Here is a 72,089-nt window from a genome sequence, read left to right as displayed (position 1 = left end):
AAAATATATTTTTCCCATTCCTTGTGTTTCCTTCCTATGAAGGGAACCCAAGAAGTGCAATTCTAGTTTTCACCCTACGCTTGGGGAGGCAGAGTGCTTTATCTTACAATTTAATTTGGAAAGGGTCACTGGGCATGCCTAGATCTACTCTGTTCTTCTTCCTTTTATGAATAGTCCTTACAGAAGAGTCCTCAGCTTTGTCTCTGCACCTCCGTGCTTAAGCTGTACTGCCCAAAACAAAGTGGATAAGTCTGCCCAATTTGGAGCTTCAGTTACAACACCAGTGGTCTCATACTACACTAGGTGCTCCAAGGCAGGTGAAGAAAACCATAATGGATAAATAAAGACGCTGAACTGTGCAAACAGAGAGGAGAATTTATATTGAGAAAGAGAAGCCTAAAATCTCACAATTGAAGAAATCTTTCAAATCAGATGAAAGCTCAAACGTGTTCAAGAACGAGGCAGGTTAAAGACAAATATATGAAGTGAATAAATGTGACAATAAAATAAGGTGAACTCTGGAAATTAATGAACAAATGAGTTCTGCTCCATCTAAATATATATAAGCCCTTTCTTTAATTCTTCATGATACTAAATGAGCCAATCAAACAAAAAAATACATCTAAGAGACTATCTAACTGAAGAATAGATGAACCTGATCACTGCTGAAGAGTAGATGCCCAATGTAGACTTGGGCCCAGGATACTTAGGTATTGCTCTGAGAATCAGAAAATATTCTTTCACAGAAGCAAAATCTGACTCCTATAAATTCAAACCCCTTTCTTGCTAATTGGAGTCTTGAGGTCCTACAAAATTAGCCTAATTTCACTCACACCTCAGCATTCAGTGGACCATCAGAAATCAGTGTTCTTGTCTTCTTCTGAGTGTCTTCTTAGGACATGTCTTTTTTATTCCTTCACATCCTTGCTGTCAACCTTTGAAAAAATGTTTGATTCTGTCTGGGTTACTTTTAAAATATGGCTCCCAACATTTTATAGACTAGAATATTACAGAAATCTTATTCCTAGTTTTTTGAGGAATCTCTGTACTGTTCTCCATGGTGGCTGTATCAATTTACATTCCCACCAACAGTGCAAGAGCGTTCCCTTTTCTCCATAACCTCTTCAGCATTTATTGTTTGCAGATTTTTTGATGATGGCCATTCTGACTGGAATGAGGTGGTACCCCATTGTACTTTTGATTTGCATTTCTCTAATAATGAACAATGTTGAGCATCTTTTCTTGTGTTTATTGGCCATCTGTATGTCTTCTTTGGAGAAGTATCTATTTAGGTCTTCTACCCATTTCATGATTGCATTGTTTCCTTTTCTGACATTGAGCTGCATGAGCTGCTTATGTATTTTGAAGATTATTCCTTTGTCAGTTGTTTTCTATACAATGGAATATTTTTGTTCTTCAGCTGATCAGTTACGTCCGACTCTTTGCGACCCCATGGACTGCAGCATACCAGGCTTCCCTGTCCTTCAACATCTCAGGGAACTTGTTCAAAATCATGTTCAATAAGTTGGTGATGCCATCAAACCACCTGGTACTCTCTCATCCCCTTCTCCTCCTGCCTTCACTCTTTCCCAGCATCAGGGTCTTTTCTAATGAGTTGGCTCTTCACATCAGATGACCAAAGTATTGGTGTTTCAGCTTCAGCATCAGTCCTTCCAATGAATATTCAGGACTGATTTCCTTTAGGATGGACTGGTTTGATCTCCTTGCAGTCCAAGTGACTCTCAACAGTCTTCTCCAACACCACAGCTCAAAAGCACCAATGCTTCAGTGCTCAGCCTTCATCTCTCACATTCATACATGACTACCAGAAAAACCATAGCTTTGACTATCCAGACATTTGCAGGCAAACTGTTTCTGCTTTTTAACATGCTGTCTAGGTTTGTTATAACTTTTCTTCCAAGGAACAAGTGTCTTTAATTTCATGGCTGTAGTCACCATCTGCAGTGATTTTGGAGCCCAAGAAAAAAAGTCTGTCACTGTTTCATCGTTTCCCCATCTATTTGCCATGAAGTGATGGGATGGCATGCCATGATATTAGTTTTTTTTTTTTTAATGTTAAGCCAGTTTTTTCATTCTCCTCTATCACCTTCATCAAGAGGCTCTTTGCTTTCTGCCATCAGGGTGGTATCATCTGCATATCTGAGATTGTTGATATTTCTCCCAGCTATCTTGATATGAGCTTGTGCTTCATCCATCCTGGCATTTTGCAAGATGTACTCTGCATATAAGTTAAATAAGCAGGGTGACAATATACAGCCTTGACATACCCCTTTCCCAATTTGAAACTAGACCATTGTTCCATGTCCAGTTCTAACTGTTGCTTCTTGACCTGCATACAGATTTCTCAGGAGGCAGGTAAGGTGGTCTGTTGTTCCAATCTCTTTAAGAATTTTCCAGTTTTTTGTGATCCACACAGTCAAAGTCTTTAGCATAGTGAAGCAGAAGTAGATGTTTTTCTGGAACTCTCTTGCTTTTTTGATGATCCAGTAGATGTTGACAATTTGATCTCTGGCTCCTCCGCCTTTTCTAAATTCAGCTTGAGCATCTGAAAGTTCTTGATTCATGTACTGTTGAAGCCTAGCTTGGAGAACTTTCAGCATTACATTGCGAGTGTGTGAGGTGAGTGCAATTGTGTGGTAGTTTGAATATTCTCTAGCATTGCCTTCCTTTGGGATTGGAATGATAACTGACATTTTCCAGTCCTGTGGCTACTGCTGAGTCTTCTAAATTTGCTGGCATATTGAGTGTAGCAGCATCATCTTTTAGAATTTGAAATAGCTCAGCTGGAATTCCATCACCTCCACTAGCTTTGTTCATAGTGATGCTTCCTAAGGCCCACTTGACTTCACATTCCAGGATGTCTGCCTCTAGGTGAGTGATCACACCATTGTGGTTATCTGGGTCATGAGGATCTTTTTTGTATAGTTCTTCTGTGTATTCTTGCCACCTCTTCTTAATACCTTCTGCTTCTGTCAGGTCCCTACTGTTTCTGTCCTTTTTTTGTGCCCATCTTTGCATGAAATCTTCTCTTGGTATCTCTAATTTTCTTGAAGAGATCTCTAGGGAAGGAACAGAGCTCCACCCATCAGCAGAAAATTGGATTAAAGATTTACTGTCATAGCCCCGCCCACCAGAGCAAGACCCAGTTTTCCCCACAGCCAGCCCCTCCCATCAGGAAGTTTCCATAAGCATCTTATCTTCATCCTTGAGAGGCAGACTGAAAATCACAATCACAGAAAACTAAACAAACTGATCACATGGATCACAGCCTTGTCTAATTCAGTGAGCCAGGCTATGTAGGACACCCAAGAAGGACAGGTTATGGTGGGGATTTCTGACAAAACATGGTCCACTGGAGAAGGGAATGGCAAACCACTTCAGCATTCTTGCCTTGAGAATCTCATGAACAGCATGAAAAGACAAAAAAGTATGACACTGAAAGGTGAACTCCCCAGGTTGGTAGGTTCCCAATATGCTACTAGGAGATGAGTGGAGAAATAGCTCCAGAAGGAATCAGAAAAGGCTGCACCAAAGTGGAAACAATGCCCAGTTGTGGATGTGTCTGGTGGTGAAAGTAGAGTCTGATGCTGCAAAGAACAATATTGCATTGGAACCTGGAATGTTAGGTCCATGAATGAATGTAAATTTGAAGCAGTCAAACAGGAGATGGCAAGAGTGAACATTGACAGGTTAGGAATCAATGAACTAAAATGGACTGGAATGGGCAGATTTAATTCAGATAACTATTATATCTACCACTGTGGGCAGGGATCCCTTAGAAGAAATGGAGCGGCCCTCGTCAACAAAAGAGTCCAAAATGCAGTACTTGGATGCAATTACAAAAATGAACAATAATTGTTTATTTTCAAGGCAAACCATTCATACCACAGTAATCCAAGTCTATGCCCCAACCACCAAGGCTGAAGAAGCTGGAGTTGAGTGGTTCTACGAAGACCTACAAGACCTTCTAGAACTAATACCCAAAAAAGATGTCGTTTTCATCATAGGGACTGGAATGCAAAAGTAGGAAGTCAAGAGATACCTAGAGTGACAGGCACGTTTGGCCTTGGAGTACAAAATGAAGCAGGGCAAAAGCTAACAGAGTTTTGCCAAGAGAACGCACTGGTCATAACAAACACTCTCTTCCAACAACACAAGAGATAACTCTACACATGGACATCACAGATTGCCAATACCAAAATCAGATTGATTATATTCTTTGCAGTGGAAGATGTAGAAGCTCTATACAGTCAGCAAAAACAAGACCAGGAACTGGTTGTGGCTCAGATTGTGAACAACAGAATATCACTCAGACAAAACAAGGAATGAATTTGAGCCAGTTGTAGTGAAGTAGATGAGCCTGTTATACAGAGTAAAGTAAGTCAGAAAGAGAAAAACAAATATAGTATATTAAAGCGTATATATGGAATCTGGGAATATGGTACTGTTGAACCTATTTGCATGGAAGGAATGGAGACACAGAGAATGGATGTTTAGACACAGTGGGGAAAGGAGAGGGTGGGACAAATTGGTAAAGTAGCATTGACATATACACATTGTCGTGTAAAATAGATAGCTGCTACAATACAACAGAGAAGGCAATGGCACCCCACTCCAGTATTCTTGCCTGGAAAATCCCATGGGCGGAGGAGCCTGGTAGGCTGCAGTCCCTGGGGTCGCTAAGAGTCGGACACGACTGAGCAACTTCACTTTCACTTTTCACTTTCATGCATTGGAGAAGGAAATGGCAACCCACTCCAGTGTTCTTGCCTGGAGAATCCCAGGGATGGGGAGCCTGGTGGGCTGCCGTCTCTGGGGTCGCACAGAGTCGGACACGACTGAAGTGACTTAGCAGCAGCAGCAGCAGCAGCATATAATACAGAGACTGCAAATGAGCCAGCCTGCTGCTTTGTGATGACCTAAAGAGGCAGGAGGTGGAGAGGGGAGGGAGGTCTAAAATGGAAGAAATATATCTATATTTATCTATCTATATATATATATAGATAGATAGATATGCCTGAGAAAAAGTATGCCAAAAAATGTTCAAACTACCATAAAATTATGCTCATTTCACATGCTAGCAAGGTAATGCTCCAAATCTTTCAAGCTAGGATTCAATAGTACGTAAACCAAGAATTTTCAAATGTATAAGCTGGACTTAGAGAAGGCAGAGGAATCAGAGATCAAATTGCCAACATCTGTTGGATTATAGAAAGAGCAGGAGAATTCCAGTAAAACATCCACTTCTGCTTCTTTGATTATGCTAAAGCCTTTGACTGTGTAGATCACAACAAACTAGAAGATTCTTCAAGAGATGGGAATACCTGTCTCCTGAGAAACCTGTATGCAGGTCAAAAAGCAACAATTAGAACCAGATGTGCAACAACAGACTAGTTCAAAATTGGGAAAGGAGCACATCAAGGCTTTATATTGTCACCCTGCTTATTTAACTTATATACAGAGTACATCATGCAAAATGCCAGGCTAGATGAAGCACAAACTGGAATCAAGATAGCCAGGAGAAATATCAACAACCTCAGATATGCAAAAGATACCACCCTAATGGCAGAAAGCAAAGAGCCTCTTGATGAAGGTGAAAGAAGAGAGTGGAAAAAGCTGGCTTAAAGTTCAACAGTCAAAAAACTAAGATCATAGTGTCCAGTCCCATCACTTCATGGCAAAAAGATGGGGGGAAAATGGAAATAGTGACAGATTTTATTTTCTTGGGCTCCAAAATCACTGCGAATGGTGAAACTGTCGCCATGAAATTAAAAGACACTTGCTCATTGTAATAAAAGCTATGACAAACCTAGACAGCATATTAAAATGCAGAGATATCACTTTGCCAACAAAGGTCTGTCTAGTCAAAGCTATGGCTTTTCCAGTAGTCATGTATGGATGTGAGAGTTGGACTGTGAAGAAAGCTGAGAGCCAAAGAATTGATGCTTTTGAATTGTGATGCTGGAGAAGATTCTTGAGACTCCCTTGAACAGCAAAGGGATCAAACCAGTCAATCTTAAAGGAAATCAACCCTGAATATTTATTGGAAGGACTGATGCTGAAGTTCCAATACCTTGGCCACCTGATGTGGAGAGTTGATGCGTGAGAAAAGACCCTGATGTTGCGAAAGATTGAGAGCAGGACAAGAAGGAGGCAACAGAGGATGAAATGACTGGATGGCATCATCGACTCAATGGACATGTGTTTGAACAAACTCCAGGAGATAGAGATGCCTGGCTTGCTGCAATCCATGGGGTTGCCAAGAATCGGACACAACTGAGTGACTGAACAACAATGGGGTAGGATATGGCAGGAGGGGAAGGCTCAAAAGTGAGGAGATATATATATATATATATTTGTGTATATATATATATTTGTATATGTGTATATATGACTGATTCACTATGTTGTATGGCAGAAACCAACATAACATTGTATAACAATTATCCCTTAATTAAAAATTTTAAAAAATAAATTTCTTTGGATAATTTTGAGAAAGAAAGAAAAAAATATTAGGTATTACAGTTATTTTCACACCAGTGAAAGAGAATATGGGATTATAACTTCCAGTGCTCTACACACCTTATTGATGCTTCCTATAATCACATTGCTCCCAGATGAGGTTACAGTAGACTAAACCTCCAGGTCAACTTTATTCATGTAGATAATAAGCCACATGCTGCTGCTGCTGCTGCTAAGTCGCTTCAGTCGTATCCGACTGTGTGTGACCCCAGAGACGGCAGCCCACCAGGCCCCCGGTCCCTGGGATTCTCCAGGCAAGAACACTGGAGTGGGTTGCCATTTCCTTCTCCAATGCATGAAAGTGAAAAGTGAAAGTGAAGTTGCTCAGTCGTGTCCGACTCTTCGCGACCCCATGGACTGCAGCCCACCAGGCTCCTCCGTCCATGGGATCTTCCAGGCAAGAGTACTGGAGTGGGGTGCCATTGCCTTCTCTGAATAAGCCACATACTTATACTTGAGTAGAATATTTTTCACATTTAATTTCACATAGTTAGTACCAGTCCCTAATGGTAATGGACAAAATGCAACAGCCAAGTATCCAGTAGGTGCCTCTCATTTCTTTGGATGCTAACAATTTTGTGATAGAAATAGTAAATAGTAAATACAAATAGTAAAACTATTTGTAATCGCATAGCTCACAGGTAGTCAGGACACTAAGAAGTACATAAAAGAAACCACAAAATGATGAATGTTATGATGGAAGGTTATGGAAAACGCTGTGAAAACAAAACTAAGAAGCATTTAATCTTAGGAGGGTTGAGAGAATTGAGGAAAACAACAGAGAGAATATGATATCCAGCTAGACTTTGAAGGATATGTAAGAGTTTTTTATTCGTTTTATTAAGGCTTTATTTTTTTATGTAGTTTTAGGTTTACAACAAAATTGAAGGGAAGGTCAAAAATTTCCCATATTCCCCTGGACTGTTGTTGTTCAGTGGCTAAGTTGTGTCCACCTCTTTGCAACCCCATGGACTGCAGCAGGCCTCCCTGTCCCTCCCTAAAACCCCAGAGTTTACCCAAGTCCATTGAATTGCTGATGCTATTCAACCATCTCATCCTCTACTGCTCTTTTCTCCTCTTGCCTTCAGTCTTTATCAGCATCAGGGTCTTTTCCAATGAGTTGGCTCTTCACATCAAATGGCCAAAGTATTGGAGCTTCAGCTTCAGCATCAGTCCTTCCAATGAATATTTAGGGTTGATTTCATTTAGGATTGACAGGTTTTCTCTCCTTGCTGTCCAAGGGACTCTCAAGAGTCTTCTCCAGCACCACAATTTGAAAGCATCAATTCTTTGGCACTCAGCCTTTATTGTCCAATTCTCACACCCATACATGACTGCTGGAAAAATCATAGGTTTGTCTATAAGGACCTTCGTCAGCAATGTGATGTCTCTGCTTTTCAATACACTGTCTAGATCCATAACAGCTTTCCTTCTAAGAAGCAAGCGTCTTTTAAGTTCATCACTGCAGTCACCATCTGCAGTGATTTTGAAGCTGAAGAAGAGAAAATCTGTCAAGCTTCCACTTTTTCCCCTTCTATTTACCATGAAGTAGCATCCCCTGACAGAGAAGGCAATGGCAACCCACTCCAGTACTCTTGCCTGGAAAATCCCATGGGTGGAGGAGCCTGGTGGGCTGCCGTCTCTGGGGTCGCACAGAGTCGGACACGACTGAATCGATTTAGCAGCAGCAGTATCCCCTGAATAGTCTCCCCCGTTATCAACACTCTACCACAATAGTGGCAGGTTTGTTACAATTGAAACATTGACACATCATAGTCACTCAAAGTCCACAGCTAACCATTCACTTTTGGTGTTGTATTATCTATGAGTTTATAATGACATTTATCCATCATTTTGGTATCATGAGAGTATTTTCACTGTCCTAAAAATCCTTTGTACTCTGTCTGTTCATCCTTCCCCTGCCTACCCAACCTAAACCCTGGCAATCTTTTAATTTTTCCCATAGTTTTGCCTTTTCAGAAGGTTATACAGTTGGAATCATGCAGTATGTAGCTTTTCAGATTGGCTTCTTTCACTTTGTGTTGGTTTAGTTGCTAAGTTGTGTCTCACTCTTGTGACCCCATAGACTGCAGCCCGCCAGGGTCCTCTGTCTATGGGATTTCCCAGGCAAGATTACTGGAGTGGGTTGCTATTTTCTTCTCCAGGAATCTTCCTGATCCAGTGATCAAACTCAGGTCTCCTGCATTGCATGCAGTCTCTTTACCAACTGAACCACTGAGTAAGCCCTTCTTTCAATTACTAAAATGCATTTAAGATTCATGCATGTCTTTTCGTGGCTTGATAGCTCATTTCTTTTTAGAACTGAATAATACTCATTGTCTGGATGTACCACAACTTATTTATCCACTCACCTACTGAAAGACACCTTGGCAGTTATGAATAAAGCTGCCATGAACACTGGTATGCAGATTTTGTGTGGATATACGTTTTCAACTTATTTGGATAAATATCAAGGAATGTGATTTATAGATTGTGTGATAAGCATAAGTAGGAATTTTTTAAGGAGAAGGAATACCTGTAGCATGAGATTGTTTCCAAATGATGAAACCCCTTGAGGAAAGTTACTGAAGTGTGAAAAGTCAAGACACATGAAGAAATTATTGGGCAAGCTAGAGCACAAGGTGTGGGAAACACAATGGCAAGAAATAAAGACTCATGTTCCAGGATGAGAATCATGGACTCCAGCCTGAAGACAATAAAGAACCATAAAGTAAAGGAGAGATGAGTCTATATCTTGTGGATTCTGATTCTTTTAGAAAAAGAAGTACTCCCTATTCCTTTCAGAGTCCTGCCATCTGCCTATTTAATATTGATTTGTATATTTTGTCCAAGTTAATTGATTAAAATGTTGACAAGGACAGCCCAGCCAAAAGAAAGTTTCCTTCGTGTTTATATCAGTCCATTCATCTAGTGCCAATAGAGGTAGGGAAAGAGTCTAAGGAAAAATATAAAGTGCTCTGCAGATGAGAGAAAAAAATTGGTAATAATCTGTTATGTGGAATGATGGAGAGGTAGAATCAAGGATAATTTCAAGGTCTTTAGCCTGGATGAATGGGAAAACTGTAGTTCTGGAAACAGAGAGTAAGATTTTGAAAAGATAGAAAAGATATGGAAAATGTGCCATCTTTGGTTTGAGAGCTATTGAATATTAGGAGTCTGCAAGGTCTAAAGGTCTTTAAGCTTGTTATAAATTGAGTATTGAAGTTTGAGTGAGAGATCAGTGCTAAAAATGAAGATTTGGAATACATCCACTTGGATGATTATCTGAAACTGAGAGTAAACAATGCTTTGAAGAGAAGCAAACTTGAAAAGTCATAAATAATGCAACATGATTTATTTTGCTCAGATCTATTATATTACAAGTAGGTAGATGATACAAACAAGTTAGTGAATCTCTCTTATCTGTCTTTAATGATCCAGGAATATGTGAAGAATATTAGATGAGTTGAGAATTTCACCACTGAAGGATTACCATCAATAGGCTGATACGTCACTGCATACTGAGTCATCAAAGAAACATAACTGAATCCAGACTATAATATATACTCTGAGTTTAAAATCATGTCCATGTTTAAAAAAAAAATGAATCTCCTTTCTTGAAATGTTTTGGCATCACAGATAGAGGAAAAAATCATGCTGATGAAAGCATGCTATAGAAACAGAGTGATGCCATTAGTATTTGATTTGTATTTAATAAGGTCTGCTTTTATTATACCACTCAGCCATAGGAGCTCTATTATTTCATTATTGAGCTTTTGCTGATATTCCTTCAGCCTAGCTTTAACCCTTGCTTCCAATGGAGTGGGAGGGGAGTGTTTGTGTATATGGACACATGATGTACTTTATTTTGCTTTGTAAGCCATCCATGTCCACTGAAAAACTATGATTTTTAACAGTTTGATCACAATAGAGAATAATTGCCTAAAACCCAATTTCTTCATTTCTTATATATCTCTATTAGAAAACCCATCCCTCAAGACAGTATAAGGTACCATGAAAAGGTGAATATTGTTTTTTGTAAAATCCTTTCATAGTTAAAAAGAAAATTTGTACAAAAATCATTTTTCAGTTCAACCTTTCTTCACTCCTGGCATCCTGCAACAGGCACACATTTGTGCATAGATTCACACTGTCCCACTGCATCTTCTTATCTGAAATTATTAATTTGATGGCAAAGACCTCCCATTAATATTGTTCTCCTTTGGCAAAAGTCAAATCTCCTCAGAATCACCTTCAAAATAGCTTGACCAGTGACTAAATTTATGAATTTTTAAAATATTGTCAGTCAGCATTGAATGCATTTACCTACTTAAAATGAGTTTTGTTTCAAAGCACTTTGCTGCCATCCATGGTAATTGGAAAGTCAGTTTGAGATATCTTCTAATGTGCTTTTTAAAATTGACCAAGGCTGCAGAAACAGCTTCTTAAACCAAATATAATTAATTTCTATCTGTCCCATCTGATCACTGTAAGATGACAGTCCCTCATATTCTTTATTTTTAATGTATGTGTGTTTTTTTTTTCAATAGAGAACATTGGCCTTTCATCTCTCCCTTTCCCTCTGCAAATTGGCACTTTCTGTCTTCTAGGAGTCTCATTACCATCCAATGATTTTTTATGCCACTTCACAATGAAGGCACTAAACTGGGACACCTACAAGAAAACACTCACACCTACTTATATAGCACATTTTATTTTCTTTCTCTGAATCTTCCTCCATGTGGTCTTTATGGTTTCAATAGTTCTCAAGTGTCAACAAGACCTGAAACTTTTCAACCGTTGGCTGCCTACCTCATTCGCCCTCCATTCCTCCCAGGCAGCATCCTAAGTAGAATAGAATGTTACAGCACCTGATTGGCTCATGGATAGAGCATTCATTCTCCAGGAATGCCCTGTAGATACCAATTGAAACTGCATCATCCATAAAAGTAATCCATAGACCCATTTGCTTTTCATTTTTGGCTTATGATAGCAATAATGACTGTAACACAGGGCCCAGGAATTGATGACCAGCTGGGGTTAATGGCCCTTGGCTGCACTGTGGGCTATCAACTCCCCGAGCTGGTCATTAATCCCCAGGAAATGCCCCATACCTTGATCGTTATTACTTAATTAATGCCTCTTTCACTTTCAGCCTAAGTGGTCAGAGCACGGTAACCCTAACAGCATCTTGCAGTTGGAAATGCACATTTCCACTCAAATACTGGAATTCCCTATGGCTGCATACATATTTTAAATTTTTCCTAGAATAGTTGATTGTTTGCCTCAGGCCTTTCCCCCCCCTTACAAAGTGGGGTGGTGGCTTTGAGGATTTGTTTTTCAAGTGAAAAATTGCTACTTACATATCAGAGCTACAAAGTCAAAAGAAAACTTACAGGTGCTCATCTTGCCTTTTGTTTTTAGGCCTTTTGGAATGCTTTTTCTTCCAGAGAACTAAATGCAGAAGTAAACAAGAGTAAGAAGGGGACCATCCCTTCTGCAGCTGTTTAGAACAGACTTCACAGTCCTTGAAGTGGCATAGTAACAGGATTTATTCCACTGTTGTGAAACTCCAATTGCTTTCATAAGTAGTTAAATAACACCTGAAATACTGATAGTATTAACATTATTAGGTATTATATTTTCAGAAATTGCTTTAAACTATCATTGAAAACTAAGTTACCAGGCTGACAAAGAAGGTTAGATTTGTTTGGTTTAGTGGTAACTGGCAAATGTGACTAAGGGGGAATATAAGGGGAGTTTTGTCTGAGCACAGTTACCACAAGGAACAAGCCAGATGCTGGTTTGGATCAGCTGGGTTTATATACAAAGAACCACCTGTTTATAAACCAGATACCAACCAAAGTGATCTTAACTTCTTCGTTCTCAAGTAAATGTCTACATTTATTCTCAGTGGAGGCATAAAGGAAATGCAGTCCTTCTTTCCACTCCATACTCTGAGAACAACTGATATTATCTGGAGAAATATGTTTCTAAGAGATTAGGAGTGATTCATGACCATCGGAAGCTCAAGCATGTAGAAAAACTTAGAGATCATTTGGGAAGATCCAAACTGTGATGCTTTATCTTAAAGTTTACTTTGAGAATCACACATCTCCAGGATGAATGTTACAAGTAGAAATGAACTTTCACCACTGGAACCATTGAATCTTAGGACTGGACAAAGCATTTTGCAATCATTTAGCTCCCTGACTTGACTTCATATAAGCTTAGGCATTAACTAACTCCAGTAGATAGAAATCTATCCAGAATAGAGTTGTATGACCACTTTCCTAAGTGTATCTTAATGATAAACAGTTGTAACTGATGGGTAGTTTTTTTCTTATACTCAAGTTTGGGTTAATTTTCTCTTCCATCTTCAGTTCAAATGGAAGTGCCTTATTGAACCATGAAGATTTGTATTAAATTGCCTTCTCTTTTAGGCTCCTAAAGAAACAAAGTGCTATTTCCTTTATTCTTTCTTTCAAAGACTTATTTCCCTACAAATTGTCATCTTTTTGTTACTGGTTCCTTTCAATTCCCTAAAAATCTGCTTTTGGTTGTGTGCTTGCAGATTGTATATAGGTTGTGTTGGGATCTGAACAGTGAAAGGTATTTATTGAGGATTCCCTCATGACTCATGATATCTGCACTAAATTACAAAATATCAGAATCTAGGTTTGTCTCCGGAGAAGGCAATGGCACCCCACTCCAGTACTCTTGCCTGGAAAATCCCATGGATGGAGGAGCCTGGAAGGTTGCAGTCCATGGGGTCACTGAGGATCAGACACGACTGAGTGACTTCACTTTCACTTTTCACTTTCATGCATTGGAGAAGGAAATGGCAACCCACTCCAGTGTTCTTGCCTGGAGAATCCCAGGGATGGGGGAGCCTGGTGGCCTGCCATCTATGGGGTCACACAGAGTTGGACACGACTGAAGCAACTTAGCAGCAGCAGCAGCAGCAGCAACAGCATGTTTGTCTCTGTTGATATCCTTTCAAATACTTGAGAGAACTCAATATGGGTACCCTGGCTTATTTTTGCCAATCCTTTTATTCTGCAAACATAGGAGAGTATTTACAGTGATTGCACATTGTACTAATAATGGAACATGATACAGAGATTTAAACAACAAAAAAAGAAAAGGAATTCACAAATGATAGCAGAAAACTAATGATAAACAGAAATGGTTCAGGTCAAAAGAACTGTCTCTAATAGAAAGTTCAGGACACCATAAAAGACACAAAGGAGCGGCACTCAACTCAACCTGGAGAGTTAGGGACCTTTCCCCCACTACCCAAAATATAATATCAAAACTGAATTGCAAAGATGGAATTGGAGTTAATGAAAAAGGAAGAGTGTACCCAGTAAAAGAAGCAGCCAGCAAATGGTTCAGATGTTGGCATTCATATTGGTCTCATGGCCTCTTCTATTCATTCAATGAATTTCAAAGTTATTTCTTGCAGAACCTTCCCAACTCATCCTTTTCCTTTCCCTGAATCTCATTTTCCACCTGCCTCATTACACATTCTCGCATTTCTGTAGCTGGTTTTCTGAGCAGGACTGGCTTCCAGGGCCAACACACCCTCTGTCTCATCTCTCTGTCTGACCAGCCTGATGAGCTCTGGGCTCCTATTCAGAATGCCCCCCTAGCCATACCTTGCATGTGTGTGTGTGTGTGAAGTCACTCAGTTACATCTGACTCTTTTGCAACCCCATGGACTGTAGCCCGTCAGGGTCCCCTGTCCATAGAATTTTCCATGCAAAGAATACTGGAGTGGGTTGCCATTTCCTACTCTAGGGGATGTTCCTGGAGTCCTGCTTCTCTTGCATCAGCAGGTGGATTCTTCACCACTAGCGCCACCTAGGAAGCCTAACCGTACCTTGAACATCTGTTAAGGGTTATTAGTACAAGAGCTGCACACCCGTAATTTGCACATCACTGTAATACATTATCATTATCATGACCAGGAATACAGAGTTAAAATTTATTACTCTGTCTAAATCCAACCAATCATTCCCAAGTGTGTATATTATTTTGCTCTTTTGTGACTTTAACCTATTACCTAGGCTTAGAATCCAAAGTAAGTTGTATTCACCATAAGAGAACTGTGTGAAATCTACCTCATCACCAATGAAAATGTTAAACACTATATACTCTAAGAGTAATAGAAATGTAGAATACTCTTGGTTGTGGAAATTATTCACAGTTTATTTCCTAATACTTTTGTTATAAATGAAGCAATCTGACTCACATTTCTTTGGTCATATACTATATAAAATTGAAGATGATAAAGAGAATAAATCTATAGAGTAATCATGAATACTCCATACACTCTATTTAAAATTATATAATTTATTTCCAAAAGTTAAATCATATCTGAAATATGTAAATTCTTATATCAGGTAGGTTATGATAGTAAACAAAAATATCAATAACAGTCATACACAAAGAATACTTTTCTTTAAACATTCAACAAACTTTCTGATTTTGGAAAAATTTTAGAACTACCAAAAAATTGCAAAAATGTTGCAGAGAGTTCCCATATACCCCACACCCAAGTACTACAATACATTTGTCACAACTAATACCAATAATGGTACATTAGTAATAATTAAGTCCCATACTTTATTTAGGTTTCCTTAGTTTTTACATACCCTGGAGAAGGAAATGGCAACCCACTTCAGTATTCTTGCCTGGCAAATCCCATGGACAGAAGAGTTTGTTGGGCTACAGTCTACGGGGTCACAAAAAAGTTGGACACGACTGAGCAGCTGAGCACAGTGTAGTTTTTACCTAGTGTCTATTTTGATTCTAGGAGCCCATCCAGGATATCACCTTATATTTAGTTATAAAATCTCCTTAGGCTCCTCTAGACTGGGAAAGTTTCTCAGACTTCTCTTGTTTTTGATGACCTTGATGAGGTCTGGTCAGGTGTTTTGCACAATGTCCTTTAATTTGGGTTTGTCTGATGCGTTTCTTATGGCTAGATGGGGTTATGGGATATAGAAAGGAAGACTACAAAGCTAAATCACCCCATCACATGATATCAAGGTACATGCTATCCACCTGACCACTGATTACTGATGACTTATCAACATAACTCTTAACCTGGATCACCCTGCTAAAGTAGTGTTTGCCAGTTTTCTCCACTATAAATTATTCTTTTCCTCCCTTTCCATACTGTACCTTTAGAACAAAGTTCCCATGAGCATCTCACACTTGAGCAGTGGTGAATTATGTTCTACTTCCTTGAGGGGAAGTACCTATATACATTAGTTGGAATTGTTCAACAGATAGTCTTTAAGTGTAAAAAATTCACTTTGTGATAATGTATATAATATGTCAGATATATGTATTTTTAAAAGGATGATAGGTAGACCAATAGATATAGGGAAAGATAATGTAGTGAATATGTAAGGACACATAAACCAAAAACATGTTTTTCTTTAGGAGTAGGAACTAGAATAGCATGGGATGATGCCTTATTTACCACTGAATACAATACTTCAATTTTGTGTTTTCTTATTTACTTTGTCCTTCTATTTTTTTTTTAAGTATTTAAAATGTAATCATGTATGGATGTAGGTCAAGACAATACAGAGGAGAGATGAATGGTCACAATGCTTTATGGATATTGTGTTATAATGAAGAATAGTAACAGATCAGTGATTTCAATGATCATTTTCTGCACCTCATGATGGATCCCAGAGCACCTTAATGTATACAAGTTAGAAGTCAATGTTAATGGCTAGTTTTGATAATCAATAGTGTATGCCAGAGTTGTATGCCTGTGTTTGGTGGTAAAGGCAATTGGGCAAGAGAATCAATAGCCTGATTAAAAACAGAAAGCCCAAGAGTCTTCTAAACCTAAAATTTTGATTTGCTATTTTAGTACATGTCATTGAATGTACAAAGTACCCCGGTCACCAGATTTACTAGGAGAATTATCCTCCACATAGGTGTCAACAAAGATTAATATTGGCATTGATAAGGAGAAACACTCGTTTTAGATTATTCCCTTGAAACATGCTTTATTTTATATTGTAGAACCAGTGATTCCCAGGGGATAAATAATCTGAATTGCACCTTACAGATGCATTACAGAGCTCATGTTTGTTTTGAGTTTCTACTGAAGTAAGCTTTCACTATTCCACGTTAGATAGGAGATAGGGATTATGTTGTTCAATGGTTCATTAATGGGAGTAAACTAAGGGACTAAAAGAAACCCTTCTAAATTGGGGAGCAAAATATTGTGACAAGAGTTAATCTAGATAAAATAAGAATAATGAAAAGAGACTGAATTTAAAAAGAAAAAGAAAGTAAAGTGGGATAGTTTTTAGGAAATACCAAAACTGATCATTTCCGATGATTGAGAAGGGAGAAATACACATTGAGAAGAAATTGAATATATTTGCCCTCTGATAGCAGGAACCTACTTGATTTTATATAGCTTTCTGCACAGGCCTTTGCATAGATTAAGCACTGTTTTAATATTGATTGTTTAACCTTATATTGGAGAAGGAAAAGGCAACCCACTCCAGTATTCTTGCCTGGAGAATCCCAGGGACAGAAGAGCCTGGTGGGCTGCTGTCTATGGGGTCGCACAGAGTCTGACACGACTGAAGCGACTTAGTGGCAGCAGCAGCAGCAGCCTTATATAAACTGTGGTGGTGTCTGAAGATGCTAATTTTCTACATGATACATAAATAGTTGAAGAGAAAAAGGAGAAACCATAAGGCTGACCAAAGAAAGTAGGTCCAAGAAACAAGCACAGAGTAACACATTTTTATAAAACTGGGTTGCTGAGAACATATTTTAGATCTTTTGGTCATCTCAGGAAGTCACAGCTTCTCTTCAGATTAATGTATATGATCACAGATTTCTTTCTAAAATTATAGCCATAACCAGACAAAGCGCACTCTAAATAAAATTCTGTGCCAAATTTCAACTAGTATCAAATGAGTTCTATGTTCTCTGACACACAGAGTATATATAATAAACTGGCAGTTCTTTAATTGAGAGAAGACTATAACTTAATTTTTATACCATCTCACTGTAAAATTTTATCAATGCTGTTCCATTAGGAATGGATACAGGAGTAATGTTGTCTCCTAATATGTTATTTTATGTCAGCATCAGATTCACAAGTGGAACTAAAGGGTCTTAAGATGAAGCCTTTTCTCTATAAGCTTAGCAATATTTGCAAAAAATTTGGAGCTTATTTCATGATAAGTCTAAAAAAAATTTGTATGGCATTTGAATGAAGGCATTACATATCCCTGAAATCTAAAGTGGATAACATATATGGAGGGGTAATGATTTATCTGATTTAAAAAGTTAATGTCATTTTAATTTCCAGACATGTCAATCATTAGAGTATTAATGATTGGAATATAAATGATCTTAATCATATACTTTATACACAAAATAGGTATTTTATTTTAATTGTACTGTTGAATGGTGTTTGGCTGTATGGATCTCGGTCAAAAAACAGAATGTGTTTCATCTAGTGCTTTAGTATTTCTAGTAGATGAGACTATGTCATTAGGCACTACATATTGATTTTAATTAGAATAGGCACACCACCATTAATATGAGTTGTGATGCCACTAAGCCAGTTGTCAAGGGGGGATTAATTAATTAATTATAAATTAATTAATTGAGAGTGAATTAAATCAACCTAGCAAAATGAATATAGAACTCAGGGAGGAGGGTTAAACTCACAAAGCAGATTGAAAACCCAAGACAATCTAAATTTTTAATCAAGACAGAAGAAAATAAAGCAACTCATTACAAAAGAGTACCTGTTGTTTTTGAGAAAGGAAAGCAAAAGCAAAAAAAAGCAATAAGTTAAATTTAAACATTTCCATTAAAAATAGGAAATGAAATTGTGGAAAATACTAAGATTTTGTCACTCCATGTTTTAGACCTAAAAAGATAAATTGTACTTAATAACACTCTTCACAGATTTAATCACATCATTTTCTGTTTATGGTTACAGAGGAAATTCACTCACATGCTTAAAAGGAAATAAATACATCAAATTGAAGAAAAAGTCTTTTAAAGGGAGAGTTGTGCCCTCTTTTTTAAATGAGTTTCCCTCTAGTTACTGGATTCCAATGTTTATGAAACTCAATGCTTCAGGGCTGAGCAACATAGATGTTTGACTAACAATTGAAGGCTATATTTGAGGAAAAAAAATTACATGTAAACAAATTTTATGACTTCAGTTATGAAAAATATACATTAAATAGACAAGCTGATAATATATTAAAATGAAAAGATTGTGTTAAAAATGATGCTTTTACTAAAAATGTGCTTAATATTTCTGTGCCTGCACACATACACACAAAGAAAAATAATCAGATTTCCTAAAGACCAATGACAGATCATACGTCCATTACAACCTATTAGTTAGGATTGAGATAAATAGTCCAAAGTGAAAATTAAACTCAGATGTGTATGAGCCTCTGATTTCAAAAAAAAAAAAAAAGTATATATATATATATATATATATACACACATACATGTTCTAGATAGTCTATACTTGTAGACAATGCCTTTCTAGGGACAAGGCATTGGAAATGAATGCCAGGAAGAGAAAAACTATTTGCTCTTGCTATATCTGCCTGCAAACATAATGTTACTTCTGCTAAAACATAAGCAGAAACCATTAATAAGCAGTGCTAAACTTTATTAGATCTTTGTTAGACAATCAATAAACAGAGTGGCAAAATGTCAAATGGCAAGAAAAGAGCATGCCTCTTAGTGCCCTTAACAGGTTTAAGGATGGCAATCCACTCCAGTACTCTTGCCTGGAATATCCCATGGATGGAAGTGCCTGGTGGGCTGCAGTCCATGGGGTTGCTAAGAGTCAGACACGACTGAGCAGTTTCACTTTCACTTTCACTTTGGTCAAAGGAACACACTGCATTACACCACAGGTATCCCCGATTTAAACTTAAAAGCAGGGTATGATATGAACCTGCCTATAGTAACTGCCTATTGGTCTTCCCTGGTGGCTCAGATGGTAAAGAATCTGCCTGCAGTGCAGGAGACCTGGGTTCAATCCTTGGGTCAGGAAGATGCCCTGGAGAAAAAAATGGCTACCCATTCCAATATTCGTGCCTAGAGAATTCCATGGACAAAGGAGCCTGGTGGACTACAGTCCATAGGGTCACAAAGAGTCAGATACAGCTGAACAACTAACACTTTGACTTTTCATAATCACTAAATTTGTCTATAATCACAAAAAGGCAGTTGCAATTTGTCCTAGAATAGTTGACAGTGACTCTGTAGTACCTTCAAAAATGCACTGTAATTTCTCAAATATGAATTAGTTTGTTAATTTAATAACTGTTTATTGTGCATATATTATGATTCATACACTGTTCCAAGAGACTGGGATATATGTGTAATTTTTTCTTAAATATCTCTGCCCTTAAGAATTTTATATTCTAGCAAATTGACATAAAATATCAACAAAGGAAAAGCATAAAAAGCAACTAATGTATTACTAATATATTAGAAATAAGTTGGTGAAAAAAAAGAAAAAGTAGATTAGAGTATGGGAATTTAGGATAAGGATTCAATTTTAAATTTGGTGATCATGGTATACTTCTTACCTCATTAAGAACATCAGACTTGGAATATTTTTATTCCATATAGAAGATACAGCCCCCAAAAGTTCTGAAATGAATAAAAGGTTTTGAAATGATTACCTGATTACCTGCCTGGCATATTCGGGGAAACAAGGTGAATAAGAGTAGTAAAAACATCAAAGAGAATTTGAGGGGCCAGAATGTGTAGAGCTATCCCCAAGTAAAGATCAGAATGAATCTTTGTTCATTTCCAAGGCAAACCATTCATATCATAGTAATACAAGTCTATGACCCAACCAGTTGAAGAAGCTGAAGTTGAATGGTTCTATGAAGACCTACAAGACCTTCTAGAATTAACACCCCCAAAAAATGATGTCCTTTTCATTATTGGGGAATGGAATGCAAAAGTAGGAAGTTAAGAGATACCTGGAGGAATGGGCAAGTTTGGCTTTGGAGTACAAAATGAAGCAGGTCAAAGGCTAACAGAGTTTTGCAAAGAGAACGCACTGGTCATAACAAACACCCTCTTTCGAAAACACAAGAGAGGATTCTACACATGGGCATCACCAGATGGTCAATACCGAAATCAGATTGATTATATTCTTTGTAGCCAAATATGGAGAAGCTCTATACAGTCAGCAAAAACAAAACCAAGAGCTGACTGTAGCTCAGATCATGAGCTCTTCATTGCCAAATTCAGACGTAAATTGAAGAAAGAAGGGAAAACCACTAGACCATTCAGGCAGGATCTATATCAAATCCCTCATGATTATACAGTTGAGGTGACAAATAAATTCAAGGGATTAGATTTGAAAGACGGAGTACCTGAAGAAATATGGACGGAGATATCAAGACCATCCCCAAGAAAAAGAAATGCAAAACGCAAAATGATTGTTTGAGGAGGGCTTACCAATAGGTGAGAAAAGAAGAGAAGCTAAAGCAAAGGAGAAAAGGAAAGATATACGGATTTGAATGCAGAATTCCAAAGAATAGTAAGGAGAGATAAGAAAGCCTTCTTCAGTGATCAGTGCAAAGAAATAGAGGAAAACAACAGAATGGGAAAGACTAGAGAGCTCTTCAAGAAAATTAGACATACCAAGGGAACATTTCATGCAAAGCTGGTCACAATAAAGGACAGAAAATGTATGGCCCTAACAGAAGCAGAAGATATCAGGAAGAGGTGGCAAGAATACACAGAAGAACTGTACAAAAAAATTTCATGACCCAGATAACCACAATGGTGTGATCACTGACCTAGAGCCAGACATCCTGGAATGCAAAGTCAAGTGGGCCTTGGGAAGCATCACTATGAACAAACCTAGTAGAGGTGATGGAATTCCAGTTGAGCTATTTCAAATCCTAAAAGATGGTGTGTGAAAGTGCTATACTCCATATGCCAGCAAATTTGGAAAACTCCAGGCCACAGTACTGAAAAAGGTCAGTTTTAATTCCAGTCCCTAAGAAAGGCAATGCCAAAGAATTGTGTGAGATGAGTATCTCACACACTAGCAAGGTGATGTTCAAAATTCTCCAAGTCAGGCCTCAACAGTACATGAGCCATGAACATTCTGATGTTCAAGCTAGATTTAGAAAATGCAGAGTAACCAGAGATCAAATTGCCAACATCCATTGATCATAGAAAAAGCAAGAGAGTTCCATAAAAACATCTACTTCTGCTTTATTGACTATGCCAAAGCCTTTGACTGTGTGGATCACAAAAATGTGTGAACCATTCTTAAAGAGATGAGAATACCTGACCACCTTACCAGCCTGCTGAGAAATCTGTATGCAGATCAAGAAGCAACAGTTAGAACTGGACACGGAACAACAGACTGGTTCCAAATCAGGAAAGGAGTACTTCAAGGCTGTATATTGTCACCTTGTTTATTTAACTTATATGCAGAATACATCAAGGGAAATGATGGGGTTGATGAAGCACAAGCTAGAATCAAGATTGCCAGGAGAAATGTCAATAACCTCAGATACTCAGATGACACCACCCTTACGGTAGAAAGTGAAGAAGAACTAAAGAAATTCTTGATGAAAAATGAAAGTGGAGAGTGAAAAAGTTGGCTTAAAACTCAACATTCAGAAAACTGAGATCATGGCATCTAGTCCCATCACTTTGTGGCAAATAGATGGGGAAACAATGGAAACAGTCACAGACTTTTTTGGGGGCTCTAAAATGCTGCAGATGGTAACTGCAGGCATGAAATTAAAAGTCACTTGCTCCTTGGAAGGAAGCTATGACCAACTTAGACAGCATATTAAAACACAGAGACATTACTTTGCCAACAAATGTCATCTAATCAAAGCTATGGTTTTTCCAGTATTCAAGTGTGGATGTGAGATTGGACTATAAAGAAAGCTGAGTGCCGAAGAACTGATGCTTTTGAATTCCTGTGTTGGAGAGGATTCTTGAGAGTCCCTTAGACAGCAAGGAGATCCAACTAGTCCATCCTAAAGGAAATAAGTCTTGAATATTCATTGGAAGAACTGATGCTGAAGCTGAAACTCTAAAACTTTGGCCACCTCACGCGAAGAGCTGACTCACTGGAAAAGACCCTAACACTAGGAAAAACTGAAGGTTGGAGAAGAAGGGGATGACAGAGGATGAGATCATTGGATGGCATCACCAACTCAATGGACATGAGTTTGAGCAAGCTCCGGGAGTTGGTGATGGACAGGGAAGTCTGGCGTTCTGCAGTCCATGGGCTCGCAAACAGTCTGACATGACTGAGCAACTGAACTGAACACTTGAATAAAACAGAGAACCATTATATGATTTGGGCGAAGAGAGCTAATGGGATGTTCCATTTCAAAAGGATCACCATGGCTGCTCTGCTGATGATAAGGGGCAAGGGTAGGCACAGAGAGATCAGTTAAGAGGAGACTGTGATAGTCCATAAGAGAAACCATGAAGGCTTACAGCAGGGTGGTATCAGTAGAGACCGTAAAAATTGATCCAATGATTCTATTCTAAATATATTTAAGTGGTAATGCCAACAGGATTTGCTAACATAGTGAATATGGGGTATGAAAGAGAGAGGAAAAAAAAAGGATGATACCATGACACCAAGGTGTTTGACCTGAACACTGGGGAGGATGCCATTGCCTTCAACAGGGAGAGGACAAACTAAGAAAGAGCAAGTTTCAGAGAAAAGATATGATTTGGGCAGGCTGAGTTTGAGTTAATAGATATCTATAAAGAAATATATATATATATATATAATGAAAAGTGAAAGCGAAGTCACTCAGTCGTGTCCGACTCTTTGCGACCTCATGGACTGTAGCCTACCAGGCTCCTCCCTCCATGAGATTCGCCAGGCCAGAGTACTGGAGTGGGTTGCCATTTCCTTTTCCAGGGGATCTTCCCAATCCAGGGATCGAACCTGGGTCTCCTGCATTCTAGGCAGACGCTTTAACCTCTGAGCCACCAGGGAAGCCCATATATTTAATAGGTATCTATAAAAACTAGATACCATATGAAATAATGGTGAAAATCATATTTTATGCCTTGATTCTGGATATCACCATAGGATTGAGTGTTGACAGAGAATTGGAAAGGATCAAGGACTAAATACTGGATCACACCAGCATCCTACTCCTTGAAGAAAAGAAGAGGGATCAACAAAAAGCACAAATGGATTGATAAATGAGGTAGGAGGAAAACTGAAAGAGTATGAGGTCCTAGAAGTCAAGTGAAGAATGTGTCTTCAGGAAGAAGGAATGATCAACTAAGTTGATATTGAGTTGTGATCAGGTAGAGTAGATTTATAAAATATGGAACTCACTCATTAGAAGTAAAGATCAATTTCAAAGAGATCATTTCATGGCAAAATTTTATATGATTATGAGCTCTAGAGTTAAGGATTTAAATCCCTACTCTAATTGACCATCTTCAGCTGGTTGCTCTATGATTTCTGAAGCTGGTTTCCTAGATATCTACCTCCCAGACTTTCTGTAAAATTCAGTGAAATAATTTGTATTGAATCACCAGTTAGATGTTTGTGAAGTAATAGGTTCTTATCACTTTAAATATAACATGCAATATAAATAATACAACTATCAACAAGCTCAAATATTTTATTATATAATTGTTATATTGTTATAGTCATTACATGACTTTTGTTATTGCCATATTACTCACAATTAACTTATTCATTTGTTACTTCAATTATGTAATAAATATCTTTAACACTTTACTCTTTGACAAGTATTGGCACCCAAGGAGACAAAGATGCACAAGACATGGAACTTATCACTCCTATAATTAAAGTATACCAGTCTCTGCAATGTATACTTGACAGAGTTTATTTCTTCATTTCATGTGTGGAATTTGGGCAGTAGCTCTATCATAAATAAGTCATTCAAGCTCTCTGACCCTCAGAAAAATGGGGATACATTTTATCTATTTGCAAGGTGATTGGAAAGATCAACAAAGATAAAGTATTCTAGCATCTATTACTGGATAGACATTCACTGTATAGGTCATATTAGTACTGTAAATTCTGTACATTCTGTCAAAGAGAATATAGACTATCTCGACATGAATAACTCATGGTTTTCACTTTTATTGAAAGTTGACATAAGATAATATAAACTGGCACCTTGATAAACAATATTTTATTTGTTTATAATTACTTATATTCTATCTCACAAAATATTTAAGGTAGTTCATGTAAAGTGATAAAAATATAAAATCAAGAATGTCGACATGCTGAACATATCTGTTATCATGACTATTTAATATTTTATTGTGCCTTTCGAATTTAATTCCAAGTTTCCTGGAAGTCAAAACTAAATGGAAATATCAGTTAAACAATTCTAGTTATCAACAGAGAAGAAGATTCCAGAGTCTCATAAAAAGAACATTTACTTAGCATTGAACTCAAAAGATACATCTTAGTAGAAATTTCATAGAGGATATATGGAGTGATACAGATTATAATCTTAATTGTTTTTGTAACAAATTTAGTATGAATTTTACAGAGATGTCTCTTGCAATATCTTTTGATTAAAAACTAAGTTCTAATGTAAAAAATAATTGGGTAATAATTCTGCAAAAAGTTGAACACCATCCAAATATGTAATAATCAAGCTGTATGATAATCTAAAAATGCAAAAATGCTCTCCAATTTCCTGTGTGCATCTTATCACCCCTAATATAATATATGTTGTTTGTTTATTTATCATTACATGTATGCACATATATACACATATATATTTTACTATATATGTACCAATTTAGAATTTTTAGAGGAATAAATGATCTTTAAGTGATCAGTAATAAATACTGCTTCTCTTTTCAGACTTTCCAGGGGAGCTGGATAGCAGAGAAAGACCTGGGGACCTATGTTCCATATAGCTAGATGGGAACAGAGGGATATTCTTCAAGAACAAAGCTAACATGGTAAGCTTGACATTCCATTAGAAACATTATGACCTTCCCACAATTTTCACATTGATGGACATCAACGTAGGTACTCTCACCACCATATGACCCTAATTCTGATGCTTTGCAGATAATACCAGAATTTTTCTCAGGAAGAATTTATGGTCAACTATCACATAAACAAATATACCTTTGAAATTCCAATGGTGAACTCTGTTAAAAATATATCTTTCCAATAATATAACACTATAATTTTCTTTATGTAAACCCAGATACTCATAAGGCCTCATGAGCCTGGTTCACATTTGAAAGAGAACATCCACATCTTGCTTCTTGCAACTTTTATAGAAATTTCTGACATTCTCAGTTGTTATCTTTTTTGTTTGTTGTTGTTATCGCTGTTTTTAATTCCCCTTCCTTTTTAAAAAAAATTATTGGCCAATCCTGATTTTCCTTTAAGGATGTGTTTGATGCTATTGGGGAAATGTCAGAAATAATGAAGAAAAATCCTAACATGCTGTCCTACAGAAGTTCATCTTTTGAAACAAAAAACACTCATAATGAAAATGAGTTGACAGCTTACTTGATGATATTTACAGCTGGATGTGACGTCAATCGGAAGGATAGTACAGATCAATTTTAATGGCAAGCAGCTAAGCACGCTTATTGATCTGGCAGCTTGCTACTCTACAAATGGCAAAGATCATTAATATGCTAGCACCAGGAACATGGGAGAAGCATAAAACAACAAGCGACTTTGAGCCTTTAAAGAAGATAATTTAAGAGTGATGATTTGATGATCACAAGGGAAAGTGTGAATTCATAATTTAACCTCATTCACTACCTCTCAACTAAAAATTGATTACCACTCCTAGGAGTCATATTTCATTTGAGAGAAATTTAGTATATTTCATAATTTCCCTTTTAAGCCTTTTGCTTTAAGGAATGCCATTTGCAGTCCAGCTAATCCTAAAGTAGGCCTTTTTTCCCCTGAAAGAACAGAATAATTCCTGCTAGAGCAGAAGGACCACGTAGGTGAAACATGAATCAAAAGCTTATAAGAATATCATGCATCTCCCTTGTCTTCTTTCATATTTCCTTTCTATCCTATAAGGATGATAGCATTATTCCCTCCCTGGAATATGAAAGTGGCTAAGATCATGTCTTTAAAGTGCTGCTAGAAGATATTTATTTTAGGAACCAGTAAAAGCCAACAGTAGTACCCACTTAGTATTCAATATTACAAATATATATCACTTGAATGTCACCACTGCTATTGAGACTAAACTTTTCCTCATCTGGAGGAGATGTAAGCACTCTGTTGATCACTGAATAAACTTTTCATTCAGACATTTTGAAATGTATTTTAATATACCTAGTGGAGTCTAACCAAGAGGATGTTAGGTGGGCTGTCTGTAATAATGAACTTCCTAACCTCTAGAGATGCAGTACATCTGCTCAGATCAAAATGTGTTGTTTATGAAGCACCCACACTCTGGAGACATATGTACAGTAACAATGTGAAAATAACAAGTTTCAAACTCTTAAAAAATAGTTCCCTGTCAGCCAATAAGGGAACATTAACCCTCACAATGTGGAATGAATCCTTCTGCAAATTTGCAAATGGTTCAAACCCTCCATAACAGTATCTGATATACAAAGACACTTACATGACCATTGTTAAAAGAAAAAATGATCAATTTCAAACCCACAGAGCTTTAGTTTTCCTGCATAAATCCAAATGGCCCATTAAGGTGAAAGTAAAGAAGAACCAAGTCACGAGCTCATGGTGGTTATTGAACTCTTATAATCAAGACTTCTCCCCCTCCTTTCTTAATGCTGACAGATAGATTAAAGTTAATTTTTGTGTGGTCTTATAACAAATCTTTTTAAAATTCATTTTCATCAAGATATATTATCTCAATACTTATTGTTAATACACAGTAATGACCTTTGTAAGAGATTTGAAGCTTCCTAGATATTTATAAATCTTAGTGCTAATCTCCAAATGTACAAAGGCAGTCCCAAATTGTGTACTTATAATACTGCCATTGCACTCTTATTTCAAGAATAAGAGAATACTTTCCCATACTTATTTTTCTATCACTTTATTAAGATTATTGCTTCATTTTATGAAAAATTTTGTATAAAGTAAAAGCATTTTTTTGTTGAAAGTACATATCCTATTAACATTTTCTTGGTGAGTAGGGATGGGAAAAGAATTTCTAAAATACAACATGTAACTTATTTCTAGAGGCTTCCCAGGTGGCACAGTGGCAAAGAATCCACCTGCCAGTGCAGGAGATGCAAGATGTGCAGGTTTGATCCCTGGGTCAAGAAGATCCTCTGGAGCAGGAAATGCAACCCACTCCAGACTGGCAGGGTATAGTCCATGGGGGTCACAAAGAGTTGGACATGACTAGAGCAACTGAGCACACACACAACTTATTTTTAGCATCCTTTGCTATGAAATAAGTCATTATTGGGATTTACTCACCCAGGGACAGGGGAGCCTGGTGGGCTGCTGTCTATGGGGTCGCACAGAGTCGGACACGACTGAAGTGACTTAGCAGCAGCAGCAGCAACATTTATATTGCTTAGTGTTAGCTGCTCAGTTGTGGGTGAGTGGCTGATTCTTTGTGACCCCATGGACTGTAGCCCACCAGGTTCCTCTGTCCATAGGATTCTCCAGGCAAGAATACTAGAGTGGGTTGCCATTCCCTTCTCCAGGGGATCTTCCCTATCGAGCTATTAAACCCAGTTCTCCCTTACTGCAGGCAGATTCTTTACCACTGAACCACCAAGGAAGCCCTGTATTGCTTAAGAACACTTCAAAATTCAATCACTCATCAAAAATAATTCATTGAGCAGTTAATAAACAAGTTTACTCTAACAAAATATCAGAATATGAAATGCATGTTTCGTATGCTAAATAGGAAAGGTGTTAAAATTACTAAAGACATTAAAAATAATATTAAAAGAAAGTGAAAGTTTTAGTTGCCTAGTTTTGTCCATCTCTTTGCAATCCCATGAACTGTAGCCCACCATACTCCTCTGTCCAATGAATTCTCTAGGCAAGAGTACTAAAATGCATAGCCATTCCCTTCTCCAGTGGATCTTCCCTACCTAAGGATCAAACCTGGGTCTCTTGCATTGCAGACAGATTATTTATCACTGAGTCATCAGGGAAATCCCTAAAAATAATATTAATTTAACGTTAAACATTTTGAATTTATAACTTTTAAAAAAAATACCAAAAGTGTTAGAAAAGAATGTCAAATAAAGTAAATACTGTTGGTACCCTGCCCAGATCTCCTTCACTGGGTAAGCGTGAGATGTTCTGAGTGCTAGAGAAATGCCTTTGACCTAAGGAGAGCCACTTCACCTGGAAAATCTCACACACAAATACACACACACACACACATACACACACAGGATAAGGTGGTATGAACAGCTTCCTGCCAATGATTGACTCACAAAAATGTACATAAAGTCAGCTCTTTACCTCATTGTGAGAGACCAAATCTAAGGTACAATTTATGCTTCAGAACTTCTCCCTTTTCTCCCAAGAGCATCCACTCAATAAACAACATGTACCCAAGCTCTGCTTCTAGAGAACATGAGCAAGATATTAATTAAGTACTAGATTACCAAACACAAGAAAAACACATAATTCTGAGGCCCTTCCTTAATAAAATCTTAGCAACAGTTTTGTTTTGTTTTTAACAGGCAGTTTTGGGAGAATGTTGGTGCAACAAAATAAAACCTTGACAAGTGATTGAATAGTTTAATATATCAGAATTCAAATTTCTAGCTCTAGAAGTTTAAATTTGCTGTGAGTTCTTGCCTTAATACCTAGACCCTTACCACCCCCTAATACTAATATTCCAGCAGTGATTTTGCTGAGGTTTATTTCTGAAGCCAGCCCATACATATCATTCATCTTCTCTCTGCACTCAGCCTCTCTGCCACTCTAGTCAATATTTTGTGTTATTAAATCTATCATTTCTAGGGCAAAACCTTGAGAAGTACCTTACACAGTAGGAACTAGATATCTGTTAAGTTTATTTATTTGGCTATACAAATTAATTATTAAGATCTAAGGGAAAGCAGGTAAAGTTACTGAAAGGTTCAGCTGTACATTTAGAGAGAAAGAATGGGAAATCACACATTCCCACATGGGTTCTAAGACAAGAGACAGAGATCCATCCCTAATCATTGTCACTGGTTATAGAGAGGAACAGAGACAAGAGAGGATGCCAGCGTTAAATTATTCTTGACTCCTCTTGATCCCCAAAAAAGAATATTATTTCTCTTCAATTCACATATGCTGCCCACAATAGAGCTTCCTGAAATTTCTATTAAGAATCCAGATTACATAGCAATAATATTTAGATGCCACAGTATCTGCTAACAGTGAACTCCAAAAGAAGGACAATGGAAAAGGAGATAAACCATAGGCCAGTCCAGGGATTTGGGGACAGTTTGAATGGATATGAATGAAGGATAGAATTTACATCAGGTAGAAATCACAGTTCATAAACTCAAGCTGCAAGAAATATGCATTATCTCATTTTTATTTAAGCCAATTTCTTTTCTCTTTCAAGCCCTATTACTTGGTTCTGCTAAATTAGCAGAAAATTTAACCTCACTATTTTGGGAGGCTCCTACTCCTCTTCCTCAAGGTTCCCTAGTTCCCAGGAGGATTTTCGTAGGGCTGGGTACTTTGAAAAGATATTGTGAGTAAGGACGTAGGGAAGCAATTAATGGCTGGAAGTCACATGGTTTGTGGTTGACTTGTCCCTGATTCCTTTCCACAAGGCTTCCATGAGCAGGGCTTCTTCCTGCAAGTCCTTGCCTAACACATCTCTGTGAGGCTATCTACATGCATATTTCAGCATTCCATTCTTTGGGGTCAAAACAACTGTCCACTCCACTGGACTCATTTCCCAGGAGTTTACTGATCACATTCATTACTATTCTGTATCTCTGCTCTTTCTCCTCCTGATCCAAAGGAATCCTTTCAATTCTAAGGGAAAACCTCTTCCCTTCTATTTACATTTGCCTCAAAAGCACCCTCCTCCCAACTTTTTTCTCATTTTCAGATATAGTAGGGCTCAAGCTTGTTGGGTCCTCAAATTTTGCCTGCTATTGAGTAGGAAATTTGTGCAGGGAAATGAACAAGTATATATTCCAGCCTTGGGCTCTATCTTTATTTTCTAAGAATCATACTATCTCTAAAACCTATTAAAATATCAATCCGTTTCTCATAGATGACAAGTTAGTTTCACAATTAAAAAAAAAAATTTGATGATCCAACTTGAAATTAATTGAAGTGTGTTTATATTTACTGTTCTTACTCATAAGGTGACCCGCTGTCCCCAGAGAACCCTGTGAAATACTCCTGTTGAAGTTTCCCCCATATTACTATATACTAAAAAGTCTGTTTAACGGTAAATGACCTCGCCTATTAGAGAGTGTCTGCCAAGTAAATTCTTAATGTTTCCAAAATAAACAAATTAAAAGGAAGAGGGCATGCTTGGCAAAGATGAGGAAGCTAGGAATATAATCAGCAAATTCAAGAGATACCAGTTTAAGCTTCAGATAATACTAACAGTAGCAAGGCTAGGGACACTTTGAGATCAGTTTTAATAGCTAAATATCAGAAATTCAAAACAGTTCTCTACATGATGAGAAATAAAAATTCTTTGACTATGCAGGAAACATAATTCTCCATCCATGGAAGAAAAGAGTTAAGATCTTTCTGTTTTTAACTCCCAACTAGTAAAGTTTTTGAGAAATCCTAAGAGATGGATTGGAACCAAGTCTGAAGTCAGTCGCCTTTCGTTTTGATTTATTTCAGTCTCTTTTCACAGAGACAGCCATTGAGACAAGTATTTTTTATGTCAACTCGCTGAGGACTGACTGCAGTCATCGGAAAGACGCAATAATTGATTTCAATAATTAATTCCTGCTTGCCGAAGTACTGTTGCTTATGCACTCTTCCTCAGGCCCCAGTTAAAAGGAACTCAGAGGCAGGAGTGCATAAACAGCTACATTACTTTGGGGAGTGAAAGGCCCCTAACATACTGTAGATTTGGGAAGAGCTTTTAGGCCCGGGGCTATTTAAAGTTAATTCCTATAGAGTCCCCTGTTACCTCATGTTGTCCATGATTTTCTAACCAATTCAGAGGAGTAGAAAGCCAAGTGGGAAGATAGGCATCTTTGCAACAATTGATCTCAGCTCAATCAGAAAATCCATCTTCACACTATATCAAAAGTTTTCTCAAAATCAAAAGAGAGAAAGAAAGAGTTCTGGAAGTTATGGTGATAGGAAGGAGGAGAGCTGAGAGTAGAAAAATAATCAGAGATAAATGTCAGGAGGAAAACAAAGAAACTGGAAAATGCTGTTTGGGAAACCAAATGACCCCTGCTCCCTTTTCATTGAAATGATTTCTAAAACTCCAAACTGCTTCTAACTGTAGTCAAAAATGTTAAAATTAAGTCATTACGGTCATTTCAAAAAGGTTAAATAGGCTGTGCTATCTTGTATGCCTAATATAAACAGAAACTAAACTGCCTCCATATGACAGTATTTTATTGCTTCCTCAAAGATATTTCCATATATTTTTAAAACAATATTTTGTATTAGGGCAACCATGTAAAAGTAAAATTCAACTCAGACACAATATTTTACAATATGTATCCTTAATGGAAAAGCTGTTAAAGACTCAGATCTTTGCAAATTTATCACTGAAAAATAACTTTAACCACCTCCTTTACCCTAGATTATGTATGCAGCTCCTCTTGACCCAAGTTATGTCACAACACAGGCTTTTCACTAATCAGGGAATTTACAACCCCAAGCTGATTGTGCTGTCAATGCTTTATTGTTAATGAAGGTCTGTAAGGGACTGAAAAGCATAAATGGAAAGCAGGCCCTTATTAGGCATGGACCATGTATAGCCATACCCGGGTACAAGAACTGACCTCTTGTTACTACTTGGTCCCAGGGCGATAAGGTTCCTGATGTAAAGAACAGATTAAAAGTAAAACTAGACCAGATGTTTTTCCTATTAGATGGATTAAGTCAGACCAAACCTGAAATTAGGAAAACACGCAGGGCTGATTTACTACTGTGCTGTGATGGGTGGCTGTGCTGGGAGCCATGGCCAGTGGCTGCAGAGTCAGTGCTCCCTTTATTAATGGGGCTGTGGGAGCAGGAAGGCCTCACCCCTGACTGCTCTAAAAATGCTGAACGAAGACTCCAACCTGGTGATGAAAGCTGCTGTCTGAAGGTGAAACCTTGGTTAAAAACAACATTAAAATCTACTTCAAATGCAGTTGATGATACAAAGGAAAGAAAGGAAATCTAAGCTTTAGTATCTTCTTTAATAAAAAATATTTGAGAAATAAGAGTACCAAATGAGCCCAGCTCAAAGCATTTTTTTTTCCTGAAAATACAATCTTGTTATGACTAGGGAAATAATCTTCACTGTGTCTCATGTAGACCCAAATCAGACAATTCAGCCCCAAAGCGTTTCTTTGCATGCCGAGCTCTGAGAGTGCCTAATAGAATACTTGCTACTGTAAGGGTTTGCCAGATTAGCCTTACAGTATAGGAGAGAGACCAGATCTAATACAGCAAAGAGTCAGAATGTTCAGAAACTCTACTGCAGCTGCAGTTCTTTGTATTGAGCAGTTGCATGTAGCTCCTAGTCAAGAACTTGACACAAGAAATAATTATTTGAAGAATAGCCTGTTATCTTAAAATCTTATTTAAAATGTTTTAAGTTTTAAGAAAAACTCAAAACATACTTTCCCACACAGTGAATTAAATGTAATATCAAGTAATCCTTTGGACAGGTGCACCTTTGATAAAAATCTTTCTCAAAAAATAAATTTCTTTATAGTTCTGTTAAGTGTTTCATAACGCAGTTACTCTTCAGTGTCTTTAAATAAGTTTTGTTGTTCTTGCTGCTTGTTTTATTATGCGTTCATTTTGCATCCTCAGAGCCAAATTTAATGTAATAGGCTAGGGGGATACAAACCCAGACTTAGGTTGGAACTCCTGAGCTGTCATGTAATAGCTGTGACTTTAGATATGTCACATAAACCTCTGTAAACTTCAGTCTTCTTATTAGTAAAAACAAGGTCAAATGTGCATCTTATAAGGTGATATAAGATAATGCCTCTAAAAGTACATAGGACCCCATTCCGTTCACGCCAATTATGTGTCTGTCAACCTCCTTAAGGTTTGCATTACACCAGTTCTCATAAGAAAAAGTTGCTCAAGATCATAAAGCTGACAAGAAAGCAAGCCTTAATTCTCCTCCCAAGACCATTCCCTCAGTCACAGGAACTCCTACGAAAACTAACTCTTCCACTTTTGCAGAGATTATACTGATGCATTTTCAAATTTTGAATTGTTTCCAGCCCTCAAATTCTACATAGGGTTACATAACATTGTGTAGGCAGGACTGAGTTATGGTAGCCTCTGTGGATATATACTTAGCATAATGCCAGAACTGAGAGTCCTTGGTCAATCAAAGAGATCCAGATGGCATGTTGGTAGGAAAAAGGGGAATACAGACAGACCCCCAGTATAGACCAATAGCCAGCAGATGAGGTACTCATGGCTAGAAACCAGTATCTAGGCTGGACCTGAAAGCAGGAATGTAATAGACAGGCACCGTCATGATTTCCAGGGAGCCCAGAAACCAAACCAAAAGAAAAACAAGTGGAGACTGAAAAGAAGAAAAATACACACACACACACGCTGATAGGATATGTCATTCTAGTTTTGTCTTTTTTTGCTACAACAGGCAGCTTCAGATAGCAATATCTATAGGTGAAGCAAAATGATGCCACAAATACTTCACTGAAACTTTTAAACAAGCACTTGGGAAATCTGCCGTTTGTATTCATAAGCTGTTAGCCAGCAGATGGAAAAATATTACTTTTGCAGGAATAAATGGTCACCACCTAATTTATGGCACACGTTGTCTCAAAAATATCTCTCCTCTATTTCTTGTGGCTGAGGGGACACATCAGAATTATAGTACAGCAGCAAGAGAATTTGTTGTACCTGAACATGTTAATTTGGGGCTCTTCCATGCTGTACCAGTGGCCAGACACAGCATTTTGAAGTGTTTGACCTTATATCCTCACTTGTGGAATGCCAGAAATATGATCTACGCTAACATGATAAATGTTCCAAAATAGTGGTTAATACATGATCTGAGTGTGGCAATAACCTAGTAGAATGGCTACAGTGGTGGTGATGTCATTTAGGGAAATTTGAATTTGTTTTTCTCGCTGGGTTCTTGACATTTAGTATGATTTCAATTCTTTAGGGAAGGATGTCTAATTTTCCTACGAAGGACTCTGTCACTAGACACTCCAATTTGGAGTAAATATGTACTAAGTTCAGTTCAGTCACTCAGTCGTGTCCGACTCTTTGCAACCCCATGAAGCACAGCACACCAGGCCTCCCTGTCCATCACCAACTCCCTGAGTTCATTCAAACTCATGTCCATCTAGTCGGTGATGCCATCCAGCCATCTCATCCTCTGTCGTCCCCTTCTCCTCCTGCCCCCAATCCCTCCCAGCATCAGGGTCTTTCCAGTGAGTTAACTCTTCGCATGAGGTGGCCAAAGTATTGGAGTTTCAGCTTTAGCATCAGTCCTTCCAAAGAACACCCAGGGCTGATCTCCTTCAGAATGGAGTGGTTGGATCTCCTTGCAGTCCAAGGGACTCTCAAGAGTCTTCTCCAACACCGCAGTTCAAAAGCATCAATTCTTCGGTGCTCAGCTTTCTTCACAGTCCAACTCTCACATCCATACATGACTACTGGAAAAACCATAGCCTTGACTAGACGGACCTTTGTTGGCAAAGTAATGTCTCTGCTTTTGAATATGCTGTCTAGGTTGGTCATAACTTTCCTTTCAAGGAGTAAGTGTCTTTTAATTTCATGGCTGCAATCACCATCTGCAGTGATCTTGGAGCCCCCCAAAATAAAGTCTGATACTATCTTACTTGTACTTAACACTTTCTTCTTAAGTCTAGAATCCATGCAGCCTTTTCTAGCTTGTCAAGTTGAGCACAGATATGTCTACTGTCAAAATACTTAGTCCAGTTTCCTCCTATGGTATATACAAACCTATTTATCAAGTGCAAAATGGGGGCCATGGTGTTGACAGAGAGGTGGGCCATGTATTTATATGTTTGTAAAGGTTCTCTATTAAACTGTCATTATTAAAAACTATAGCCTCTCTGAAGACAGTTACCCCATTCCTAAGAGAAATTATCTTTGATTTAGTTACAACTGAAAGTTTCTATAGGTTACTACCTTAATTATCACAGAACCAACAAGAGCATTTGCAGACTACTTGTTTCACAAACTGTAGTCTCAGTGAATGCATTCTGAGTGAAAAATGCTGATTAGTTCATGACTTGATACAATGCCAGCTCTAAAGAGCATAAACATCTCTCTAATTTCTTGAGATAGTAGTGTGTAGTCTAGATTTTGGAGAAGGCAATGGCACCCCACTCCAATACTCTTGCCTGGAAAATCCCATGGACGGAGGAGCCTGGTAGGCTGCAGTCCATGGGGTCACTAAGAGTTGGACACGACTGAGCGACTTCACTTTCACTTTTCACTCTCATGTATTGGAGAAGGAAATGGCAACCCACTCCAGTGTTCTTGCCTGGAGAATCCCAGGGACGGGGAAGCCTGGTGGACTGCCATTTATGGGGTCGCACAGAGTCAGACACGACTGAAGCGACTTAGCAGCAGCAGCAGTCTAGATTTTAAAGAATTATCATTAAAAATTAGAAATTAATGGATAGTGTTCTGATGAGACATTCTTTTCATTAACATTTAGTGTAGTCCTACATTTACCTTAAAATGAATCATTTTAGTAGATGGAATCTGTTTGGTATCCACCTTTATAAAAATTCCAAATTATGTATCAAGTTTTACAGAAGGTGCAGCTTTTGTGTTCTCTTTACAACTGTTGCTATGGTAATCACAAGACAGGATGGGATCTTAGGAACTACCCAAACAGCCCCTTGCCTCTATTCACAACTATATTTAAACCAGAAAGATGGCTGTTCACATTGTTCTTTAAAGCCTCCAAGGAAGCATATAGTCGTTAGATTATCATGGTAACTATGCAATATCTGCGAGTAATATATACAACTGCCTTTTTATGGCTACTGCATTAAGAGTATTTCAATTCATTCCATTTTAAACTATATTCAAATGTAAGTGTGAATTCACTGTTTAACAGAAACAAAACCTACGTAACTCAAAGGAGAATAGAGTGTCAAAGAATGAAAATTGCTCTACATGAAAATCGTGTTATATTACTTTGGTGGTACTAAACTGTTAATAAAAATTTTCAGGTGTGATTCTCTTTACACAATAAAATATTTCTGAAAATGTCTGCAAGGTGAATCATATTGAAAGATCTCCATTTAAAGTAATCATAAATAAATACTTTATAAAGTAATCTTTTTTATGAATTAAAACATGTTTTCACCTAAAGTGACATCATATGTATTCATTTATTTTAATACTCAAGTTAATTGTCACACCAAACTGTATAGATTCCTCTTCTATTGGACCAATAGGAAATCAAATTTTCAGCTTGATGTCTTTTATTACAAAGTCATTATCTCAGTCAGTTTATTAATTCAGACTACTACAATAAAAACACCATAGTCTGGGTAGCTTAAACAACAAGCATTGATTTCTCATGATTCTGGAGGTTGGAAAGTCCATGATTAAGCCCCGTGTAGATCCAGTGTCTGATGAGGGCCTATTTCCTCATTTATAGTGGATACGTGGTGTCTCACTCTGTCCTCACATGGCCAAAATAGAGAAGGGAAGCAGGCTCTCTCATGTGTCTTCATCAGTTCAGTTCAGTTCAGTCACTCAGTCGTGTCCAACTCTTTGCTATCCCATGAATCGCAGCACGCCAGGCCTCCCTGTCCATCACCAACTCCCGGAGTTCACTCAGACTCACGTCCATTGAGTCAGTGATGCCATCCAGCCATCTCATCCTCTGTCGTCCCCTTCTCCTCCTGCCCCCAATCCCTCCCAGCATCAAAGTCTTTTCCAATGAGTCAACTCTTCACATGAGGTGGCCAAAGTACTGGAGTTTCAGCTTTAGCATCAGTCCTTCCAAAGAAATCCCAGGGCTGATCTCCTTCAGAATGGACTGGTTGGATCTCCTTGCAGTCCAAGGGACTCGCAAGAGTCTTCTCCAACACCACAGTTCAAAAGCATCAATTCTTCGGTGCTCAGCTTTCTTCACAGTCCAATTCTCACATCCATACATGACTACTGGAAAAACCATAGCCTTGACTAAATGGACCTAGAGCTAAAAGCACTAAGCTGTCTAATTGAAACTTAGAAATCTCAGTAGGGGTAAGACAGGAGAAAATAATGTTCTAAAATTTAGGCTGGGGTAGGGAAGGGAAAGATGAGAGAAGCAAAATCATCCCAATAGTTTTCTCTTTATGAAGAAGTAAGGAACCAAAAGAAATACAGCATCTTGCTGAGTGGCATGGTATCTTGTTTTCCAACAGCAGTACGAAAAAAATATTTGTCTGAATATGAGAGTTAGGAAGGGATATAACAATAAATTAAATGAAAATCAGAAAAGAATTTTCAGAATAACCATGGGAAAAAATAGATAAACGGCAACTTAATCAAACCAACAAAAATTTGGGAAAGAAAAATGAGGAGGGAAACAGATTAAATAGAAAAACACAAATGTAAGATGAAATCCATAAAATTAATAAATTGGTCATTATACTAGATAGCCTAAATATCCCATTATAAATTTAAAAACTGCTAAATTAGGTCTACAAAAGAAAAGCCAGTTCTATGCAGTTTATAAGGAACATACTTAAATTGAAAAATAAAGATTTATATTGCAAATCCTATAGAAACTACCAAAAGTTTTTAAAAGAGATATAAATAGTAAATAAATAGAAATAAAATAGAATTATAAAAAACGTTAAATCCTAGAGTACAGAAAGAAGGGAAAAGAAATAAAGATGTAATAAAAACAAAATAGGAAAAGTCTAGTATCTTTCTATATTTAAATCAAACCAAATCAATTATCATTTTACACAAGAATCATCTAAACATACTCGTTAAACAACAGAGATTCTCAGATTGTATAAGATGAGATCCACCCAGAGGCCATTTCAAAGCAACCCACTTTAAATATAATGTACATTCATTAATGTAAGAGGATAAAGAAAAATACAGCATGCACACACTAACCAAAAGAAAACTGGAATAACTATATTAATTTCTAATAAAATAGAATTCAGAACAGGGATATTATGGATGATAAGGAGGAACATTACACAATGATAGTAAGGTCAATTCACAAAGATGACATGTTGTTGTTTATTTGATAAGTCATGTAGAACTCTGCAATCCCATGGACTACAGCATGTCAGTCTTCCCTATCCTTCACTATCTCCCAGAGTTTGTTCAAATTTATGTCCATTGAGTCGTTGATGCCATCCAACCATCTCATCCTCCGTCTTCCCCTTCTCCTCATGCCCTCAATCTTTCCCAGCATCAGAGTCTTTCCCAAAAAGTCGGCTCTTCGCTTTAGCTGGCCAAAGTATTGGAGCCTCAGCTTCGCATCGGTCCTTCCAATGTATATTCAGGGTTTATTTCCTTTAAATCTGACTGGTTTGATCTCCTTGAAGTCCAAGGGACTCTCAAGAGTCTTCTCCAGCACCACAATTCAAAAGAATCAATTCTTCAGCACTCAGCTTTCTTCATGGTCCAACTCTTACATTCATACATGACTACTGTAAAAACCATAGATTTGACTATACAGATCTCTATTGGCAAGTGATGTCTCTGCTTTTTAATATGCTGTCTAGGTTTGTCATAGCTTTTCTTCCATGGACCAAATGTCTTTTAATTTTGTGGCTGCAGTCACTGTTTGCAGTGATTTTGAAACCCAAGAAAATAAAATCTATCACTGTTTCCACTTTTTCTCAATCTGTTTGCCATGAAGTGATGGGACTGAATGCCATGATCTTACTTTTTTGAATGTTGAGTTTTAAGCCAGCTTTTTCACTATACTCTTTTCACTCTTATCAAGAGGCTCTGTAGTTCCTGTTTGCTTTCTGCCATTAGAGTGGTATCATCTGCATATCTGGAGAAGGCAATGGCACCCCACTCCAGTACTTTTGCCTGGAAAATTCCATGGACAGAGAAGCCTGGTAGGCTGCAGTCCATGGGGTCGCTAAGGGTCAGACACGACTGAGCAACTTCACTTTCACTTTTCACTTTCATGCATTGGAGAAGGAAATGGCAACCCACTCCAGTCTTCTCACCTGGAGAATCCCAGGGATCGGGGAGCCTGGTGGGCTGACATCTATGGGGTTGCACAGAGTCAGACACGACTAAAGCGACTTAGCAGCAGCAGCATCTGCATATCTGAGGTTGTTGATATTTCTCCCAGCAATATTGATTCCAGCGTTTGATTCATCCAGCCTAGCATTTCACATAATGTACTCTGCATATAAGTTAAATAAGCAGGGTGAAATATACAGCCTTGACGTACTCCTTTCCCTATCTGAACCAGTCCATTGTTCCCTGTCTTGTTCTAACTATTGCTTACTGACCTGCATACAGGTTTCTCAGGGAGCAGGTAAGGTGGCCTGGTACTACAGTCTCTTTAAGAATTTTCCACAGTTTGTTGTGATCCACACAATCAAAGGCTTTAGCACAGTCAATGAAGCAGAAGTAGGTATTTTCCTGGAATTCTTTTGCTTTTTCTATGATCCAACGGATGTTAGCAATTTAATCTCTGGTTCCTCTGCCTTTTCTAAATTCAGTTTGTACATCTGGAAGATCTCGGTTCCCATACAGTTGACGCCTTGAATGATTTTGAGCTTTATCTTGTTAGTATGCGAAATAAGCACAACTGAAAGATAATTTGAAGATTCTTTGACATTGCCTTTCTTTGGGAATGGAATGAAACCTGACCTTTTCCAGTCCTGTGGCCAATGCTGAGTTTTCTAAATTTGCTGGCATATTGAATGCAACATCATCTTTCAGGACTGTAAATAGTTTAGCTGGAATTCTATCATTTCTACTAGCTTTGTTCATAGCAATGCTTCCTAAGGCCCACTTGACTTCACACTGCAGGATGTCTGGCTCTAGGTGAGTGACCACACCATTGTGGTTATCTGAGTCATTAAGACCTTTTTTGTGTAGTTCTTCTGCGTATTCTTGCCACCTCTTCTTAATTGTCTGCTTCTATTAGGTCCTTGCTGGTATTGTCCTTTATTGTGCCCATCTTTGCATGAAGTGTTCTCTTGGTAACTCCAATTTCCTTGACAAGATCTTTAGTCTTTCCCATTCTATTTTTTTCCTTTATTTCTTTGTATTGTTCACTTAACAATGCTTTCTTAGCTCTCTTTTCTATTCTCTGGAACTCTATCTTCAATAGGTATATCTTTCCCTTTCTCCTTTGCCTTTCACTTCCCTTCTTTTCTCAGCTATCTGTAAGTCCTCCTCAAAGACTATCACTTTGCCTTCTTGCATTTCTTTTTCTTGGGGATGGTTTTGGTCACCGCTTCCTGTACGATGTTATGAACCTTTGTCCATAGTTCTTTGGAAACTCTGTCTACCAGATCTAATACTTTGAATCTATTCATCACCACCATGTAACCATAAGGGATTTGGTTTAGGTCATACCTGAATGGCCTAGTGCTCTTCCATACTTTCTTCAAATTAAGCCTGAATTTTACAATAAGGAACTCATGATCCAAGCCACAGTCAGCTCCAGGTCTTGTTTTGGCTTAAATATTTAGGATATTTAAGGCATAAATATCCTAAACATGTATTAACAACAAAATTTCAATATGCATGAATCAAATACTGATAGGTGTTTAAAAGATAGAAAGAAAAGAAAAAGAATAGTGAAGTTCATGTTTAGAGTTAGAGGCTTTTGTCTTTCAGTAACTGATAGAATAAGTAGGAGGAATACAGTAAGGATATTGATGACTTACCAAAATAATCAGATAATATAGTCTATTATATATTTATCATGTATTCCACCCAACAAAACTATACCGTACATTCAAGTGCACATGGAACAGTGCTTTGAGGAAATGTTATACCATTAAATGCCTGTATTAGAAAAGAACAAACATCTAAAATAAATAAATATCTTCCAACTTAAGAAACTAGAAAGAGGGCTTCCTGGGTGGCTCAGTGGTGAAGAATCTGCCTGCCAATGGAGGAGACACAGGTTCAATCCCTGATCTGGGAAGAGCCCACATGCTGTGGCACGGAGCAACTAAGCCCATGAGCCCAAACTACTGAGCCTGTGTTCTAGAGCCCAGGAACCACTACTACTTAAGCCTATGTTTGTAAAGCCTGTGCTCCACAACAAGAGAAGCTTCCACAATAAGAAGCCTGTGTTTTGAAACTGGAGAATAGCCCCTGCTCACCACAACTATAGAAAAGCCCATGCAGGAAGGAACATCCAGTTCAGCCAAAATAAATAAATAAAATTACTTTTAAAAAAGAAACTAGAGAAAGGGGACTAAACTAAATGTGAAGCATCTTGTAGCACCAAATAAGTGTTCAAAAATTTAAAAATAAAAAAGAATGGAAGCATGTCAAAAGGACAGAGGAGGCAACCTAAAAGAGCCCCCATTGGTTGAATCTGTTTTTGTTTGAGCATCAAAATTAAAAACCATAATATTGAGTTATTATCAAAAGAATAAAATAAATACCCTTGAGTTGATGCTGATATAAATACATGGCTAAACGAATGCATAAATAGTTATGTCTGTGAGTATGTATGTGTGCTTAGTTGCTCAGCTGTGTCCAGCTCTTTGTGACCCCATGGACTGTAGCCCACCAGGCTCCTCTGTCCCAGGAATTCTCCAGGCAAGAGTACTGGAATGGGTAGCCATTCCCGTCTCCAGGGGATCTTCCCAACCCAGGGACTGAACCTGTCTCCTGTGTTTATTGCATTGGCAGACAGATTTTTTATCACTGCACCAACTGGGAAGCTAAATAGATATATAGACATATATATATATGATTGATATATAGACATTGATATATAGTCAATCTGTAAAGATTGACAAATCTTTACAGAAGAAATCTAAATGATATACATAAATATCCTCCTGCCAGACAGCGGAGTTTAATTTCCTTCCTCTTCAGGGTAAGTTGGACTTAGTGACTCATTGGTAAAGATTTGAATATAGAAAAGGAAGAAAAATATTACCTTTACACTGGAGAAAACTAGCAGACATGATGTTAACCAAGTGATCAAGGTTAATATCACCTTTGGTAAGTGATGTAGATAACAGGTACTTCCTGATGTGATGAAAAGGGCACTTCACCTCTGTGGTTTCTTCCAAAAAAACCATAATTCCAGTCTAATCATAAGAAAACATCAGACAAATCTAAATTGAGGGATACTTTACCAAATACTTGATCAACGTTCTCCAAACTTGTCAATGTCGTGAAAAACAAGGAAAGACTTGAGAAACTCCCCTGAGAATTAAATGAAGCAATATGAGTGTTAAATGCACATGGTAACCTGAATTTGATGCTAGGCTAGAAAAAGGACATGGCAAATTCTGAATGAAGTCTATTAATTATACTGAACCTATGCAATTAAAAGACGCTTACTCCTTGGAAGGAAAGTTATGACCAACCTAGATAGCATATTCAAAAGCAGAGACATTACTTTGCCAACAAAGGTTCGTCTAGTCAAGGCTATGGTTTTTCCTGTGGTCATGTATGGATGTGAGAGTTGGACTGTGAAGAAGGCTGAGCGCCGAAGAATTGATGCTTTTGAACTATGGTGCTGGAGAAGTCCCGTGGACTGCAAGGAGATCCAACCAGTCCATTCTGAAGGAGATCAGCCCTGGGATTTCTTTGGAAAGAATGATGCTAAAGCTGAAACTCCAGTCCTTTGGCCACCTCATACGAAGAGTTGACTCATTGGAAAAGACTCTGATGCTGGGAGGGATTGGGGGCAGGAGGAGAAGGGGACAACAGAGGATGAGATGGCTGGATGGCATCACTGACTCGATGGACCTGAGTCTGAGTGAACTCAGGGAGTTGGTGATGGACAGGGAGGCCTGGCGTGCTGGGATTCATGGGGTCGCAAAGAGTCGGACACGACTGAGCAACTGATCTGATCTGATGTGATCTGATGAAAATTTTAATTTTGATAAATGTACTATGATTATACAAAGGATTAGCATTAGGAGAAACTAGATGGAGGGTATAGAGAAACTCTCTATACACCTTTGCATCTTTTCTGTTAAACTATTATTTAAAAATAAAACTTTAAAAAACTATCTGCCAAACATGACTATAATCTCTGAGTAGAGTTTCACATAATAAAAATGCTAATACAGTATTAAAACACACATCACATGGGAAGTACCACAAAATAAAACATTATTTTTTGAAACAGGATGCCCATATTTTTAAGTTACTTTGACATCCATAGAAGTGTCTCACTGTAGTGTTTTTTTTTTAATACATAGTTTAGTTACAGTGGCAAATTCCTCGAAGTCTATATAATAAGGGAAACTCTTGTACTTCTTCAAAAAAAAAAAACTTGCTATGGTTGCGTGCAGTGATAGAGATGACTTTAAGAATGTTTCACAGATGCTTCAAATCATTCATTCTTCATAAACATATGGGGTCTATTCTGTCACTGTGTGTAATTCCTATTGACACTAATGGGAACTATGCATGCATATCACTGTAATCTGCCTCAAACAAACTAAAAATCATCACTGTTGAGAGAGTAAAGAAATTGAATAAGGAGAGCAACTGACTCCCTAAATCTCAGATTCTAGAATCTCTTGCCACAAGAAGTTCCAATCAAGGAGAATTAATCCATAGGGATTCCAACACAATAAACTATAATAAATCAAAATATAATACTGAAGGAGAGAAGATTTTGCATCCCAAAATATGTTTCTTTGGCCTAAGGATTATTTTAGGCTGATTATTTTTAAGAAAGACCAGACACTGGAGAAGCTCTGAAAACCAAGTAGAAGTTACCCTTTTGAAAGAGATATCTACATATATAAAGGAAATCTCCATTTTTTAAAGAGTGCCTCCATTTCTGTAGTGGAAAGAGAAGGATGACTCTGAACATTCTTATCAGTGCAGAAGGCGGGGACTTAAATCTGCATAACAATCTTGTCCTTGTTCACTCTGCTTTTCCTAGTAATTTCCCATACTGGCCTTCCCCTAACCCCACCACCTCCAAATCTTTTTTCTTTATCTGGAGGTGATATTTAAGATAGTAGCTTGGCCCATTTGGGAAAGTTACTACTCAGTTTTCCTGGGTATCTTTCCTGAGTGTACAGGAAGTATAATGTTATCAATATTTTGCTTATTTTTCTCGCATCAATCTGTCTTTTTATTACAGGGGTGTCTCAGCCAAGAACCTAGAAGGGTAGACAGAAAATTCTTTTTCTCCCCCCACAATACTTACACATAATAGATTTTAGAGCACATTATCTTCCTGAATATAATAAACTATTTTTTTTCGACTGGAATACAGAAATAGCTAAGCATTTTGTGATATAACTGAACAAAACTCTCGATGCTACAAAAACAGCTGTAAGCTACTAGGTGGCAACATTATGTGTAATACATTTTTAGGACTTTTATTCAGATCTATTGGCTGCTCATTTGTTCAAATCTCCTTTTACAAGATTATATCCCTATTTTTAATCTTTAAATACAGAATTTTTTTTCCTACTTAAAATTTAAGATTATAACATGTATCCTCCAAGAAGGAGAGTCTCAACTTAGGGATTTGTTCACTGTTCTGTTGTCCTGTTTCCACATCAGAAAACATAACAAAGTTCCTGGTTGTGTATCTCAGCAGTGTCATTTTGGCCAGGTTCCAAGATGGAGGAGGTTGCTTCAGATCTCAGTGGGAGGCAGCCATTATGCGTTTGGGGGAAGCCATTTGAAGCTGGCAGGTGAGCCAATTCTATCACTGAGGAGAAAGTACTGCTAGTAAAGTCACCTTGTGACAAGTGTCTCCCCGCTGTGGGTTAACTTCCAGAAAGAAGGTTTGGAGAACACATAACAGTTCACAACAAGGAAATCAAACAAAATAAATTGGGCATAATTTGACACTGTTAAAATAAGAAGTGTCACTGGCGCAGCTATGAAGTAGGAGTTATGAAGAGCTTCTGCCGAGATTAAACATTTACCTAGACAATAAAATAGCTTGCTGGTCAAGCCAAAGACATTATTCTTAATTCTTAAACTGATGGAGACTAGTGAATAAGTCTTTTCGACAAGAAGGGCTGCCAAAGAGTAGCAACTAGGTCTTAAGAGGCACGCATCTGTTCATGTAGTTATTATGCCACAAACAGAAATAAATAGAAATACCATTTAAAAAATAGAGTATGATGAGTTTTTAAAGAAATTTTCAACAGTTCTATAGAACTGGCCAGAAATAAGTATTGTGTAGAAACGGTTTCCTTTCCAAATCCACTTGGCCCTTGTTAGACTGAACAGAAATAATTCCACAGCATAGTTTTCTAAAACCAAAATACTGTCATTCAATTTTTAAATGCTCTTCAGCACATTTCCAAGTGGTTTAAACTATTTGTAAGATTAGTCCCGTGGAAAGAAAATGAAGTTACATGAAATCATTCAACAGAAATATTGGCAGAAATTAGCAAAGAAAAAAAATCACAATTAATAAGAGTATTTTCAATGCTTTCACAGCTGCACATCCCTCTCCCAGTTATTAATAAGTAAGCCATACAGGCTTTTCTTTACAGGTAGCCACTTTTTTTACTTGGACTTTCACATCACCACTGCATGTCTGCTTAGAATGAACTCTATTCCTCACTCCATTTCCTTATTTTTTTTAGTTAATCTATTTTTTTACTGAAGAATAATTGCTTTACAGAATTTTGTTGTTTTCTGTCAAACCTCAACATGAATCAGTCATAGGTATACATATTTCTGAATTTCTATTAGAAAGCAATTCAATCAAATTAATTCACCTTAATTTATGAATCACTATCCTCATAAATTGTATGCTCTTTAAGGCAGTATTTCTCAAAGTCTTATTTCTTGTCACCCCAAAATGTGTTTCTTTGGAAAATGATTATTTTAGGATGATTATTTTAAGAAAGAACGGACACAGGGAAAACTCTGAAAACCAGGTAGAAGTTACCCTTTTGTAAGGGACATTTATGGGCTTCCCTGGTGGCTCAGATGGTAAAGAATGCGCCTGCAGTCAGGGAGACCTGGGTTTGATCCCTGGTTTGGGAAGATCCCCTTGAAAAGGAAAGGGCTACCCACTCCAGTATTCTTGCCTGGAGAATCCCATGGGCAGAGGAGCCTGGTGGGTTACAATCCATGGGGTCACAAAAATGCAGACATGACTAAGTGACTAAGCACAGCACACAGCAAGGGATATTTATAAGTGAAATCTATATTTTTAAGGGTGACTCCCTCAGTATACCAGGAAGAGGAGGATGACCAAATTTCTAGAAACTTATCAGTGAATGGAGAAGGCAACAAAAAATCTAATCTGTACAATAATCATACCCTTTTTTACTGTGCTTTCCTGGTGACCTTCCATAACCTTCCTCTTCTCCCTTCATCCACTCCACCCTCTGCCTCCTCTAGCATTTTTTGTCTTCAGCTGGAGAAGATATTTAAGATGGTGTCTTGAGCTTTTGGGGGGAGTAACTCAATTTCCCTCAGCATCTCTCTCATATACAGGAGGCATATATGTTATCAAACTTCTATTTCTTTTCCTCCTATTAATCTGTCTTTTATTACATGGATGTCTCAGCCAAGAACCTAGAAGAGTAGAAGAAAATCATTTTTTTCCCTCATACCAAATATTCAGATTTCTAGGTCCATTATTGAATCAGAAGTGCTGCATATTAAACAACTTCCCCTGTTGATTGTTGCAGCAACAATATAGGGAATCACTATTAAATAAAAGTGATAATTCAAAACACTGGCCTCCAGAATTGCAAAAAGAGCAATAAGGAGAGATATTTCCTGAAGGAGAACTTTCCAAATCATACCAAAAGTCATTGTCTTGGATGTTGCTTTGAATATGGCTGAGATTGGCAACATTACTAATAAACTACTCCTGGATTAACTCCAATGAAAAGGGTGAATGACTTTTGAAATCAGAAAAGAACAGAAAACTAAGAGATATACTTGTTTTAGCCATATAGCTTTTTGGTTTGCAATGCTGATTTTCAGACACTAAAGCCTAAATAAAACCACAGTTTTTTGCCACATGATGCTATGAGATACAATGAAACTAACTCATTTTATTTTATTTGAATTGCAAGAAAAAAAGTGAATAAGAGGAACAAATACAGAATAACTTCAATTATTAAAATAAGAACTCACATTATGATTTGGCCAGGTAGCTGTTTTATTTCAAATATATCCTGTGCTTTCTTCAGCTCAGTTCACTCAGTTGTGTCTGACTCTTTGCAACCCCATGGACTGTAGCATGCAGTCTTCCCTGTCCATTACCAACTCCAGGAGCTTGCTCAAACTCATGTCCATTGAGTCAGTGATGCCATCCAACCATCTTATCCTCTATTGTCCTCTTCTCCTCCTGCCTTCAATCTTTCCCATCATCAGGGTCTTTTCCAGTGAGTCAGTTCTTTGTATCAGGTGGCCAAAATACTGGATCTTCAGCTTCTGCATCAGTCTTCCCAGTGAATCTTCAGGACTGATTTCCTTTAAGATTGAATGGTTTGATCTCCTGGCAGTCCAAGGGAGTCAAGAGTCTTCTCGAACACCATAGTTCAAAAGTGTCAATTCTTCGGCACTCAGCTTTCTTTATAGTCCAGCTCTCACATCCATACGTGACTACTGGAAAAACCATAGCTTTGACTAGATGGACCTTTGTTGGAAAAGTAATGTCTCTGATTTTTAATATGCTGCCTAGCTTATCTTTTGTCATAGCTTTTCTTCCAAGGAGCAAGCATCTTTTAATTTCATGGCTGCAGTCACCATCTGCAGTGATTTTGGGGCCCAAGAAAATAAAGTCTCTCACTGTTTCCATTGTTTCCCCATCTATGTGCCATGAAGGGATGGGACTGGATGCCATGATCTTTTAGAATGTTGAGTTTTAACCCAACTTTTCCATTCTCCTCTTTGGCTTTCATCAAGAGGCTCTTCAGTTCCTCTGCACTTTCTGCCATAAGGGTGGTATCATCTGCATATCTTAGGTTATTAATATTTCTCCCAGCAATCTTGATTCCAGCTTGTGCTTCATCCAGCCTGGCATTTCACATGATGTACTCTGCATATAAGTTAAATAAGTAGGGTAACAATATACAGCCTTGACGTACTCCTTTCCCAATTTGGAACCAGTCTGTTGTTCCATGTCTGGTTCTAACTGTTGCTTTTTGACCTGCATACTGGAAATCCTCTCTTATTGCTCCTTTCAGCCCCTGGATAGTAGCCTCCTCCTGATACTTCCCTGGTCATTTGTAGGAGGATCTGAGAGAAATTCTAGACATCTGTTTTCTCTTTGATGCCTCCTGTTCATTGGAGGGACTGATGTTGAAGCTGAAACTCCAATACTTTGGCCACCTAAGGGGAAGAGCTGACTCACTGGAAAAGACCCTAACGCTAGGAAAGATTGAAGGTCGGAGAAGGGGACGACAGAGGATGAGATGGTTGGATGGCATCACCAACTCAATGGACGTGAGTTTGAGCAAGCTCCAGGAGTTGGTGATGGACAGGGAAGCCTGGCGTGCTGCAGTCCATGGCTTGCAAACAATCGGACACAACTGAGCAACTGAATTGAACTGAACTGAACACTTGAGTAAAACAGAGAACCATTATATGATTTGGGAGAAGAAAGATGATGGGATATTCTATTTCAAAAGGATCACCATGGCTGCTCTGCTGATGATAAGGGGCAAGGGTAGACACAGAGAGATCAGTTAAGAGGAGACTGTGATAGTCCATAAGAGACACCATGAAGGCTTACAGCAGGGTGGTATCAGTAGAGACCGTAAAAATTGATCCAATAATTCTATTCTAAATATATTTAAGTGGTAATGCCAACAGGATTTGCTAATATAGTGAATGACACCAAGGTGTTTGACCTGAACAGTTGGGAAGATGCTGTTGCCTTCAATGGGGAGAGGACAAACTAAGAAAGAGCAGCTTTCAGAGAAAAGATATGATTTGGGCAGGCTGAGTTTGAGTTAATAGATATCTATAAAGAAACAGATATATATAATAGATATCTATAAAGAAATAGATATAATAATAGATATCTATAAAAATAGATTGGATGACATCAACAACTCGATGGACATGAGTTGGAGCAGGCTCCAGGAATTGGTGATGGACAGGGAAGCCTGGCGTGCTGCAGTCCATGGGGTCACAGGGAGTCAGACACGACTGAGCGACTGAACTGAACTGAACTGATCTATCTATACGTTTGTGTCGGCCTGTGCTGTAGATGTGTAATGTTTTTCTACCTCCATATGGTATTGGCAAAATTAAATTGTGATGAGGTCTATTTATTGGATTAAATTTAAACCTATGAATTAAATATTCCTAAAACTTAGAAATATAGAAACTAACCCAAATATTTTTGAAGTTCATGTGATCTGAGATTACCTTTGGTAAATGAAAATAGTTTGTTGAATTAAAATGGACGTTTTTAGAGTTATCAACATTGAATATAATGCAGACATACTTTTTTTTTTTTTTTGCCTAGGTTTATTAGTTAAATAAATTCAGGATGTCTCTATTACGAAACTTGTCAATAAGAGAAAACAAAAAACAGTAACTTAGAATTATGGCTGACATCTAATTTCTCTTTTGTGAGTAGTCTAAACATAATTACTTGGGATAGATAAATCTGAGATAAGAGTTTTTAGGTAAACTTTTCAATGATAATTATATTTTTTATATTGTGTACTTTAAATAGTTTTCCCAAATCTTTTTCATAACTTAAAACCATTAAAGTTTTTACTAACTTAAGTTAAATGATGGAAATTTATGTAGTATCTGCTGCTGCTGCTGCTGCTAAGTCACTTCAGTCATGTCTGACTCTGTGCGACCCCATAGACGGCAGCCCACCAGGCTCCCCTGTCCCTGGGATTCTCCAGGCAAGAACACTGGAGTGGGTTGCCTTTTTCTTCTCCAATGCATGAAAGTGAAAAGTGAAAGTGAAGTCGCTCAGTCGTGTCTGACTCTTAGCGTCCCCATGGCCTACAGCCCACCAGGCCCTCTGTCCATGGGATTTTCCAGGCAAGAGTACTGGAGTGGGGTGCCATTGCCTTCTCCGATGTACTATCTAGATGATTACAAATAAGATAAAATAATGAAACATTAATTATTGAACTTAGGTTTATATACTTTTGATTTCTTATTGTAGGGAAATGAAAGATACTTGGATTTGTTAGTAAACATGACTTGTGCCACATTGTAAGACTGTACAATACAAAATATTTTTGTACTATACTGTACAAAAATAAGACTGTAAGACATTTTTAAAAAAGATGCATGTATCTAGAAATAATAAAATGTATCCATAAACTTGCCAATCTAAACAATACAGTATAACAGATATTTTATAATTGTCTACTTCTTAGTTTTAACTAAAAATTAAAGTTTTTAAGGGTAAAGGATTCTAGTTAACATGTGTAACTAAAACTACTAGAAATAATAAGCAAAACAACTTTGTATGTAAGGAAAGTAGAAGTGTTTGGGGGTAAGAAAAGGTATCAGGTATAAAGATACATTATTGTTTAGGGTAAAGAGGTAATTTGTTCCTAAAGTAAAAATGGTTATTTTAGAATAGGGAAGAGGAATGTAAAGAACAAAATGACATAGAAAGTTGGAAAGAAAGCAAGAAAAAGAGAATTTTACCTTGCGCAGTCAGGTTGCTAAAAATTATTATTATAGGGGTTTGAAAAATAATCTTTAATAGCTATAGTTTACTTTTCTGAAACTAAAACTTGATTTTCTTTCATCTTCTAAAAGTGCAAAGTTCTATTGGACTATTGATCTGCTCTTAGATTTTATGAAAGATTTTTTTCTTCACCTTTTAAGTAATTTGCCTAGAAAGCAAAGATTTTATGTCTTATCAAAATAGTTTCCTGTGCTTCATGTTGTCTTAATTAGGTATTTGACTACTTTAAAAAAACTGAATCTTGGGGAACACATGTATACCTGTGATGGATTCATTTTGATATTTGGCAAAACTAATACAATTATGTAAAGTTTAAAAATAAAATAAATTTTAAAAAAATAAATAAAAAAACTGAATCTTTTTTTATTTTATTTTATTTTTAAACGTTATAATACTCTATTGGTTTTGCCGTATATCAAAATGAATCCGCCACAGGTATACATGTGTTCCCCATCCTGAACCCTCCTCCCTCCTCCCTCCCCATACCATCCCTCTGGGTCGTCCCAGTGCACCAGCCCCAAGCATCCAGTATCGTGCATCGAACCTGGACTGGCGACTCGTTTCATATATGATATTATACATGTTTCAATGCCATTCTCCCAAATCATCCCACCCTCTCCCTCTCCCACAGAGTCCAAAAGACTGTTATATATATCAGTGTCTCTTTTGCTGTGAATCTTATCCATATTAAAAGAGCTAAATTTTGCCCAGCTATAGTTGCCTTTGAAATCTACTGTCACTTTAGTTAAACAGATAACTAAGTATTGTTTTATAATAATCTGTAACCCTTATTTAGTCATGTGTTCAAATCTTTTGATATTTATAACAAACTTCCAAAATTGAAATTCTAAATGAAGTATTTTCAACTTCAAACTAACTTTGGGGTTTTTCCAGAAAGATCTTGGAACGTTTCAAAGAGCTCTTTATTCTCTTTATTAAAAAAAGAAAGAAGGAAAGAAATGCTAAGCTAACTAGGCTTATTTGATATGCTAAATTATATGGGAAACATTGTCAAATAAGAAGTAATATAGGCCTTCCTTATGTTGTAGTTGTACAGTTACATATATATTCTAGACTTGCATGAAATTTCCAGAAATGAGGGGCCCTTGTATAAATAATCACTTATAATTCTAGCTATCTTAAAATGTTGTATGTGCCATAGAACGAACCAAATGTCCTTGTCAATTGCATTAATACAAACTCTCATGAGATCATTAATCATGACCATTTTTGAGTCTTTTGTCATTTACAGTTATCGTTTGATGCTTTTGAAAATACACTTCATCTTCAAGGAGATGGAAAAGACTCTGGCAAGTACAGGTTTCAGTTAACTTTAAGATTTTAAAACTAATACAATTATGTAAAGTTTAAAAATAAAATAAAATTTAAAAAAAAATAAAATAAAACTAAACTGGTTAAGAGTTTCCAGAATAAATGGAAAAACTGGATTCAAGCAAAATAAGAAATAATAACATGAGACTGGATGAACTGATGAGGATGACTATAATTTTTATAACATTTTGGACAAAACTGATGGTTCTTTAATTTTTTTTTCCTAGATTTAAGAAAATGTTTTTTATTTCTCTTAACTATGACTTAGAGCAATTTGGTAAAGTGTAAATTTGTGAACAAATAAAGCAATTAATTTTTCTCCCTTCCTAATCCCTCTAGAACTTGAAAACTCTGAATATTCTTATTTTTCATGGCAATATATTAATATTTATTTGCATAAGTTCAACAAGACCGTGTTCTCCTTGTAATAGGACACAATTGGAAACCTTGGTTATATTATCAAGGCTTTCACTGGAATGTCATATTTGAGAATGACGTGCATAAAATCAGACATGGCAGACAGCTTTAAGGAACTAAGGGTGCCTATGAAGCCAGTAAAGCCTTTCGTAAACATAGTGTGGTACCTTGTATCCAGGACTCCAAACAGTCTAACCAAGTAAGGGAGGTCACTTCCCGGCTGGTACAGGAATCTCAGGATATTTGAGAGCCTTCAAGAAGAAAATAATTCACCCAAATCTGTATATGTTGTAGGCAAAATCTAATGTCGAGTCCTTAACATGTTTTCTTGGCCTTTAGAAACTTTTCAAAGTTCAGTAAGAGATCGCATACAAAAGGTTCCAGCAAACCAGATTTAAAAGAGTCTATATGGTCAAATCATTATTCTTGCTTCACTTACAGAAATAAGCAGGCCAGGCTTACTGAAATTATATTTGTTTTGCAAACAAATTAGTCTTACTTTGGCTTTCTTTGATGTAATGAGGGTGATTTTAGCGAGGAAAAAATATGTCTCCATAGTAACTATAATATACACTTGTGGATATATCATGTTTTATTTCTTTCAATTGTCTTTCAGGTTTTCTTTTCTATCTGTAAGTTCAGTTGGATGTCAAATTCTTCTAATTTCTCAAATATCTGTCTAATACATTCCAAACATTTCTGATTTTCTCCCTGTTTTCTCCCAAAATTTCTTTTGACTTGGAATTTCTAAGAAAAAAAAAAATTGCCTTTTTCCCTTTAGCCCTGCAAATTGACTATAAACCTCTTGACATAAACCCCAGAGAAACTGCAATAATACCCATGTTTAGACAACCTTTGCGCTGCTGCTGTGTGGGCCACTCAGAAAGTTTACATGAACACCCAATGACATCATCAGAGACATTCAAACTGCAAAAGGTATTTTCATCCCTACATCTGAAAATCTCTTCTTTCTTCTGGCTGCCCTCTGGACTCAGACTGGGTTTATCTTCTGCCCCAAATGTAACCTTTGGTTTTTTCTTTAGTTCCCATACAAATGCCTCTTATTAAATACATGATTGCTTGCTCATACAATAAAGGCCTAACTTTGAGGCCCATCTTCATCATTATCTCCAGAAATGAGACATAACTGTTCAACTGAATTGACCTATTCTGAGACTGGTTCAATTAGATACAGAGCAATCTAACAACTTAACTTCCAGATTATTAAGTATGCAAAATGTGGTGTTAAATATTCAGGTGCAATATTAGATAAACAAGTAAGAATTTAGAACTCAGTAGAAAGGTCAGAGCTAAAGTATAAATGTAGTAATCACATGAATATAAATGGAATTGACAGTCATGTAACTAGAGATGACTTAGGAAGTAAGAATACCTAGAAAAGAGAGAAGGGCCAGGAAGGAGGTAGGGAGTAATCCTTATCAGTTCCACACACAATCCACCTATTCTGCATTTCCAGTTAATCCCATAAGATTCAACTTAAATAGGAGCTTTTCTATCAAGGCTTCCTTACTCTGTCTGCTCCCAGGCACCCTATACATGCCATTGTAACAGCACAAAATGGCACAATGGGTTTTCTTAACATGCCATTGACTTGAGGTTTCTTGTGGTTGGGACTGTACTAATTCTCACTACATCCTCAGTACCTTTTATGGTCAATGAAATACAAAAAACAGTCATTAACTTTGTTGACCAAAAGGAAGGAATGAATACGTATTACTCCATCGGTTAGAAAAATGCAGTACTATTAAAAGATTCACTAGTGTAAGGAGGAATTGATTACCATTTTTCTTCCAGCTCTTTCTAGGACAAGCAAATGTTCTTTCATACTATGAACCTGGAAATTAGTAACATTCAAGAGAGGTACATATAATTAAAAAATAATAATAATAGAGCAAAAATCCCCAGAGGAAGAATTAAAAATAAATCAGCTACAAAGAAATTCTATCAGAAATTCAAAACAAATTTGGTTAAAATTTTTGGCAAGAATCCTAAGCACGCTGAGTGGTTGATATTGTAGACAATGACAGCAAAAATCTGCAAGAGCACTTCTTGAAACCCTTTAAAAATTGAAAATAATCTGATCTATCTTTTCTCTTCTTTCATGTCTAGCTCTTATTTCTATGATGTCAAAATAGTCTGCTTTATGTTGAACTACTGTGAAAACAAAACAAAAGAAATTTATAGAATTGTCCATTATTTAGAGAGACTATAACTATTCTAAAATATTTAAAGCCTTTCCTAAAATTAATATATTTTATCCTAGGACTACTTAAAATCTAAAACAGACTGTTAAGTACTGATTTATATAATAGTTAAAAACTGCTATTAACAAACACTGTATATAATATCTATGAAAAATTTACTTTTTAAAAAAATGGACAAAAATCCTTGAATTTATAGCAAATACACTAAAAATAGTCTGCATTTATATAATATTTTTTGAGGAACTTTTCTTTGTCCCATTAGCACATTTATTCCAATTCGTTTCTAAATTCTATCATCGTCCTGAGAAGTTTTGAAGTAAGTTATGTTAGATTGTTTTTCTTTCCATTTGTTTTGAAATTAAGAAAAATGACAAAAACATGACTGCATGTCACCTATCTTCGAAAACCTTCTCAATTTCCCTTTTGCCTTCACCCCAATCAATTATCCTATTCACTTTCTTCTTCTTTCTATATTTCTATACTTTAGGCAAAGGAGAAAGTGAAGTCCGTCAGTCATGTCCAAGTCTTTGTGACCCCATGGACTGTAGCCTACCATGCTCCTCTGTCCATGAGATTTTCCAGGCAAGAGTTCTGGAGTGGGTTACCATTTCCTTCTCCAGAGGATCTTCTGGGACCCAGGGATCGAACCTGGCTCTCCCACGTTGTAGGCAGACGCTTTACTGTCTGAGCCACCAGGGCTAGAATCCAGGCAAAAGAGAGGAGAGATTTAAATAAGAAAACAGAAAAAAAATAAATAATTAAGAGTAGAAGTAAAGGCTCCTGAAACAGATTGAAGGAAAATTGGGAGAATCATCTTCCTTTCCCATCTAAAGAAGGGTTCAAATGCATTATTTGAAGACTTGGGGAAGTTATTAAGAATATAAAGATAAGTAAGGAAATGTATTTAGGTTATGACATGATTAAGTTTTAAGAGACAGACAGTGGTAACTTGGACCACAGGAATCCCTTACAGGGTGAGTGCTTCAAACTTATTTATCCCCTCCAAAGATAGTATATCTTCAGTTTTTTGTTCAGTTCAGTTCAGGTCACTCACTCATTTGTGTCTGACTCTTTGCGACCCCATGAACCGCAGCACTCCAGGCCTCCCTGTCCATCACCAACTCCCGGAGTCCACCCAAACCCATGTCCATCAAGTCGGTGATGCCATCCAACCATCTCATCCTCTGTCGTCCCCTTCTCCTCCTGCCCCCAATCTTTCTTAGCATCAGGGTCTTTTCAAATGAGTCAGCTCTTCTCATCAGGTGTCCAAAGTATTGGAGTTTCAGCTTCAACATCAGTCCCTCCAATGAACACCCAGGACTGATCTCCTTTTGGACAGACTGGTTGGATCTCCTTGCAGTCCAAGGGACTCTCAAGAGTCTTCTCCAACACCACAGTTCAAAAGCATCAATTCTTCAGCACTCATCCTTCTTTATAGTCCAACTCTCACATCCATTCATGACCACTGGAAGAACCATAGCCGTGACTAGATGGACCTTTGTTGGCAAAGTAATGTCTCTGCTTTTAATATGCTGTCTAGGTTGGTCATAACTTTCTTTTCAATGAGTAAGCATCTTTTAATTTCATGGCTGCAATCACCATCTGCAGTGATTTTGGAACCCAAAAAAATAAAGTCAGCCACTCTGTTCACTGTTTCCCCATCTATATGCCATGAAGTCATGGGACCAGATGCCATGATCTTAGTTTTCTGAATATTGAGCTTTAAGCCAACTTTTTTGCTCTCCTCTTTCACTTTCATCAAGAGGCTCTTTAGTTCTTCCTAACTTTCTGCCATAAGGGTGGTGTCATCTGCATATCTGAGGTTACTGATATTTCTCCCAGCAATCTTGATTCCAGCTTGTGCTTCCTCCAGCCCAGTGTTTCTCATGATGTACTCTGCATATAAGTTAAATAAGCAGGGTGACAATATACAGCCTTCATGTACTCTTTTTCCTATTTGGAACCAGTCTGTTGTTTCATGTCCAGTTCTAACTGTTGCTTCCTGAACTGCCCTTTAAAAGATAGTTCCATATTCAAAGGGAGAAAATATTGAAGTACACAAGGTTAAATAGGTTTACTTATTTATTATGTAACATCTGTTAATTCTAAAAATATCTAAGACATTTTGAGTATTTCCTAGGCACCTGGAATTGTGCTAAATACTTTACAGGGAATGTATTATTTAATCTTCACAATAACCCAGAGGTAGATACTATCAGATCAGATCAGATCAGATCAGTCGCTCAGTCATGTCTGACTCTTTGCAACCCCATGAATCACAGCACGCCAGGCCTCCCTGTCCATCACCAACTCCCGGAGTTTACTGAGACTCACGTCCATCAAGTTGGTGATGCCATCCAGCCATCTCATCCTCTGTCATCCCCTTCTCCTCCTGCTCCCAATCCCTCCCAGCATCAGAGTCTTTTCCAATGAGTCAACTCTTCGCATGAGGTGGCCAAAGCACTGGAGTTTCAGCTTCAGCATCATTCCCTCCAAAGAAATCCCAGGGCTGATCTCCTTCAGAATGGACTGGGTGGATCTCCTAGTCCTCTGTATTTTGTAGGTGAGGAAACCAAGGGTGAGTTCAGTTCAGTCGCTCAGTCGTGTCCAACTCTGCAACCGCATGGACTGCAGCACACGAGACTTCCCTGTCCATCACCAATTCCCGGTGCCTTCTCAAATTCATGTCCATCGCGTCGGTGATGCCATCCAGCCATCTCATCTTTTGTCATCTTCTTCTCCTCCCGCCTTCAGTCTTTCCCAGCATCAGGGTCTTTTCCAATCAGTCAGTTCTTCGCATGAGATGGCCAAGATATTGGAGTTTCAGCTTCAGCATCAGTCCTTCCAATGTATATGCAGGGCTGATTTCTTTTAGGATTGACTGGTTGGATATCCTTGCAGTCCAAGGGATGCTCAAGCATCTTCTCCAACACCACAGTTCAAAAGCATCAATTCTTCGGCACTCAGCTTTCCTTATAGTCCAACTCTCACACCCATATGTGACTACTGGAAAAACCACAGCTTTGACTAGATGGGCCTTTGTGGGTAAAGAAATGTCTCTGCTTTTTAATATGCTGCCTAGGTTGGTCATAGCTTTTCTTCCAAGGAGCAAGCATCTTTTAATTTCATGGCTGCAGTCACCATCTGGACTGATTTTGGAGCCCCCCAAAATAAAGCCTGTCACTGTTTCCATTGTTTCCCCATTATTTGCCATGAAGTGATGGAAACAGATGTCATGATCTTCATTTTCTAATTGAGTTTTAAGCCAACTTTTTCACTCTCCTCTTTCATTTTCATCAAGAGGCTCTTGAGCTCTTCTTTGCTTTCTGCCATAAGGGTGTGTCATCTGCGTATTTGAGGTTATTGATATTTCTCCCGGCAATCTTGATTCCAGCTTGTGCTTCACTCATCCACCCCTGCATTTTGCATTATGTACTGTTCATATAAGTTAAATAAGCAGGGTGACAATATACATCCTTGATGTACTCCTTTCCTGACTTGGAACCAGTCTGTTGTTCCATGTCAGGTTCTAACTGTTGCTTCTGACCTGCATATAGATTTCTCAGGAGGCAGATCAGGTGGTCTGGTAATCCCATCTCTTTCAGAATTTTCCACAGTTTGTTGTGATCCACACAGTCAAAGGCTTTGGTGTCAATAAAGCAAAAGTAGATGTTTTTCTGGAACTTTCTTGCTTAATTACTGTTTTGATAGGTTGAATAATTTCCCAAGTTTTTAGTAGGGTTGAGGTTCAATCTAAGACCATTTAGATCCAAAGTCAAGCTGTACATTTAACAAGTGTGATATATAGTCTGTTGTGGGATTTGATCAGAGCATTTAACAGGCTAATGTGATTGTGGATGTCCAAAAGGGAGATACACCAAACAGCATTTTCCACTTATTTGATTATAAACCCCCTCCTTTTTTTTTTTTTTTTTTTTTTTACAGATTTGGCGCCACTTGCAGAACACTCTTCACTGCTCCCCCCTCAGTTGAGGACAGGATCTCCCTTTTTCTCTCTCTCCCTCATTCTTCGTTCTACTCCTCTCAGGATAGGCCCTACAATTGTGTATTTTATACTTCTTTAGGAACTAATTATCAATTAAAGGAAACCTCATCCCCCCAAAGCCAAAATACTAACATTTTTTTAATGTCTTAGTCCTAGGATGGGATGTCTTGTGCCACTGAATCTTTCTTGTCATAATAGAAGTTACTCGTGAAGCTTTTTAATTTTTCATGACCTGAGGATCCATAAGTCAAGGACTTCCCTTTTTACATCTGCTAACTTTTCATGTGTCTGTTTTGATTCTTCTATGGAGCAGATACTCTCTCTTAGTACATTTTATGGTTACTAGGTGCATTGCAAACAGTAGGCATTTAAAGGTAATTAGGGCCATAAGCTGTCAGGTCCTTTCCAATTCTAGAAATCTATGTTCATATTGGAAATATAATTTATTCTTTATGCATTCCATACTAAATACATTAATATTTAGTTACATTTTAATTGGCCAGCTCTCCAAGTACCAAAAGAAAGCAGGAGAAAGCTTTTCAGTTAATTGTGACCATGCTAAAATCCATACATGGGAGTTCTACTGAACATTGTTTTTCTCTTTCCCCTCATTTCCTACAATTTATTGAAAAGTGACACATATGGGTATTCATATACTTCTCACATGAAGTTTAGCCCAAGAATATAGAGTGAGTTTTTTACATTTGTCATCCCTTTAAACCTAATCTTATAAATATCCATGAATGGAAAACTGGCTAGATAGAAACTTACAAGAGTTCCTTTCCTTCTCATCATACTATCCATCTGCCTCTTAAAATAGATCTATACATAGGCCTAATTGGTAATGCACATCCAGATGCATAGTTAGCTGCCCAATCGCCCAGGCAACTGGGTCGCAATGGGTATAGATGTATTTTTCTTAGGAGCTCTTCTGGCAAATAGCATCAGTGATTTAGCCCATGGAAAATGAGCCCTGTTTTGCTTGATGTTTTAGGTTAGGGAGTGGCTGGCAGCATTCTGTGAAAAAGTGACACTTTCAACACTGTAAGTGATTTGCTGACTTTATTTAACAATATCTAAACCATTTTAACCAACAGTATCATATAGCTTGGCACATTATACCACTACAGATCTTCCGGAAAGGATGAAATGGCCAAATATTTACATGTATTCCGTTTTCTTTACATATTTGTATTTCTACCATTTTGAAAATTAGAATATAAACATTCTGTTTAAAAATCTGTTCTCCCCCACATACTACATATTCAAAGAGCAAACACAATTTTTTTCCCTTTGGTGTGTGTGTGTATATATATATATATATATATATATATATATATATATAGGTGTGTTTGGGTTCCCATATTTTAAACATCAATGACCATCAACCCTTTGTTTTATGATGTGAAGCAAAATTATAAAATCTGCTATCCCTGTAATTACTTTGCCCTTTGCCATCTCTTTTTAAAAAGGGGAAATAAAAGGTTGTGTTCAAGTTTTCCCCCTGTTTTATTTGCACCCTATTAACAACTGTTACTGGAGCTTTAATTATGCCCCGGTGATTGCGGAGTTGTGGCTGACTTGTGTCATTTTCTTCCCAGGGGATGCTTTATAATTACCAGCATCCATCGTGGCTGCCTGTAAGCTGATGCTTTTTTATTACCAGTTCAATAATCACTGCATCCTTGTGAACATCTGCTCTGCAAGCCATGCATCGGGGGTCCCAGCGCCTGTCACTTGATGTTCCCTCACCACAGTGACCCTGGTGCCCTCGCCTTCGGTTTATATCTAATTTGTTTACCAGAGGCTCTGTCCAGAAAGTCTCCCAGGAATGCAATTAATACACTAGATTTGCAAACAAAAGAACATTTTGCCCTTTTTCTCCTTACTTTTTTTCCAGATTATTGTTTTACTCTTAGATTTCACAATTTTTATTCTTAGGAGGATAAATCTGTTTAAGACTTACAGGGAGAATGAAAGATGAGTTTATTTGGGAGTTATCCTTCTGCTTGTATTGAAAAGTAGGTGGATGTTTTCTGGTATGTTTTCTCTTGACTATATATGATGGTGACAAGCAAGTAAAAGGAGGGTATTGTACATAGAATACTCTGTGTGAAGGAAAAGACAATTCATTTGTCCCTGGTCTGCTTTTATTTTCTTTCAGACCTCATGTCTCATTTTCTTCCTTCTCCTAAATAAACTCTCTACTTTTTGTTTTATGGAATAATTCCTCCCTCTGCAATCACTTTTGTGTTTCAGTCTTTTGCTCTACTTCATCTGTCTTTTCCTTCTTCCTTACCATTTTACAAAAACAGTACAAGTAAAAGATAAAAATGGGTAAAAACAGCACATGTTGGGCACAGCTTCTGGTCCTCCTAACGGTGCTTCTCCCTTCTGACTCACTATTTTTTGCTAATAAAGTTAATCTGGGCACTTCTTACTAATCCTGGCTAGGTCTTATTTCTTTAAATTAAAAAAAAAAAAAAAAAAGCTAGCGTTTTAAAGTTTCAGTTATTTTCATAAGCATTTCAGAAGCTGTGCTGATTTTTGGGAGCAGATGAGAGAAAGCTGAACTCTTTCAGTTGTGCTGATCAAATCCATGCAATCCTTTGACATGCATATGTGCTCTTACCCTCTCATGTTCTTAAGTAACTGCCATCACAAACCTGACGAGAACATTTCATGAATGTCCATTGCAAATGCTTTTATTTATTTAACCACCTGAACCACTGAAAGATGAACTCCCCAGGTTGGTAGGTACCCAATATGACACTGGAGAAGAGTGGAGAAATAGCTCCAGAAAGAATGAAGAGGCCAAGCCAAAGAAAAAGCAACACTTGGTGTGGATGTGACGTGATGGAAGTAAGGTCCAATGCTCTAAAGAACAATATAGGATAGGAATCTGGAATGTTAAGTTCATGAATCAGGGTAAATTGGAAGTGGTCAAACAGGAGATAGCAAGAGTGAACATCGACATTTTAGGAGTCAATGAACTACAATGGACTGGAATAGGCAAATTTAATTCAGATGACCATTATAATTACTACTGTGGGCAAGAATCCCTTAGAAGAATGAAGTAGCCCTCTTGTCAACAAAAGAGTCTGAAATGCAGTACTTGGAGGCAATCTCAAAAATTAAAAAAATAAATAAATAATCTGTTTGTTTGTTTCAAAGGCAAACCATTCAGTATCACAGTAATCCAAGTCTATGTCCCAACCATTAATGTTGAAGAAGCTGAAGTTGAATGGTTCTATGAAGACGTATAAGACCTTCTAGACTAACACCCAAAAAATATGTCCTTATCATTATAGGAGACTGAAATGCAAAAGTAGGAAGTCAGGAGATACCTGGAGTAACAGGCAAACTTGGCCTTGGAGTACAAAATGAAGTAAGGCAAAGGCTAACAGAGCTTTGACAAGAGAAAACACTGGTCATAACAAACACCCTCTTCCAACAACACAAGAGAAGACTCTACACAAGGACACCACCAGATGGTCAATACCATTTAAATTGATTATATTCTTTGCTGCCAAGATGGAGAAGTTCTATACAGTCAGCTAAAACAGGACAAGGAGCTGACTGTGGCTCAGATCATGACTCCTTATGCCAAAATTCAGACTTAAATTGAAGAAAGGAGGGAAAACCACTAGACCATTCAGGCATGATCTATATCAAATCCCTGATGATTATACAGTGGAAGTAAAAAATAGATTCAAGAAATCTATAGACAGAGTGCCTGAAGAACTATGGATAGAGGTTAATAACATTGTATAGGAGGCAGTGATCAAAACTATCAACAAATAAAAGAAATGCAAAAAGGCAAAACAGTTATCTGAGGAGGCCTTACCAATAGGTGAGAAAAGAAGAGAAGCTAAAGCAAAGGAGAAAAGGAAAGATATACCCATCTAAATGCAGAGTTCCAAAGAATAGTGATGAGAGATAAGAAAGCCTTCCTCAGTGATCAGTGCAAAGAAATAGAGGAAAACAGTAGAATGTGAAAGACTAGATATCTCTTCAAGAAAATTAGAGATACCAAGGGAATATTTTATGCAAAGATAGGCACAATAAAGGACAGAAATGGGATGGACCTAACAAAAGCAGAAGATAATAAGTGGTGGCAAAAATACACAGAAGAACTACTCTAAAAAGATCTTAATGACCCAGATAACCACGATGCTGTGATCACTCACCTAGAGCCAGGCATCCTGCAGTGTGAAGTCAAGTGGGCCTTAGGAACCATCAGTACAAACAAAGCTAGTGGAGGTGATGGAATTCAAGCTGAGCTATTTCATTCCTAAAAGATGATGCTGTGAAAGGGCTGCACTTAATATGCCCACAAGTTTGGAAAACCCAGCAGTGACCGCATGACTGGAAAAGGTCAGTTTTCATTCCAATCCCAAAGAAAGGCAATGCCAAAGAATGTTCAAACTACTGCACAATTGCACTCACCTCACACACTAGCCAGGTAGCGCTGAAAATTCTCCAAGCTAGGCTTCAACAGTATGTGAACTGTGAACTTCCAGATGTTCAAGCTGGATTTACAAAAGGCAGAAGAACTAGAGATCAAATTGCCAACATCTGGTGGATCATAGAAAAAGCAAGAGAATTCCTGAAAAACATCTACTTCTGTTTTATTGACTATGCCAAAGCCTTTGACTGTGTGGATCACAACAAACTGTGGGCCATTCTTAAAGAAATGGGAATAACAGACCACCATACTTGCCTCCTGAGAAACCTGTATGCAAGTCAAGAAGCAACAGTTAGAACTGGACATGGAACAACAGACTGGTTCCAAATCAGGAAAGGAGTATATCAAGAATATATATTGTTACCCTGCTTATTTAACTTAATGAAATGCCAGGTTGGATGAAGGAGAAGCTGGAATCAAGATTGCCAGGAGAAAAATCAATAATCTCAGATATGCAGATGATACCACCCTTATGGCAGAAAGTGAAGAAGAGCTCAAGAGCCTCTTGATGAAGGTGAAAGAGGATAGTGAAAAGCTTGTTTAAAACTTAACCTTTAAAAAATGAATATCCTGGTATCCAGTCCCATCACTTCATGGCAAATAGATGGGGAAACAGTAACAGACTTTATTTTTTGGGGCTCCAAAATCACCGAAGATGGTGACTGCAGCCATGATATTAAAAGATGCTTGCTCCTTGGAAGAAACTCCATGACCAACCTAGACAGCAATTAAAAAGCAGAGACATTACTTTGCCCACAAAGTTCTGTCTAGTCAAAGCAATGGTTTTTCCAGTAGTTGTGTATGGATGTGAGAGTTGGACCATAAAGAAAGCTGAGTACTGAAGAATTGATGCTTTTGAACTATGGTGTTGGAGAAGACTACTGAGAGTCTGTTGGAATACCCGGAGATCCAACCAGTCAATCCTAAAGGAAATCATTCCTGAAGATTCATTGGAAGGACTCATGCTGAAGCTGAAACTCCAATACTTTGGCCACCTGATGCGAAGAACTAACTCATTTGAAAAGAACCCTGATGCTGGGAAAGATTGAAGGCAGGAGGAAAAGGGGATGCCAGAGGATGCGATGATTGAATGGCACCACTGACTCAATGGACATGAGTTTGAGCAAGCTCCTAGTGTTGGTGATGAACAGGGAATCTTGCTTGCTGCAGTCCATGGGGCCATAAAGAGTCGGACATGACTGAGTGACTGAACTGAACTGATTTGAACCATAGTAATGCAGATGACACCACCCTTATGGAAGAAAGTGAAGAGGAACTAAAAAGCCTCTTGATGAAAGTGAAAGTGGAGAGTGAAAAAGTTGGCTTAAAACTCAACATTCAGAAAACGAAGATTATGACATCTGGTCCCATCACTTCATGGGAAATAGATGGGGAAACAGTGGAAACAGTGTCAGACTTTATTTTTTGGGCTCCAAAATCACTGCAGATGGTGATTTCAGCCCTGAAATTAAAAGACGCTTACTCCTTGGAAGGAAAATTATGACCAACCTAGATAGCATATTCAAAAGCAGAGACATTACTTTGCCAACAAAGGTCTGTATAGTTAAGGCTATGGTTTTTCCAGTAGTCATGTATGGATGTGAGAGTTGGACTGTGAAGAAAGCTGAGCACCGAAGAATTGATGCTTTTGAACTGTGGTGTTGGAGAAGACTCTTGAGAGTCCCTTGGACTGCAAAGAAATCCAACCAGTCCATTCTGAAGGAGATCAGCCCTGGGTGTTCTTTAGAAGGAATGATGCTAAAGCTGAAACTCCAGTACTTTGGCCACCTCATGTGAAGAGTTGACTCATTGGAAAAGACTCTGATGCTGGGAGGGATTGGGGGCAGGAGGAGAAAGGGACGACAGAGGATGAGATGGCTGGATGGCATCACTGACTTGATGGATGTGAGTCTGAGTGAACTTCGGGAGTTGGTGATGGACAGGGAGGCCTGGCGTGCTGCGATTCATGGGGTTGCAAAGAGTCAGACACGACTGAGTGACTGAACTGAACTGAACTGAATTTCTAAAATCTCAACTCTCAGTAGAGATCACATAGGTCAAACTTGCAGCAAAGTCAAGAACAAGGGAGGTTATCGATTCTGTCCTCTATGGGCCTAAGGAAGCATTGAGGAGGGGCCTCTACCTTATTCTTCTCTGTACCCACAGAAACAAGTGTTCTACTTGGTAATTGGTGACTAAATGATTCTTGGGTGATTGAATTATACTACTCATGGATGACATTCGAATTCAAATCTATTAACATATTATGTCATTTAACCTCAACCTTAAATGAAAACTACATACACACACACACACATGCGTGTGCATGCACACGCACTAGAAAAATAATACTCAAGATCTTGAGACTGCTTGTCAAGACTGTGATTCAAATCCATGCTTTAAAGTGAAAGTGAAGTGTTAGTGACTCAGTCGTGTCTGACTCTTTGTGACCTCATGGGTTGTAGCCCTTCAGGAGAATCCTCTGAACAGAGTAGCCTGATGGGCTACAGTCCATGGGGTCACAAAGAGTCAGATACAACTGAATGACTAAGCACCCCTTCCAGGGACACAGGTCCCAGGCTTCTCCATCCATGGAATTCTCTAGGCAAGAATACTGGAGTGGGTTGCCTTTTCCTATTACAGGGGATCGGCCCAAATCAGGTATCAAACCCAGGTCTCTTGCATTGTAGGCAAATGTTTTGCCATCTGAGCCACCAGGGGAGCCCAAAGGTTCACAGAGGTCAGTTGAATCTCTGCAGAGAAACAAGAACTTAAAATGCACCCTCAGGAGGTAGGAAGCCAAAAGAAGGTTCACTGCTTGGGAACAAGTAAGACCCTCTCCTCTTACCTCCCATATTATCAAATTCCACTTAAGATAAGAATCTGAAGAATACTGCAACTGAATTTAGACAAGGTCTACATCTCACAGGGAGTAAGATTGTTGAGGTAGATCTGGTCCAACTCATCAAATGATTTGGTGACCAAATCTGAGAAATAGAAATATCTAATAGCACTGTGGGGTATCAGAACTGAGTTATCAGTTCAAGACCTAGATTTGAAGTGAACTTAGGAGACCACCATGAGGCAAGCATATCAGAGAAGAGTTTAGGGGAAGAAGGGGGAAAGAAGGGAGGAAGTGAAAGAGGAAACAAGTGAAGAAGGAAGGCCATGTCGTAAAATCTATTTGGGAGATTAATTCAATACAAATGAAATGAAGATAATACCACAACAGTGTGGAAGTTAATGCCAAAGAATAATAAACAGAAAACTCACCACTGCTTTAAAAAAAAAAGATCATAAAACAAATTACACAAGATCAGGTAGATATGAAAAAAGAACCAAGTAAATCAAGAAAATGAAAATACATAAAAAATAATTAAAATTTAATATATCACAAGTTAAACTCTAAACTGAATATAGTTGAAGAAAGACTAAGTAAATAAAAAGAAAATACTAAGAAACTGTTCCAGAATGTAGCATCAAAATATAAACAGAATAAACAACATGAAAAAATAGTTAAGTGAGATAGAATTAATTCAAAGGTTTCAACATACATTTAATATAAATTCTAGCATAAGACACTGGTTGAATGGCATAAAAATGAAATTTTTAAAAAGATAATACTTAAGCATGTTCCAGGATTGAAGAAAGACATATATAGTACAACTACAAATGTAAAGCATAGATTTGGAAAAAATGAATTATCTACAAGATAGTGTTTATCAAAAATGTAACATTATTTTTAAGAGTTTCAAAATATCCCAAAATTAGAAATAATCATGGACATTAAATATGAGATCACTTTTATAACACTTCTAGATTTTTTATTTTTATAAATTGTTTTCAAATATGGCTAAAAATATATGGAAAACAATTAACCCCTTCATTATTCAGAATAACTTGTTGATAGATGAATATTCAAATATATTGAAATTGAAATTGATATTTACTACTTTGAGCACTGGTAACAGCCAGATACTTCTGAGTCTTGAAAGCAAAATAATTAGGCACTTCCCATATATAAAAATGTAAGTGCCTTAGTGATTGGGATGACTCAAAATTGTGTATCTAATTACAGCACAAAACTATCTATAATGTCTTGAATCTGGCTACAATTCAGTCTCTCTATATATATTATACATATAATATATAATATATATTATATATATATATATATGGAGAAGGAAATGGCAACCCACTCCAGTGTTCTTGCCTGGAGAATCCCATGGACAGACTTGGTGGGCTGCCGTCCATGGGGTCGCACAGAGTTGGACATGACTGAACTACTTTCACTCACTCTATTGCTTAATATATTTTATGTATGTTCAATTTTATTTGTTCCATTTTTTCTTATTTTTTAATTTGTTTGTTGTCTTTACTTTTGCTACCTTTTGAAAAGAATGTGGAAATGTAAAAGTAGAAACACACTTTAGATATTTATCCAATTTCAAATGTGGTTAGCAAAAATTTTGTTCATGTTGCAAACTTTAAGTCCCAGAAACTCTTCAATCACATTATCATTTATGGCAATAAAATACACAAAAAGGCAATTTTTTACAGCCTCAGATTACAATAAGATAGGAAACTGGTCACTGTACTGATACATAATAATGGTGTTTCATTTGCTAAAGCTCCTAAGAAGTTTCCAGTGCATATAAAACTATTTCTTAACCACATTTCAATAGAGGGGAAGCTAGCTACAAGGGATTGAGATCTATAACTATTTTGAAAACCTGAGGTCATCAAACTCAGCTAATATAAATATAAAATACAAGTGGACATGTTTGAATTAAAGGTATCATAAATTATAAAGTGATTTGTTCTTCAGTAATCAGCATTTTATTTCAGTTCATTTGAGAGTGTAGGGGTTTTATCTCATACTGCTGTTACCTATTCACGAAGGTGGAACAAAAGCATCAGGTTGCCCCAGCATGAAGGAAGAGAAAGAGGGGCAGAGAGACAGATAGGACAAGCTAGAAGGGTCTATTTTGGCATCTGTATTTGAACGTGTTAGGACAGATGATCAAAATGTTCTGTCCTTTATAGTTAAGATATCAAAGCCTCTGCAGCAGCTGACATCATCAGAAGTGGTTTCCAACATACTCTCGTGCAGTTCTGATGGTTCCTCCCATTGGAGGAATTGCTACCAATTCTTATGTGATGTGATGTTATGTTATGGTATGGTATGGTATGTTGTAAGTGTTAAGTGTTAGTCGCTCAGTCGTGCCTGACTCTTTGTGACCCCATGGACTGCAGCCCACCAGGTTCCTCTGTCCATGAGATTTTCCAGGCAAGGATACTGGAATGGGTTGCCATTCTTTCTCCAGGGGACTTTCCCAACCCAGGGATCGAACCCGGGTCTCCTGCACTGCAGGCAGATTCTTTATCAACTGAGCTACAAGGGAAGATCTGATGTGATGTGATGTGATGTGATGTGATATGATGTTATGTTATGTTATGTTATGTTATGTTATGTTATAAATCACTTCAGCTGTGTATGACCCTTTGTGACACTATAGACTATAATCTGCCAGGCTCCTCTCTCCATGGATTCGCCAGGGAAGAATACTGGAATAGGCTGCCATTTCCTCCTCCAGGGGATCTTCCCAACCCAGGAGTCAAATCCGTGTCACTTATGTCTCCTGCATTGGCAGACAGGCTCTTTACCACTAGGGCCACCTGGGAAGCCCAATTCTTAACTGCTCCTTAATCCCTAAGGTATTTTTCTGCTTCCCTCCTTTGATGTTCCATTTGTTGCTTTGCCCCTCCTTTCCAGGACTGCTTGATCTCCATTGTAGTCCTCAGGGACCTTGTTTCCAATTAACTCTGCTCCAATCCCACCCCTTAGGAGTTTGACACCTGGTTTGTCAAGCCCAGTGCTGAGAGAGGACTCAATATCCTCATGTGAAAAGAAGGTCATAGCAAAATGGGACCAGAAAACACTTCAAATCTAGGGTGCTAAGGTAATTCTTCACATGGAAGGATCCTACTATTAAAACTGCATTTGAGGGTACTGCTGGAAGTTGCTGGACACTGAGTACTACTGACCACAGTGGCATGCAGGAACCAGGTGCTGCAGGAGCCTTGCTTGGGGAAGTTACCCTGAGATGCAGGCAGGACTGGCTACATTTTTTTTTGCAGGGCTTACTTCCAAATGAATGTAGGGCACCTTGTTCCGAAAGTATTAAGTATTTCAAGATGGCAACTGCTGCTGTTCCTACTAAGTCGCTTCAGTCATGTGTGACTCTGTGCGACCCCATAGACAGCAGCCCACCAGGCTCCCCCATCCCTGGGATTCTCCAAGCAAGAACACTGGAGTGGGTTGCCATTTCCTTCTCCAATGCATGACAGTGAAAAGTGAAAGTGAAGTCGCTCAGTCGTGTCCGAGTCTAGCGACCCCATGGACTGCAGCCTACCAGGCTACTCCGTCCATGGGATTTTCCAGGCAAAAGTACTGGAGTGGGGTGCCATTGAGGCTTGGGTTTCTGCACAGATTGCATATTAATGAAGATGGCTCTCAGTGTAGAAAACATTTTGTTTCTTTGGGCAGGCTATCGAAGGCCTCTATGCTACAGAAGTCTGCCCAAAGAAGCATAAAAGTACTTGGAAGAAAAAACTTTTCCTCCTGCAGTGTCTTGCCAGTGCCTTCTATGAACCTAGCTTAACACGGTATGGCAAGAAAAAGGAAAATATTTGAAGGGCTCATCCCTGTTGTTGCAAATCAATCAATGATGGGTGGATCTGGAGCTGGAGGCAACAAATTGATCTCTACGACAAGTGGCAAAGGTCCATAGTACTGGAATAGGGTACTATTGACCCAAGTGGAACCCAAATCTATAAATTTGATCTCATTAACATTTATTTCTCTATTTACTTTTTGCTGAGAGGTAAAAAATTCACATTTAAAAACATTGGTTGGTCATTCTGATTTCCACACAGGCATAGTCAGCATACCACTGAAGCTCAAATATATAATTCTCTTGACCAAAACAAATATAGCTGCAGGCTCAGTTGTCTAATCCTTCAATTAGTCTAGAAGGGTACACAGACTATGTAGCTCTGTCAATCTAATCTGAATACCCAGCCATTTATTCTATCAGACTGTATTTCTGTTCTTTTCTTTTTTCCCCCCAAAACAGAAAAAAGTTGAGTAATTCATTCTGTTTGTTAGTTGACCCAAAACATTTCACTAAAACAGAGGATTAAGATGCATTTGCCAGACAAACCCATTATATCTTTTCCTGCCCTGGGCATATTCTAAGCTTCTGGCTCTATTACCTGATTGGGAAGTGATTGAAACTGATTGACAGATGTGGCACTGAATACCTCAGTGCATTAAGCCCAGAATGTCTGGTTTTGCAAATGCAACTTAGACTAAAAGGGGAGATTCACAACAGTTTGACTGTAGCATAGGAACTTCCTGCATCACCACACTTGGAAAGTAAAGCCTGCAGAAGAAAAACTAGCCTGAAGGCTGAGGTGCTCCGCTCAGGCCTCAGCTTGGTATATGCTACCAGGCCACAGAGAGGGTGCTATCACCAAAGCAGTTTCTTCCCAGGAAACCTTCCTTGTGCTGCCCTATTTACAATGGTGACAAGGGCCTAGGAATGGTGGGGTGGTGAACCAACTTCAGAATCACCTTCTTCTTCGTTTTTATCCCTGGCACAACAGGAGAGCCCTACACCTGTCTCCTCTGCTTGCATACTTCACAGTCAACCCTAAGCTCCATCAAGATGGAAACATTTTGTCTATTTTGCTTCCTTGCTATGCTTTTAGCTGCTAGAACAGCACCATCAAGCACCGTTTCAGTTCAGTTCAGTTCAGTTCAGTCGCTCAGTCATGTCCGACTCTTTGCAACCCCATGAATCAGAGCATACCAGGCCTCCCTGTCCATCACCAACTCCCAGAGTTTACTCAAGCTCATGCCCAGGTCAGTAAGTGCCCAACATGCTACTGAAGATCAGTGGAGAAATAACTCTAGAAAGAATGAAGGGATGGAGCCAAAGCAAAAGAGAGCACTGTTTAGTGGTGCCATAAATACCACTCGTGGGCTTCCCTGGCGGCTCAGATGGTAAAGCATCTGTCTACAA

At 37.9% G+C, this 72,089-nt stretch overlaps 1 non-coding gene across 1 annotated transcript; it reads right to left on the bottom strand.

Moving 5' to 3' along the window:
• Window positions 1-23,521: 23,521 nt before the first annotated feature.
• Window positions 23,522-23,593, bottom strand: TRNAS-AGA. Its single transcript has one exon. It is a non-coding gene; the product is annotated as a tRNA-Ser (tRNA).
• Window positions 23,594-72,089: the final 48,496 nt, after the last annotated feature.

Source organism: Bos indicus x Bos taurus, chromosome 10, assembly GCF_003369695.1.
Source record: "Bos indicus x Bos taurus breed Angus x Brahman F1 hybrid chromosome 10, Bos_hybrid_MaternalHap_v2.0, whole genome shotgun sequence".
Lineage (NCBI taxonomy): Eukaryota > Metazoa > Chordata > Mammalia > Artiodactyla > Bovidae > Bos > Bos indicus x Bos taurus.
Note: the sequence above shows the minus strand (reverse complement) of the source record. Positions and strands in the feature narration are given on the sequence as shown.